The sequence below is a fragment of the Agelaius tricolor genome, unplaced genomic scaffold (assembly GCF_023055355.1).
Source record: "Agelaius tricolor isolate 1412-34295 unplaced genomic scaffold, bAgeTri1.0.p SCAF_13, whole genome shotgun sequence".
In the NCBI taxonomy this organism is placed as follows: domain Eukaryota; kingdom Metazoa; phylum Chordata; class Aves; order Passeriformes; family Icteridae; genus Agelaius; species Agelaius tricolor.
In genome coordinates this window covers 20,693,856-20,765,944 of record NW_027269273.1, presented here as the reverse complement: position 1 = coordinate 20,765,944, position 72,089 = coordinate 20,693,856, and the positions used below count along the sequence as shown (strand labels likewise).

General features: G+C 39.0%; 1 protein-coding gene and 1 long non-coding RNA gene across 3 annotated transcripts in view; both read right to left on the bottom strand.

Moving 5' to 3' along the window:
* LOC139595327 (uncharacterized) overlaps window positions 1-4,588 on the bottom strand; it is a 7,321-nt gene extending 2,733 nt beyond the window's left edge. The window contains exons 1-2 of the long non-coding RNA XR_011681007.1: window positions 3,649-4,588; window positions 903-1,076 (exon numbers count right to left, since the gene is read on the bottom strand). This is a non-coding gene — a long non-coding RNA (uncharacterized lncRNA). The remainder of the gene's footprint in view (window positions 1-902; window positions 1,077-3,648) is intronic.
* Window positions 4,589-17,921: 13,333 nt separating this feature from the next.
* On the bottom strand, window positions 17,922-50,941 carry HECTD2 (HECT domain E3 ubiquitin protein ligase 2). 2 transcript variants are annotated; one of them, XM_071439113.1, is made up of 21 exons: window positions 50,532-50,941; window positions 46,246-46,375; window positions 42,687-42,825; window positions 41,151-41,253; window positions 40,206-40,295; window positions 39,593-39,657; window positions 38,291-38,336; window positions 37,111-37,220; window positions 35,546-35,694; window positions 34,033-34,156; window positions 33,205-33,301; window positions 32,220-32,327; window positions 30,305-30,437; window positions 27,338-27,426; window positions 26,150-26,308; window positions 25,784-25,858; window positions 24,884-24,971; window positions 24,526-24,632; window positions 23,232-23,347; window positions 22,470-22,613; window positions 17,922-20,448 (listed from the first exon to the last, which is right to left on the bottom strand). In XM_071439113.1, exons 1-21 carry the CDS (start codon window positions 50,796-50,798, stop codon window positions 20,328-20,330), a joined length of 2,460 nt encoding a protein of 819 aa, XP_071295214.1. In that variant the 5' UTR covers window positions 50,799-50,941; the 3' UTR covers window positions 17,922-20,327. The 2 variants fall into 2 exon arrangements, with proteins under 2 accessions (XP_071295214.1, XP_071295215.1); XM_071439114.1 differs by lacking the exon at window positions 17,922-20,448 and having other exon boundaries at window positions 22,474-22,613; window positions 24,526-24,595.
* Between the last annotated feature and the right edge of the window lie 21,148 nt (window positions 50,942-72,089).

Below are 72,089 nucleotides of genomic sequence, written 5' to 3'. Positions count from 1 at the left end.
AATTTTTTGATCAGAAATTTTTTGATTTTTTGTGTTTACTTATGTGCAGATGTCTAAAACTATGTATTTACCAATCAGAGGTTACCCAAGTTTAATAGATCAGACAGAAACTGTAATGTCTGTTAAAATTTAACAGTCTTTTTCTAGCTTGTGTGGCTGCAGACTCTGAAGCCATGGCCAGAATCAAGTAGGAGTTCTCTGGGACTCACCTGATTTGAGCACAGTTAGAGAGTAACCTTTGAAGGACTGCCAATACAAATGATCCTTCCTGATAACAACTGCCTTGAGCATGATGAAATGGCTCTTGGATCCAATTCACTAAAAAATTCTGTCCTCTGAGCACATTTCAAGTTAATAAAACCCCACAAAAAAGATCAACAAAAATCCCATGGAATTTCAGTGCAAAGTTTACTCTAATGATAGGTATAGATTAGACCTAAAATGGGATTGCCAAAGCACTTTTCATGTTTTACTAAATAAAGATATTTACTCTATAAGGATGCTAATTAATAAATGTCTGATGGGCTGATTTGGAGACTTCATGATGGGACAGAACAACAGCAGAGTCTCTTCTCATTTAGTATGCAGGTGCTGCTGAAATCAGACCTCTGCCTCAGCTCTCCTAGGATGAATTTAGAGCAAAGAAGGTTGTTTGCAAAACCAGTTAGTTTTGCTTGCTGGAGCTTGGATGTAAAGGCACTGGTATTCTCATTTCCTCTTCTCTCTCCTTTTCCCAATACAGTAGTACCATTTCTTAGTAGGCAGCTTATGCTCAAAGTGACACAGAGCCCAGATGTGGACAACTACAGCTATGCAATAGAGAATTTCAGTCCACACAGCTTCCAAAGTCTCTTTTAGGTAGTACTTTGACAAATGGGAAGCTGAATGTGCCCTGTACATACCTTGCTTTGCATCTGGGAAGGTGAAGGGAAACACTAGGTACATCTTTTTGGTCCATTATTCCTATTGTTTCTTCCAATATGCAGATTTAAGAAGGTTTTGTCTGGATGCTGTGTAAAACCATTTATGTTCAACTGTGGCAGGATTTCCTAGACTTCTGAAGGCTGATCCTCCTGCTTCAGAAAAAGGAGCAAGGTCAGGCACTTGGCAGTTCTCCTGTGTGCCCTGTGTGCTACCTCCCCATCCCCATCCTGACCTACTTTGGATAACCCTGAGGCACGTCACCATTGCCCTGGCCTTGTTTTTTCAAAAACACCATCTCAGACTGTCCTTCAAAAAATTACTCCCCTGACAGTTTCTCTTTAATGTCAGTATTTTAAGAGGTTACATTTTGCCACTGTGACTGTCAGTATTCACTCCATCTATACTTTCACACAGATCTCTCCTGCTGTCCTATTAGCAAAGTATTATCACATTTAAATAGTATCACATCCAATTATCATTAATTCAAAAGACAGTCAGCAGTGAAAGCTCTTCTATGGTTTTAGAGGCTGGAAATAAGTGTCACTGGTTCAACTTTATGTTTATTTTTTTATAATTAAGTGCTGACTTTATTCCCAGGACTGAGAGTCAACAGTCAAAAAATTAAATCAAAGTGGCTTTCACTCTCTTTTCATCCCTACTAGCTATTACATATGGAAATACCCTGGGACTAATTTTCTGACAGGCAGTCCTATTGTCATTTCAGTCCCCTAAGAAAATACTAAGTTTTTTTCAGTCTAAGAACAGTAAAGAAAACCCCAGAAATAGATTTTGTTTAGGAAAAATATTTGTATGTTGCTTAAAACATTCATAGCAAGTGTAGGAAAATATACAATCCTCCCAGCTGATATATTAAAATTATTTTGCTATGAGCCAGGATGTAAGGTGCTAGAGTTTTCCAGAGAGCTGGTATGTGCACCAGGAGATTCACTTTCTGGATGGAGCAAACTCAAACTCCCCTGCAAAGAGCTGGAGTGCTGCCTGGTGCTGCAGACAGCCCTGCTCATGTGATGCAGCCCCACAGCTCTCCTCCACTGACTCTGGGTAGTTACACTGAATAAAATCACATTAAATAAAACTTTTCTATTATGTTTAAGCAATGACCATTTATATCCCAGAGCTACACAGGTGTGATATGAACTCAGACACAGAGAGGATCCACACCACCACAAACACACACACTTAGAGTGATACTGCTCTAGTTCTGGCTCTACTAAATCCTCCTTAGGGAATTCTGTGACTACAAAGAGGGAATTTCATGGTGTCAGCGTTCCTAGAGCTGTGCTGGAGTCACAGTGTGCAAAAAAGTGCAGACCTGACCACACCTCAGCAGGTGAAGGGCTGTTGTCCTAAGGAAGTGGTGGCAGGCAAAAGGCAACTTGGTAAAAAGGAACAAGAGCAGCACTCTAGCACCCTGGCACCTTGCTTGCAACAGAAGTTGAGGCTGGCTGCAAGTCTGTGGTATTATTATGCTGTCTCTCACAGACTCAGGACCCTATTTGCCCTCTGCATGAAGAAACAAAACAGTCCTGAGATTATGTTGGTTGTAGCAAAACCAGCCATCATATATAGAGACATGGGCTGCAGTTTCTTACTCAGCCAATGCAATGCTAATGGTCCTGGAGACTATTGTCCTGGGGAAAACTTTCTTTGGAAATATGAACACCCTTCTGCTTAAACATGGTGAAGATTTTGGTAAATAATGATTCCATGCATAAATGAGGTCTGATGTTTTAATAATCCTTTTGAAGAAGATGAATATGGATCAGTCTTGGGGGAAAGTGATCAAGAACATATTTCTTGTGAGGGAAGTGGGCTGCTCTAATACTTGTCAGCATAATTCTTTATTGATGCTATCAGCCTTCAACAACTGACTAGAAGTCGTGGGTTTAGCACCCCTCAAGCATAAAAGCATCAGTGCCACACTCTTTCAAGAAATTGCAAACGATGCCCAGAAACACAAAATTTGTTTCTTAGGCTGTGATGACGTTATTGGGAGTAGGCTGAACTAGATGCAGAGAAACATGAAACAACCATATAAAGGCAAAGAAAGTCTGTTGTAATCACTGGCTGAGTTAAATCTGTAGTTGTAAGAGGCATGTCAACTCGGCCAACAGAAGCTGGCAGCCATGTGTGTGCAGCTAGTTTTTCCAAAGGAAGGCCAAAGCAAAACTAGAGTGTTTATTCTGGCATCAAGACAGTCTCAGCCTAGCTGAAATCTCAGCTATGTTTGTTCTAAGTTCAGCATTATCTTAATTCTACTCAGTGTGTTGTTATTCCTTTCAGATACACAGACATTCTTGAAACAAATAATAATCTCCATCCAGAAGTAATGTTTTTGGGGAAGGTTCGTTCTGGTGAGGTAACTTGATCAGTCAGCAAGCAAAAAGGCAGCCACAGTCTGCTGTTCTTCAGTATCAGGAGCTTTTGTAAGACCCTGTACTGCTCTCACTTTTTTATATGGAAAAACTGAAGCATAGGGAGATCATCTAGTGTACTGTAGGGTAAATAATTACCAATATTGTTGCACCCTCATTTGAGAAAATTGACAACATACCATAATTCCCAGGTAAAGGCTATTGGTTTTCAAACAAGAGCAGTAAAAAAGCACACCAATGTTTGCAAAAATCATGTCACACACAAACTATGCAGCCCAGGGAATGAGTTGGCTGTACTAAACCCAAAAGGCAAAGTAATCACAGTCACCTTATCAGAGAGAGGTCGGTGGCTGCCTCCAGTTACGCAGGCATCATCTGGAGGAGTTGTCTGGGACCTGCAATGAAATGGGAAGAGCATCACTGGAGCTTTGGAAAGAGCTGTGGAGAGTGAGTGGAACATTGCTGTGGTTGAGCTGAGTTCCTGGGAAAGGGACAGAGCTAAAGGACCCCCGTGCTCTACTGAAGCTGGGTGGGTGCTGCTGTGCACAGGCTGCAGGTGCTGGAGGAGGTGACACCTGTGACACCTGCCCCAGGAGTTGTGGGTCTGCTCACCAGGCAAACAGGGCTGGGCAGGCCTGTGGGATGCTGGTGACTCTGCCTAAACCTGGGTGAGCATCAGCTGGGGTCACACCAGGAACAGCTTGGTGCTCCCAGGCTTGACCAGGACTGCTCCTGCACCTCCTGGCTGGCAGGGAGGGATCGTGTGGAGCCAGCAGCTCTGCCCAGAGCCAGGCTCCCTGGCCAATGTGCCTTGTCTGCTCCCCATGCCCAGCTGCACCTGGGTGCCAGTTTCTGCCTGCCCTGGATCACACAAAAGCTCTGATACAGAGCCAGGTGCCCTGCACAGAAGCCCCTTCTAGATCTCTGGAGCTTCAGGCTAGTTCCTTCATCACAAAACCCCCTTCATTTTCCATCAAATCACTTGCACTTATTCTCCAATGTGTATGACTGACTGTGAGAAGAAAAAAGAACAGGAAAAATATCAAAAGAAACCTAAAAATTGTAATTACTTCATGGAAAAATCTCACAGAATACAAAAATGAAGCCTGAATTTTAGAGAAAGAGTCCCACAGAAATTATAATGTGAAGTCTAAGAATTTTATCAAGAATTATTACTTGTTATTTTCATCTAAACCTTTATTCAGGCTAGAGATTTCTGCAGCAAGCCTTAAAAGTCCACTTATAAAGCAATGCATTATCATTTGGACTTTACATAATGATTTTCAGAGGAATCATTCCTTCTGCAAATCAGCAATTTCATATTTGAATGAGAGTTCACCTTGAACACTCATTATTGTTGTTTAACTGAGAAGTTTTACGAAACATTCTTTTGGCACCTTGCAAATGCAGTTCAGTGAAGTGCAAGATAGGAAAGATAATTACCTTTGGATCTTTATATGGCTGCCCATTAAAGACACTTGGAATGGGAATGAACATTGTCATCTAATTTCCCACAAACATATTTATGCCTCATAGCAGGAAATGAGTTACATTCAGAACTAGATTTGTATCTTTATTCATAAAATGCCAGCTGTGATGAAAGTATTAGGGACATTAGTAACCAACTGCCAGTCCCAATATACCAGTGGATGTAACAGCCTACTATTCCTGGGTGGGAATTTAATGGCCACCATTTAATGTAGAGTGTCTGGAAAGAAGGACTTTGGTACCTCAGTGGTTCACAAGAGACTCATCTCTCAGGGAAGGTAGACACACAAAATATATCATATTTTAAGCTCAGGCTCTGATACATTTTGTAAATTGTATTATCCAGACTTACCATGCATGTATCAGCTTTGAGTTTAATCTTGGCATTAGCTGACGATTCCCCAGAGACGTACCTTGCCAAGAAGATGTACTTTCATTACCTTCCTATTTGATTTTTATAATACTAATCCTGAGGCAAGCTTGAAAAAGCAGAACAGTGATTAAATCCCCATCTGGCTTTGCAAAAAGTTTGTGGAGGTTGGAAAAGAGCTTAGGAAAGGATAATTTACAACAGATCAGATCAGATTTAGCAACATGACCAGCCTTAGGGAAACAGGACAGGCCTTACTACTGAAATCCTTGCAGATTTGTTGCTGTATTCATGACCTTACAACTGGCATGAGATACTGCCTCTTGCCATCAGCTGCTCAAGATGCTGATGCTCTGCCCATAGCAGTAAACTGGCACCAGAGGGGTGAACAGGATCCTCTCATGTGCTGTGGCTCATGTGGCAGATGAACCATTTCCATTTGGTAGTTTTTGTGGGGCTTTTTGTTTGTTTGTTTGGTTTGTTTTCTTGTGGTTTTTTTGTTTGCTTGGCTTTGTTTTGTTTCCTGGCACCAGAGAGTGAGTTGGCTTTTGAAATCTTCTGCATCCTGTGATCACTCGCTGTCTTACTGAGCTGGTAATAACCCAGGATTTGGGACTGTGTGGGGGAAGAAAGGGGTACTTTACCTTGCCTGCCATTTCCCTTTTCATCTGCCTGCTAATGTTCAGAAGTCTGACTACAGCAGAAAGAAGTGTGTGAGGAGTGGGCTCAGCCAAATACACTTTGCTCATGGAGGCTCAGAGGCAGTTGCTGTCACAGACAAGGCCTAGTGCAAACTAAATTCACAAAATCAGGAATTTTAGGTAAAAAGAACATAAACTCTAGTTTCTTTTGCTTCATTCCCCATCTCTTTGCAAGCTGCTGTGCTCACCTTTAAGAGAAGTGTCTGCAATGAGACATGACAGTGAGAGTATTGGAAAGGTGCTCAAGAATAGTTTGAAATAGCATTTTTGCTTGCCTGAAGCATGCCTGTGATTGCCAAGTCATGCTAACACACTACTTCTAACAAAAACCTTGTTACTGAGAGGGCAGGCTGATAGCCTTGGCACAAGAAGCTGTTCCTTCAGCTGCAAATCCAGTCCAGCTCACAAACAGGCTTTGGCTTCATCCTGGAGAAGCAATGTTGGGTTCCTCCTCTGTAGACTGTTACCAGAAGACTTGAAAGAGCATAAACAAGGGAAATTATCTCCTTCTCAAAATCAGCAATTTCACCCTTGAAGAAGAGAGAGCTCACCTTTAACAAAGCTAAATTAAATAAAGGTAAATTAAACTATAGTTCCATTTGAACAGTTTTGTGACACTGTAGGACTGGGACTGAAGGCAGAGCCTTCTGCCAGGAGAAAGCTCTGGCTGATGAACCAGACCACTGGTGGGGCCAGAGCCCTCAAACCAGTAGAGAGTGAGTGCCAGACACCAGGTTACTCTGAGTAGTCTGATGTCCACAATGCACAAATCCCATGTGCAAATCCCAGCATTAAGTGAAAGCTCTACTGTGCTTCAAGAATGCATTATTATTTTTAAAAGGTAGATGTAATTAGGTGGTGAATTGGAATTAAAAAAAGAAAACATTTAACAATGGTTAAAAAATTTATAACACAAGACTGTGTATGTCCCTGCAGAGGAAATACTTTCAGCGTTTTTAAGAACATATTTTTTTTTAAATTTTTTTTTTTACATCCCAAAGTCTGAAGTGTCAGCACTCTTTGGGGCAAACACTCCATCACACTGAAGTGAGGATTTATGTGGAGATTAAGCCTTAGGGGCATGTTCCTGCCTAGTGTGAACTTGCACCTTTAGGATGGAGGATGGCTGTGCTTCTTTGAGTAGATGTCTTTCTGCTAATACTCTGAATCACAGCTCTTGGTGCTGACAATACACATGACTCCAGCAAGCTCTCCACATGGACTCTGTGCCAACCTATCAACAGTATTTCTTGCCTTGGACTGACTCAAAGTTCTTCAACAACTTTAGAGGACAACTGGCAAACACCTCATCTCCTGTTGAAACAGAGGGAAAAACAGCAACAGATCAAGTGAGTAGGGGACAAACACCCAACTATTTCAGAATAAATAAAAAAACCAGTTAGACTGGAAGAGTAGTCTTTTTTGTTGTTGTCTTGGAAGTATTTCCAAAATGTGATTGCGATGAAGTTAAAGGTGATGAGTTATACAAACCCATGTTGAGACACCAACACAAACACCTACCTGAAGAAACTGCAAAGATTAAACATTCTGGACAATGATTTACTTTATTCATTCACCTTCATCATTCCAAACTAAACATTCAGAAATGGTCAACAGTTTTGCAAGAGAGTGTTTGTAAGGAAGGCACTGCCTGCAGATCAGTGCCAGCTCTGTACCCCCTGCAGCAGCCACATCCTCAGGGCAACTGCACCCAGGGAGGCAGAGTCCTGGAAGGGAATGGATGGTCAAACTCATCTCAGACACAATTTCATCTAGACCAGGGGAATTATACTGGAATGTGAGTAGGCACAGTTAAGCCCAAACACAGAATTTGAGCAGCTAATTTATGATACTATTAATTCTCAAATGAACAGGATACATGTAAAAATGTTTAAATGTATGCTGCATAAATACCCATGGGAAACACACAAAAGTGCTCATGCTGTTTTTCTTTTTTCTTCATAGTCTATTCAGAACCACAGTGTTCTTGCAGCTGATTTTGGTCTCTCCCACAGATTGGAGAGTTATAAGCCCATTTCAATCTACTTTCCTCGTCTTGACAAAAATCAGTTCACTAAAGAATGAGAGGTTCCTTGAGAAATAGGCATAATATTCAGTGCAACAGTACTTCAAGGCAGAGGGGAAAACCTACAGGAATGCTATTTACCTGAAAACAAACACCACCTCCTCAATTAAAACTGAAAGTATTTGTGTTTCAAGGATTTATAAGAGGTAACTTAATAACAAGGCAATTTGGGAATATACAGAGGGGATAACAGCTTTCTGTGGTTTTGGTGTGCTCTGTGCTTTATATAAACATTTGCAAAACATCCAAGTTTGAGAAAGGGGAGAAGTATTAGAAAATAAAGATTGAAATATGCCTTTTCATTGTGCAGATTGCAATTCTATGCACAAAGTTATGATTTCCATAAATAAGGAAAGAATCATGAAGTTGTTAAGTTTGGGGAACATATTTTGTAAACCACTGAGTATATAAATAGTTGTATTAAAGTCTTTGCCAATCAAGTTGTCAAACTGAAATTCCTACAGTCAAAACTTGAGTTCTGTAATGACAGCATTTTTACAAGTTGGCAAGTATGGGATTCATCCAAAGCTTTCTGAAATCAGTGAACATTTTCATGGGCTTGAATAAGTACTTTAACAGGATATGCACCATAATGCAAATGACACAGCATTCTCAACACCTATCTCTGCAGAACTGCTCAAAGCTTTATAATAAAAATGGATTATTTTCAGCTTAGAATGTTTCAGCATATTAAAAATTCAAAGTCTTACTGAAGCTCCAAATATATATTTTTCAAGATAGTATTTTTCAAAGCTTTCTATTTCATTTACCCAGATGAAAAAGGCCCCAGTTAATGAGTAGAACAGAGAACCGAAAGTCATTAAATCCAGGTTGGGTTCAAATCTAAACATGATTTTGTGCAAAACAGTCAAAACAGCTCAGTGATGGAGTTACAAAATGCCATAGGCATGCTCTCCTCCAGAACTTGAAATGCAAAGATTTTTCTACTAACAAAATCTGCAAAAAACAATTAAACTTATTTTTTCAATTATCTGCAACTCAATGGAGAGTTTTGCAGAAGAAATGGCCTAGAAAGCAGTCATAAATTTTCACTGACTGGTATGGCTCTTGCAAATACCCACTAAAAAATCATATATACAAATCCCTCCCATATGTTATAGAAGTGGAAATTTTAGAATGCCTTAAATCTTGCTTGTTCACACAGAATTACTATGCAGTGTGGGATGTGGACTTGAATATTAAAAAGTAACAGTAAGAACTGGTGATAAGGCTTCTTTCTCTCACACAAGAAAGCAAACTGGCATGAGGAAATAAATCCCACACCTGATGAGAAGGGCGAATGAGTGTGGGATGCAGAGATTCCCTGCCTGCTCCACTTAGTGGCTATTGAGCTCCCAGTCTGACCCCACACCAGAGCTCCCCAGAGAGAGAGAGGGCAGTTACTCCAGAGAAAAGAACCCTTTCAGTGCTTCAGAATCCAGGCTTGGGCAGAGGTTTATGAAGGCTTGAAGGCTAAATGCAGCCTGGAGACTGTAGTGCTGATACAAGGATAAAAACATGCAATTTTCAGAGTTTGATAATAAAAAAGTAGTTCTATGTAATAACTGGGTAATTTTCCAGCATGGCTTTCACAGTATTCTCTGTATTTTCAGCCAATAAAGTATTTCTGGCTTGTTATTTTTGCACATTGCTCAGGCAACTTGCACACTGAGACACGAAGAAGAATGGTAATTTAGTTTTTAGATGTACCAGACTTCTTAGAATACCTTCCCATTCTCAACCCCTTTTGTCCATGGTTCACACCTGGCTTGTGAGTAGGAGGGAGGGTTTCAGGCATGACTGCTGAGCATGATGAATATTTGGTTCAGCTAACAAATCATAAGATTTACACAAAACAAAGATTATTATCAAATCACACAATCATAGAATGGCTTTGGTTGAAAAGGACCTTAAAATTCATCTTGTTCCAAACTTCTTGACATGGGCAGGGACACCTTCCACTAGACCAGGTTACTCATAGCCCCATTTAGCCCAGTCTTGGACATTTCCAGGGATGGGGAGCCCACAACTTCTCTGGGCATCCCATTCCAGTGTCTCACCACCTTCACAGTATCTAACCTAACCTTCCCTCCCTCAGCTTAAGGCCAATTCCTCTTGTCCTATCACCTCATACCTTTCTCAAAGGTCCCTCTCCAGCTGTCCTGTAGCCCCTCAGCCTGTCCTCATAGGAAAGATGCTCCAGACCCAAGATCAACTTAGTGGCCCTTCTGTGGACTCGCTCCAACAGGTCAATGTCCTTCTTGTGTTGGGACCCTCATACCTGGACAAAGTACAGGTGGAGTCCCAAGATAAATCAAAATAAAAGTGCAGTGGGGGCTATTTTATTTTCTTGAGGTGAGGAAGTAGAAGGCCATGATTCCCACTGAAGCAGAAATGAAGCTTTTATTCCACTTGGAGATGTTTAACAAGAGCAACTGCTGAAGTTAAAAGCTCATGCAGCACTCATGATGGTGGGAGAACCCTGTTCTCTGTGAGTGACTCAGTATGCTCACCTGGAGGAGGAGAGGACCAGCTTCCTTCTGCTGATTCAAACCACAGATTTAGGAACTCAAGGGTTACCAACAACAAAAATTCAATTCCTGCCTTCAGAATGCCAATTCCCCCACTCACTGGTAAATGCTCTGACCACCTGAATGTTGAATGGGACAGATGGAAAAGCATGACACCTTCCTCACTTTTTAAATCAAATATTTCTCCTCACAAAGCTCATCAGTTGAAATTAGCCATTAAATTTTATCAGCATTCCTGGATAAAATGAAAACCTCCAGCAGGGTCTGAATGCATAAGAGATAATTACTACAGGTTGGAATAGCTGCAAGTATAAAAAAGCCTGTAGCTGTACTTTATGGATGGTCTATTTATAAAATGTAATTTCTGACGTACATTTTATATATATATATATGTATTTATCTTACCGCAAAAATTAGACACCTTTGCTAGAAAACGAAGTCGCTGGTGAAAAAAGCACTTACACTATGGCCAGATGTAATTGGGAAGGTCAGGAGCTGTTACAAAGTAGGACATTGCCCTAGAGTTACCCCGGTGTTATATTTCCTTCAGCCAAAGCCAGCCTTGCCCTGCTTATGGGCAGTCTGGGAACCCCACCAATTAATCCACTGAAACAAAATCCAAAAAGCTCCCCTTACATACATAAAAATAAACAAATCTTTTTCATTATATGTAAGTTGCCAACATGTGGTTTGGTATTTTCTGTGGTTCTGTCTTCACATTCTGCCTATGCTAAAATAGTGAGGGAGATGGGAAAGGCTGTTACCCAGTTTTACAAGTTATAATGGACATATAATGCCCAGCATGTTAAGATAATATGAGGCTACTTTATTTAACTGCTGGTAATATTCAATAATTTTGATGAAACTCTGATCTTAACAATAAATTTCTACAATCTTTTTATATCACTGCTTTTAGGTTTGATAAGCTATCTGAAAAATTCTTTGCTATTACCAATAAAAAGCTCTAAGATGGTGTTTGGTGCAGATGTTTTGTCTTTTAATGTGCAATAATTGAAACAAATGAAGCAATGATATCAACGTTGCACATTTCCAAAACTGCCTTGATTTAAAAAACTCAAGAAAAGTCACCAACCAGATGGTTGACAACTTGGTAGTAGTACCTGATTCATCCAAAACACAAGCATCTCCTGCTTCCTGGTTTTCTCCTTTGACCCTTGACTTGAAAAGAAACTGGGGTTCAAACTGAATGAAGTAATAACAGTGATACCTGTATGCACCTAATTAGGGAAGAATGATAATGGCAGAAATTTAGCACTCCAGGGTTTTGCATTTAGGGTATTTTACAGGACAGCTCTGTGGTCACATACTACAATGCACGAGCAAATGAAACCTAAAAAAGGCAGATAGATGGTGGGTTTTTTTTAATAATTATTTTCTTCAAAATAAATGGCTAGTATTTGACCTACTAATCCTACCAATTTAGTAACAAGCCTGCATTTCAAATTTATTTGCTCACCTCCACTTATCAATTTCTAGCAAAACCTGTTTGAAAAAGATTGAGAAATCATCAATGGAATGAAGAGCCAAGATACCCAGTGATCTAGCCTCCCTTGACTGAGTGACACAAACAAGTGGCAATGACTTCAAAGTGAAAAACTGGGAAGCATTCAGAGCTGAAGGGAAGGGCTGAAGCTGGCTTGCTGCGCTGCCAAACCCTGCTGCAGCCTCTCTGCTGGCTCAGCAAACAAGGTCTCCCACCAGCATTGATCAGGCTGGCTTAAAAACGGGTCCCTCTAGACAGATTGGAGACAGATACTGGTAAACTCTTCAGCTTTCTACATTTTGGTGAAAAGGCTGGGACGTCATATGGTCCAAGACAAGCCTTGGCTTCTTTCTCACCTCCTAAGTGGGGCTCATTTGCTCGATTTCTCCTGCTTTGAATGTCAGAAATGACATTCAAAGCAGGAGAAACCCACTACTAATAGAAATTAGGTAAGCATGGGCTAGGACAAGGCCAGAAGAGAAAAAAGCAAACATCCCCAAGGTAATTCAAATAATAAGCTAGTGGCAACAAAAAGGAAGAGCAGATTGAGTTATAATGACTGATCTGAAGCTTGCAGTGTTACCCCTCAGGGATTTTTGTTCCAGGATATCTTCAGTATGTAGTGTCTGTCTAGCTCCTCAAAAATGAGAGAACAGCACAGCAATTCTCTCCACTTCCCTCTGCCACCACTTTGAACCTATTGTTTTTAATCTGCCTTTCTTTTTCTTAAGAGGCAGAGACACATTTACAAGTTGCACCCTAGAGACAAAAGTCATTATCCTTTTGCAGCAGCTTTATCTATGTGTTCTTCCTCAATATTAGAATCACTTTGATTTATGAAGATGTGCTGCAAAGAGAGGATTGACATCACATCTAGCTAGGATAAGGACAGACAAGCCGAATAACTCATAAGCGCAAGTGACAACTCTGTCCTAAAATGCCTGGTAAATTCCCCTAGGTTACCCAGTGTTTTGAGAAAATACAAAATAAAATCCGATACCTAGTGAAGAAAAAAACAAAAACCTAGAAAAAAATTTCACAAATAGCCAGTGGGATGATTTTCTAATCTAGGAAAATTCGAAGTGAAAGCCTCTATTTCTTTATCATTCTACAATTGCATATCTACTATATTATGAATGACAGCAGATCTTGAACATGGTGAAAGGCAGCAGAACTATACAAAGAATGCAGATTGTTGCTGTAAGTAATGACAGGAGAAATTAATCAAGGATTGGTTGTGCTGCATGAAAGTAGCAATTTCATCTTCCCAATACACCTACAAGTATGAAAATGCTAACTGAATGTATGATTAAGCATAGCAGCTGTGCTTATGTCACATAGAATTAATAAGCCCTACTAATAAAGCCAGCAACAAATAAATTGAGAAGAAATTCAAGGGCAAAAGATAAAGTGAGACTACCTTTGCACCATAAAGTAGAAAAGCCTTGATGTGTCAAGGTGCACTGAAGAGGGAAGAGAAACACAGAAAGATAATTTTTTCTTTTGAACAATTATGTGAAAAATGATGCAAGCAATTAGACCTTCAGATCCCCATCTGCAGTGTACCCACTGCTAACAGTTACAGATGAAAACCATACCCAACTACAGCGACCACGTGAGGATGTAAGCAAAGAGATAAAAAAAATTCCAGTTCTATCACTTTCATGTAAAAACTCGAATTCACCAGAAGACAACCAAAACCAAGATCCACATCTCCCATGTTTTTGTTACATGCCTACAGCAGTTTACAAAAAAACAACCAGGGAATGAGGAACAGAAGACACAGCTGTTGATGTTGCTTCAACACCTTTGATTATAAGATGGTGTTTGATGTTTAAAATCTGGTATAGGAAAATAAAACAGTTTCTAAACTAATTTCGTTGAGATTTTAGTTCTGTACCTGAGAGTTCTTGGCCAACATTATAGACTGCTGAAGAAACTGACTTCCATTTCTGAAATGAAGAATGAATGGGTATTTAATTGTCAGTATAAGAAATACATTAAAACACCCATTCAAACACCCTGGTTTGAAACCCATCACCAGCAGAAACCAGGCCAGCATGCTCTGGGAGATGATCAATACAAGAAAGCAAACATTCCCGTGGTAATTCAAACACAGCTTGGTTGTAACACCCCAGGAAATTTCAGCCCCTATCTGGCAACTAACAAAGCAATTAACTTTTAACAAAAAACCATTATTAACTTGGAATCCTTTTCACATATTTGCCGTAACTTCCAGCAGCACGGGCTACTGGAAAGAGAGTTTTCACCTTCCAGAATGTGCCATATGATGTACTTCAACCAATGTGCAGAAATATGATATTGAATAGATTCTGGATCCTAAAGCAAAACCACCCAAACCAAAATACAATGAGCTTGTTTATATGCAACAGGAACAAATGTCTGTTATTACTTCAAAACTTTCAGTTTGAATGAATACTGACTGCTTTCAATGTTTGGGAAAGCTTTTCTTTCACAATAAAAATTGCCAGAAATGTTGGAATTTCAAAAGAAAAATGATGAACACTTCATTAATATCAGTACAATCAGACAATGCAATAAGCAATACAGAGAGGTACATGTAGGAAAATGTGTACTTTATTCAAATTTTAGCTTTATCTAACACAGTTATTGAATTAAAAAAAATATTTTCAGCTCTTAAGCTCTTTAAGATATTCTACCCTAGAAAAATTTAACCTTATCAGCTAAGGAAATAAAATTAGATTTCTCCAACTAAAAAGCAATTCCATCAAAATCCTAAGGAAGTAAATTTCTTCTATTCTGCTACTGTGCTTATCTCTATTTTACACAGGCCACATTTATCTGCTACGGTTAAATAAATTTTCTATTAATAAAGGATAAAGAATTAATATGCATTTAATATACAAAACATGTCTTGTCAGAGTGTTCACGTATCTGAGCAAGATACTTTCCATCTTGGAATCCAGAAAGAGCTGGGAAAAGATCCCTCTTTAAAGCAGTTGAGCAAGACAAAATTAAGTGCCTTCTCTGCTCAGTCTGGCACATTACCACTAATCAAGGCCAACTATTAAAATCCCAGGCAGTATAAAGTCTTCGGAAACCAAGAATGTGAGGTTCATAAATTCACCAGAAAACAACCAAAATCAAGATCCACATGTTTGAGTTTAAACCCCATGGCTTTCAAAAATGACTGTACTTTAGCGACTTTATATCCAGCTGGATTGATTTTTCCAGAGGACAAAACACAGCTCTTGACTTTCACAGTATTGCTACTGACACAAAACAAATCGCAAAAGAAATTCATGTTCTAGCTCTCTGCTAGAGCAGAGATTGAATGTACACTGAGTAAACTCACCCCTTGACAAGATGCTTGAATTACATAATGTAGCTACAAATAGTTCTGCTCTGGTAATGCCAGTGGAGGCTGGATTGTTATTATCTATAGTATGGCAACAGCCAGAGATCCTGGTGAGAAGATAACTAATGACTCTCTGAGAACAGATTCATCTCTCCTGGTTAATAGAAATCATGTTATAGAGTTAAAGCAGCAAATAAACAAGAAGCCCTTAAATTAAACCTGAACATTATATATCTACAGAATCTAGAATGACTCTCATGGGAAGAAAATACTGCATCAAAAAGTAAAAGTCTCACTCACTACAAGGACCAAATCATTAAACTGATGCCAAAAGGAAAAATAGTAAATGAAGCCTTCCTGTAGTAGGACACAAAACAGACAGGACATTCATTGATATATCCTTTCATTATGCATATAGGTATTACATAACTATTATTAACTCTAGTACTGCAGAAGAGTCCAGAACTGAACTTAGTTTCCCCAACTTATCTGAACTTCTCCCACCTTTCCAGAGTCTAATGAGCAAGTGCTTCACCAGATCATCAGAAAAAAATCTCTCCATCTTCCTTGACCTATTGTGTTTTACATAAAGGCATTGGGGTTCAAGGAATTCAGTAAGAATTTAATTAACAATTTGAAAGGTGCAGATCACTGGGGGCCATTTTTGCTCATTAATTTAACAACAAACCTATTTCACTATTAATTAGAACATTTCTAACACAAGAGAAACAGCTTTGGCAGTACAGGCCACCTCATTATTTTCTTATACACATGAATATTTAAAAGTGTGAGGAACTTCAACAACACATAGCCCAGTACAGACCCTCAAAAAAACCCAACCAATCAACCAAAAAAAAACCAACAACCAAACCCCAAAAAACCAAACCAAACCAAACAAAAAAACCATCAAAAAACCCCCCAAAACAACCACAAAAACCAAACCAAAAAACCCCCAAAACCAAACCAAACCAAAACCCCCAAAAAATCCCCCCAGAAAAGACTCGAAAATTACTTGACCCAAATAAATTCATTGGAAGAAAATCAGGGGCTCTAGAAGAGAAAAAATATTATTATCTGACAGTCAGGACATGAAACAAGAGGCTTTGAGGGACCTTTCAGATATTTTCATTTTTTCAAGAAGGAGCTCTGAAAGAATATTAAATACCAAAGCTATGAAGACTAACAATGGGTGTAACATTTGCTTCTGGAGCAAGTCAACCAGTACCAGCACCAACTACTACTACAGAGAAGGAATCTCACCACTTTTGGCCAAAAAATCAAAAAGAAATAGAGTATTTCAATTTTAAGCCCCAGTGCCAGCCTTCTGATCCCTAGCTGAAACAGGACAAGGCAAGCCAGGCTTTCCAACATCTTTCCAAATATCAGTCTTGAGGCTATTGACTGGTCAGAGATCAGGTATAACCAATCTCCTGTCTGAGGTTTTGGCAGAGTCTTTCATTGGTCCCAAAACCACATTAGGAACTCTTACTGAAAAGAGAGGATACTTTCAAAATCCAGCCCTAGATACAAGAAGCTGCTTCTCCTTTCTCCATATTTGTTCGCTATAAGTCAATTTATATTCGTTGAGTTTGCCAAATTGCAATTAATTGTGATATAATTTTTTAAAACATTACTTTTTTCTTCATTATGTGCATTTATAATATCTACTGTTAGCTAAGAGGGAAGTCTGACCTCTAATTAAATTGTTTCAATCTTCATCTTTGCTGCCATCTGTAGGTAACTGGAGTGGTACAAAGGTAACAGTTCTGTGACCAGGGCCTGCGTCCGTGAGAAAGCACCATGTTCTTGTTACCTGTCCGTCCTGACCTGTGTTCAAATTAGGCAGAAAAACATACAACAGCTTGTGAATTTGCACCTCCAAGTAATCTTGCAACTGAGGTAGTTAAAAAAAAAGGAAAATTAAGTTAGAATCACAGAATGATAGAATGCTTTGGGTAGGAGGGGGCCTTAGAGACGACATAGTTCCAACCCTCCCAGCCATTCACCAGATCAGGTTTCGCAGGGCTCCGTTCAGCCTGGCCTTGAATACTTCCAGAGATGGGGCATCCACAACATCTCTGGACAACCTGTTCCACTGCCTCACCATCCTCTGAATAAAGAACTTCATTCTAACATCTCATCTAAACCTGCCCTCTTTCAGTTTACAACCATTTCTCCTTGTTCTGCTGCTATCTCCCCATATAATAAGTCCCTCTCTCTCATTTTCATGAGCCCCCTTCAGGTACTGGAAGGCTGCAACTGCATGTTCCCAAAGCCTTCTCTTCTCCACATGGAACAACCCCAGTTGTTGGATCCATGATGAGATCCATGCTGTTTTACAGCATTATTACACCATGCTCCAGAACACGGGTAATTTTGACTGTAAATACAAAATTTAAGTCTTGATATATGTCTGGCTGTTGGAATTTAGTTTCTTCTCAGTGAGCTATGCAATGTTTTAGCAGAACTGTTATGATAAATAAAACTTCTCAAGAGAAAAATAAACCAAAACCAGAGAGGTTGATCATAATTTTATACCCATTATGACCAATTTTGGAAATCTGAAATTATACAAGTGAGGTCAGCATTTGAAATATTTGATTTAATGACTGGACAATTTTGATACATAAAAATAGATACTTAGTAGTGAACAAGTTTATACAAACAAGATTTCTTTTGTACAGTACAAAACAATGATGGAGATAAAAAAAGATTTGCTGAGTTACAGGGCAAGACACAAGAACAACAAAACACCGTTGAATAAATTTTTTAAAATTATCAGAGGCTTATTTCATAAATACAGTGTAATGCTTTCATTTAACAAATACAAAATTTACTATTTAATTTATCAACATCAGGAAATATATAAAATGTCTTCAAATGACAATCTGATTTAAAAACTGATGCAAATACAATAGCATTTTTAGAATTCTGAGGTAATATTACACATTATCTCAAAAAAAGCTTCAATAAATAAAACTGAACAGAAGGCAAAGTGCAATTCAGTGAAAACGAGAAAAGATAAAGCTCTTATTTTAACAATAGTAGAGAAATAGTTATTAAAAGCAGGTTTAAGCATTAAAAAAATATTTTGGCTAATTTGCCATGTTTTCAGATAATCTGTATAGCTATTTATTCATAAGCCAACCTTTGATGAATCCAATTCTATAAAGAGAGGAAAGGTTGTAGGTCTTTGTTTCCAGGTTTCCTACTTACATCCACATTCAGGTGTTAGAAATTTAACATTGCTTGCAGCTATCTAGTTCATTCAGTGCAACAGTGAAAGCTTAATTTATTTCTCAACATCTGAAATCCTTCAAGTTAAAATTAATTTTAAATTCTCCACTTGGGAGATACAATGAAAAAATGCAGAATTTTTCAGTGCTGCTTTTAGCATGCTTCGTGCTAACCTAGCACAGCTCCAGGCTAAAGCCAATGGAAATTTTATTACTGGTTTCAATGACAGCACTATGGATACAGTGTCAAATATTCTAAAATATCCTAATATTTATCTCTGTCTTAATAAAACAGTAAAATCACCAGTAACTTTTTAGAAGAAATAAAAAAATAAAATGTACACTTAGCTATTGAAGAATATCCAGAACAGCTCTGAAAGCATGAATTAGACAGATTAATTTGTTAATCTTTCATAAATCTGTTGATTTTATGTAAATAATACAGAGAAAGAAAGAAGACTAATATAGTATTTGAGTACAGACACTACAAGATAGATATGCATCCATGCCCCAGCAGAAGTCAATGGGGAAAGCTGACAAATTAGATGCCAAAGTGTCTCAAATGATCTGGGCCTTATTCAGCTGAAAGAAAAATCTACAGAACACACAGTAGCTGTTCAAATTTAAAACTATACTGCATGCTGACAAAGTGTTTCAATTTAATGAATAAAACCCAGATTTACAATTATTTCAGTATTTTAGAACCATTTCTTCCCCAGCTGCTAATTTACTAATTCAGAGCAGACATACCAAGAATTCTTTTCACAAAGTTTGTGCAGTGAAAAACACAAAACATTTTTAAATGCTGGTCTCTAAGTTAATGAAAGTTTCAACATTCTTCAGAAATGTTATTGTGTTCACTTTTGTCACAGCTTATTTAAGACTTTCAACAAAGTTGCTGCAAAGAAATGATACCATAATACACTATATCAGTTTTCCACCAGTTGTGGATATAATTCTCTTCCTAAAGCATTTCACCAGATGTGGTATTTATTTTAAATATCTAGTTTTATTTACTATAATGCTACAGTAGATCTGGCTAGTTTGCTGTTAAGAATGGACATACAAATTCCTTAATACTTGTAGCTTGAACTTGAATCCCCTCAAGCTGAAAAAATACCTTTTAACACTCTTGTACAGTCAAGTGTAAAAGCTGAATATACAACATCTAAAACCTCTTATTCATAAAAATAATTTTTTAGCAGTAAATGGCACTATCAAAACCCTATTTCTTCACAGGCAGTTATTTACATACTTCTTAGACAGCTGGTTTCCCCAAGCAGGAAAACCAGAATAATAAAACTACATACATTTTATAAAGACTAAAATTCCTATTTGCCTTTGTGGAAAAAAAAAAGGCTACATGCTGATGTTATATTTTTTCTGCCACTGGGATTAACCAATAGAGAAATATTCTGTATATTTTCTCCCAGTAGGATACCTTGATGTAAAGGAATTATGATTAATCATAAAGTGCTATTAAGAAAAACTTAACATTTGGGAATTGTCTTAGTTGGGTTTTGTTTATCAAACAGATGAGCTTTTTGTACAAAGAAAGCTACTTCTGAGACAAAGCAAGCAGCAAATGTATTGCCATTCAGGAAAAAACCATACACTTCATATTTAATTTAAAAAAATTATCTAAATGTGATAAACTGGCACAGTATCAAGAGACATAACAATGAAAAGCTTAAAGGCACAATCAGAAGAGTGAATGCTACATAAAAATGCTGTTCTTGGAGTATTTTATCTTATTCCAGACCAAACCCCTCTGCATTTGAAATTCCAATTATTAACTTTTGCCTCAGTTCCTTCTTGTTCTTGTAAGGAGGGAGACAAAGCTGGTTGAAGCAGGTATGTGCCACAGGTAACCTAAAATAATTTAAAAAACACCCAGCAAAACACATTTAAGAATAATGCCATAGAACCAGAGCACTGCCTCTACACGTTCAGTTAAACATTTCTTAAATAAGAAATCCTATAAAAGGAACATTTATCCCAATGTTGGTTCAAGTTCTGTTGAATGCAAGTAACACCACTGCTGGTCAAAAGTACTTCAGATGAGTTTGTTTGCCTGCAACTCCCTCCTCCCTCTTTATTTTTTTTTTTCAAGTTGGAAACATCTTCCACATTCTGTAAACTCCAGGTACCACACGACTTTCTAAACACAAAATCTGGGTACAGTAAAAATCCACACCATGGAAAAGGAAGGTGGGTCCTGCAATAGGTACAGCAGCACAGTTCTGTGTCTGTAAGGATACAGAACTGAGGGTTCAGCCTGGTAAAACAGGTCCTTACAGACTTCAGTGGGGAGCTCTAAAGAACTGACTGGAATGCTAGAAAAACAACAGTTCACCAATTCTGGTCTCAGCTATACCAACACTTCCAAGTTACTTCTGAGAGAGAGCCTGAATATATGTATTGCAGATATGGCTAAGGAATGCCTGACTGAAACACTGGAAACTTTGTTTCTCACTAGAATGGATTAACTGGATGAGCCACAGGTAATAAAAAGCTACAGGAATTTCTTGCCATTTAAACTGTCAAGTGACATGGAGGACACCTGAGGATATATACTTGTCCTACAGCTGATAACTTGGCGGGGAGACAGGAGAGAAAGGCAATGAGCTGAAACTCAACCTGCCACTTGGAAAACACACTGAAAAATGTGTTACAGCTGGACACACATATTTTATTATGTGACTCAAAAGCCCTATAGGTCTCTCTTAATGTCATCCCTCAGTCTTCTGAATGGCACCAACTTGGCCTTTGATCATTGGCAAACATGCTCAAAAGGGGATGGAACCCCCAGATCTGGAAATCCAAGTTACCTTTCCCCTCCCTGCCCTTTAAATGATCACTGAAGATCTGTTATTTGGACTGGAGTTATGGCTTCAGAATTTGGAAAGTTGAGAAGCTTTTATTAAAATTGCCAATTTATATTGCTATTACATTCTTTGATACTATTGTGTGAGCAATATGATGATGGTGTCTACATTTATCCCCGTGCAGGCAGTCTGACAGTAACAATTATCTTGCAAAACATGGACCTTCAGCAGTTTAAAATGCACACTTATTTCAAAACACATTTTCTCATTTTTAAGAAAGAAAACAATTTAAAGAAGGTACATTAAGAGTGATTCAATGTTGACTGATTTATCTTCATTTGTCATCTGATCTTCATGTTCCTTTAAATGTTGCTGGAACCAGTTATTACCTCATTGAGAAAAGCATTAAAAATATCACAGTAATGAGATAAATTAAATTTAAAACAACCTCAAAATTTATTATGTTTATGCCTTTAGATCAGTTCTTCACAGAAAACCCAGCAAAATTCAGACTTTGAAAAATATAGTTCCATTTAAATATTTTGATTACTCTGTTTGAGAAATCTAGGTAAAGCCAGTAATTACTGCTTTGCAGAGAGCTTCAGAGCAGCAAGTTTTTCTATACAGCTTTAAAATTATTTAAACTGACTTGCCCCAGTCTTAAAAATTAAAAAAAAATACTAACTGGCTTGCTATAAATAATGCCATCAAACTCAAAAAATTCAGAAAAAATCATGGTAGTTCAGGGTGTATTTTCATTAGATCAGCTGTCATGTTAGGAATGATAAAAATAAATAATTTATTTGAATTGAAAACATGTAAATAATCCCTATAAATAATTACCAGTCTCAAATGTAAACACCAACTGGAAAAAAAATTTCCTTCTTTTTAAAATTCATGCAATCAATAAATGGGTATAAAATTCTGAAGGCAATTAAAGGAGTTCATGCAGTTTCTTCCTTGCACAATCATTTGCTCTTCTGTAAAAGGACATTCAAGAGCAATAAGGGCTCTTGGGAAAAAAAATTAATGAAAAAAGTTTTAAAAATCCAAAACATTACTTACCAATTAGTGGATGTTTCACTCCTTGAAATCTTGAAATTCAGATCAGCCATTCCTCCCACAGGTACTCTATCACTTCCTGTAGCAAAATGTAGCAGCTTCTTTTGAAGATCCAGAGAAAATCCAAGTACTACATCCCAGAAGTATCTATGCTCGGGGCAGAGGGAGAAGAAAAAGTTGCAAGATGCAATATCATAAAAAAGTAGTATGAAGATGATAATAAAACTGCAAGTACTACATGGTGAATATCACTTACTGAGAGTTTAATTAATATAATCTATAGGACATCAGCAGTACTCCAATATACAAGGGTAAATTCACAAGGAATTGACAAGTACAATATTCTATTAATTTGGAATGATGTCTTGCCAAATGATAGCCCAACACACTTATCTATACAAATAAAAATGCCTTCTACTCACTAATATAAATGTCCTTGGTATCAAAGAGAACTGAGTAAAAAAAGAACTTTTGGAAGACTGGATAATAAAAACACTGACATTTCATATGCAGGATTTGGAGCTTTTCTTTTCAAACTATTCCACTTCAATGTGGTCCCAATCTTTTAAGGACATTCAGTAAACACATACTATTAAGGTTCTAATTCTTCCTACTTATGACAATTTAGTAGTGTCTTTGTCTTATTTAGAAATAGGTTTCTAAAACTTCAGTCATTCTCAGGTTATCCTTGAAGAGATTACTGCTGGAAGACTAACATTCCATGACATTTTAAACTCAGTAATTAGAATAAAAACCCAGGCCTACCGTATAGTCAGATCAGTTTTTTGGTAGCCCTCATATTGGGTACTTCTCTGTAAAGCAGACATGTCCAGTTCAGGACTGCCACAGACAAGAATTTCAACCTCCTCTGGACGAAGTAGCTGCCAAAAATCAAAGATAAAATATTTAATTTTTTAAAGAAGATGAGAAATTATGCTACTAGATTAATTTTTTATTTTGTCATTACAGAAAAATTAACAGAATATCATTCAATGTAAGTCTCTAACTTGGATACATGCTGATTATAGAAAAATTAATTGCTCAGCACTTTGAAGACTCTCTTACTGCCAGACATAGTAGAAAGGTAATTACAGGATAACACAATATTTCAGCATATTATGTTCTTCATTTCTTCATCATTCTTACATTTATTACACTGTCTTGCCTATGATGTCGTCAGACTACAAATGAGTCAGGAAGTTTGTACATATGGAAATCTGAGAGAGGGTCTTGATGTCAATTTTGATTTCAACTTCCGTTTCATTTGCACTGCCAGTCCCAGCATGGGTAGCTGAGCAGCAGAGGCTGACAGAACTCGACTCAGTTGTACACACTGTTGTGCAAAGCAAATACTTCTAACAATAAGCCCTGTTTCATATCCACTAAACTTACACCTACAGAACCCACTTATTCATTGCCTACAACATCATCAAGTTGCGTGGAAGTATGCCATGGCATTTCAATGGATTCTCATTGTCCTTCCAGAACCTTCCCTGTGGCTGGGAACACCTCACTTTGCTGCAAGGTGCCACAGCTCACCAATTTCACTGGAATTTAGAAAATCCCTGACAAGTTGAAACTTTCTCTTCTTTCTCAGTGCAGAAGGGATACTGTAAATTTAAAAAGTCATTCCAACAGCCAAACAGGACGGAAAATAGAAGAATGTTTAATCTCAACCTCGCTGAGTGCTCTTCCTGCAAAAAGCAATATATGTTTTCAGAGGAGTCACTCAGGAGCACTCAGACACAGTTGTTCTGCAGTTCCTAAATGTGGGGAATACATAGAAACCTTGTAAACATTCACTGGAGAGCCTGTGATGTGTCTGTGAATACACAGTGATAAATCTGTCTTCTGGAGCTTTATTTATGGCTTTTCAATGAAACACTACAGAGAATAGTTGATTAATTTCTGATTAATTTCTTCTACTTATGTTGGATTAATCAAGTCTATTGATCAGTCAAGATTCTTTCCAAATCTTAAAATCATCCAGTACAATTTAATTTAGATAACTCATTGTCAAATACTTGAAATAGAAGAGTTATGTTTCACTTATTCTTACCAGTAATGCATATGAAGCACAGACACTATGAAATCCATAATAGAAAGCTGCAAATTGTTTGTAGATCGATCTATTGAGAAGAAAATCAACATAGAGCTGCACATATTCTAAAAAAAAAAAATTGTTTTGTTACATTATAATAATTTTAATCAGTAACTTGTTCTGCCCTCTAAAATTGTAGTGAATATGAAAAACGAAAGCATTTAGTTTTAGATACCATTAAATTGGTAGGCATACCAGAAAGAACTACAGCCATTTCATTTTCACAATCTGTTTATGAAAGCATAGGTTTATAGAAAGGAGAAAAAGGACAAACTTAAATCTACAAAGTATGCGTGGTTAATATATGTCAAATTACCTTTCCTATTCCTATTTGTGACTGGAATTTTATCTCCATTTGGCTTTAAGTTGTAAGATTTTATGACACCAAATTCTTCCTGAAAAACCTACAGAAAAAGAGGAGTCAAGGTGAGCACTGGAAAATAAATTAATATACTTACAAATGCCAAGATTATGTCATGTATTCCCTTCCTTTCTTCAGCACATGCTGTAATTCTGAGGGTTGTGAGGCTTTTACAAGTTAAATATTACAGTTTTCAACAAATTGCTCAGAAAATTAGTATTCCAAGAACAAAATTTGACCCTGTTACATAGTGGCATGTCAAAACGACCTGCAGGCTCAGAAGCCATAGAGCTTTTCATACAAAAGAATAGCACAGGAGCAGCAAATGCAATTAAGAAGGTATTTGCTCTGCTGTAGCTCACCTAGGAACTAAGTACCACCAATATGAAATTTCATTAACTCATATGCGTGTTCTGAAACAATGAGTAATTGAAAAAGACTTTCCTGACTGAAATAGCAGTTACAACACACAGGTCAGGCAAAACTGTAAGAACCTGAACAGGCTATTGCTGAAGTGAGATTTCTTGGACAAAGTGAATAAAAACACCAAGTGAACTTTGACTATCTTCTGGGTTAGACAGAAAAGCAAAGAGCTGGAAATGCACCAGCAGCTGGTGGTGAGCACTGGGCTCACCTACACTGTCAGGAGCAACAGCCTGGAGTGTCACCACGGAGCCAACTGCGGAACATGCAGCAGTGCCGGGCAGCGCAGCTCCAGGAGCCAGCTCTGATCCCGTGCACTTATATTCCAAACAATTAGCAGTCACACTGCAATAAGCCACTCCATTGCCATTCTAGCACTGGGAAAAATCACTGAACGAGTTGAGAACCACTTAGAATTGTGCATTTAATGACCTGAAAGGTTGAGTAGAAATCCTCTTCAACATTGCCTTCATAGGATAGAAGTTCACTTAGTCCATGCGCCAATTCCTACAATATAAGTAGAAAACTATTTAGTAAATCTACAAAATTAAGTGATGCACTTTGCAAGGATATGCTAGAAGCATTGTTTTACACAGAAAGCATCTTGGAAAAAGCTGTATTTTTAAAATGCATGCTATGCTAGAAAACACAGAGATTTTCTGTTTCCATCAGAAGACGACGTTATCAGCCTGTGCTGAAAAACAAGCTGTTTTCAAACAGTTCATAACTCTAGCATTAAATATGAATAAATCAGGTTTTATATCAGTAGTTTTGCCTCTTAGAAAATGTAATACTTACAGGCATAATCTGAAACAGGTCATCTAATGTGACACCACAGATGCCTACAAGTGCGTTATGATCACAGGGAACAATGGGAGGACTCAATAATTTCTTGTAACAGCAAGGTGGGAAACGAATATCCAAGGTGATACTGTTATATACAGCAAGTCCCATAAGCTATATATGTCAAAAGTTAAGGGCAAATCTGACACATCCATATTATAGATAGTATTTCTGTAGCTTGGAAAAAGTATTTTAAGATTCATGCTCAACAAACAGAAGGAATGTGAATTATTTCATTGTTTCTGGACTGACAATTTTAAATACAGTTTTTCATTACAATTAAGCAGTGGTTAGCATGGTCAAATGATGCACATTGGCAGAATGCTTGAGAATCTTCTCTATAATATTCTATACAAGCATTTCTACAATAAATTTTCCAAAGTATTGTTATGAAAAATAGAAAGATAAATATGTATTTTCTAGTGAGAGATCAATAAAGCAATGTTTCTTTTAAATAAATCTAAAAGCATTAAGACATACCTGCACTGGTACTACAGCTCATCCATTAGCATATTTAAGTGCATCCCATGAAACAAATTGAAACGATCCCAATTCAGCTTCTCACAAGAATAAAATAGATCTATTTAGGTCTATAGAAAAGACCTACAACCACCATCTGATCCAACTGCAATCAGTTAATGGACACTATTACATCATCTCAGTGGAGTTATGAGCATATACTATCATGAATTGTTTGTCTGAGGTCTTCATTTATAACCACAACAGAAAACCTAGAAAATAAACTAGGGCTCAAAATAGCATGTGGCTTCCATTGTGTAATAAAAAAGGCAAAAAGCCACATACTGCTCAATGGGGACTTGAATGAACTATTAATGAACACAGACACATTGATGTTTACTGAAAGAAACTCCAAGGTTTAAAGTTACAACTTATAAACAAAAAAGTTGCATGTTTAATATTGACTTAGCATTTTCTGGCTGTAAAATGTACCACGTACCCACACACCACCATTTTCTTCCTATTTTTAGTTCACTTGCTTGAACAATACTGAAAAAAAATACATTTAAAATGGAACATAGATGTATACACAACCTTTGAAGGAGCTTGAGCCAGTGCCTTATTTCATCCCCACACCATTCCCAGAATGTCATTTGGAACATTCTAGCAGACATAAAAGGATACAGCTCCAACCAGTCGGAATTCTGAGTAGTTGTCACATTTAAAGCTGCTGAACCAATGGCACTGTGAGTCCTTGTGGTAGGTGAACATGCCTGCAGAATGGCAATGTGATCCTTAAAAAAGCACTGAGCTTTGTAAGAACTTGTACAAAGCCTCCTCTTTCTTACCCATGCACCCCTGGAATGCTCCTGGGGTGCCCACATCCCATGCTTGTTCTCAGGACCCTGTTCCCACCCATGGCAGGAGCCTGCAGGCTGGTGCTTGGGAAGGAGCACCAAGGGCAGTGCCAAGCCTGAAGCAGGCTCAAGCCCACCAGCTCTGTTTGGTGCTGGTGCAACAGGTCCTTCAGGGCGTCCAGTTGTGGATATTCCACATTTTCCCTATGCAATCTGTTTCTTCATTGCACTCCAGCATCGGTACTGCCATAAATATTAACTGTCTAACTAAAAATTTTCTTACTGCAATGTAAACTCACTTCCTCCTCTCTTTCTAGGTCAATAGCAGATGACAATCCCAAAAAATGCTGGCATGAATCCCATGATACAAATACCATAAGTTTACCTTCTTAGAATAGAAAACTGTAAATGGTTTATGTTATACACACACTACCAGCAAAGGGATATGTTTCATATTTTCTGTCAAAAAATTATACCAGAAAAGTTAAAAAAGCCCCAAACCACACGTACCCTAAAAAAGCCACTCATGGGTCTAAATGACAAGCTAGATCCTGCTGAAATCATGAGTATAGATGAGTTTGACTGCTATTTGAGTCAGATACAGAACATTCTGTTTTAAAGAGTGACAGAAAGTAAAAACCTACATAATGAAAGCAGATTGTTAGCTGTTAGCTCTCAAATGCCTAGGAAGTATTGCTCAGAGAAGTAAGACACACTCGCATAAAGGTGCTTTAATGCAGAAGTAAACTGGATAAAATGTGATGGCCTTTTTGAATTTGTTGGAATTGAATGGGCCAAGCTTATTATTGTTGCCAAGGTCTGTACAAACCAAAGCACTGACTAGTTCTAAGCATATCTTGTATGCAATAGCTCACTGTATCTCTGTTTGAAAAAAAATTTGGCGAAAAATAATATTTAATTGAAAAAAAAAACCAAACCAAAGTCCTTTTCATTAAAAAAAGAAATGAAAATCCAACTTTTCTCAGGGACATCCAGTTCTTATGATAAATTACAGGCAAAAAGCTGCCTTCACATTTTTCCCCCCACTCTCCTGAACAATTTATCTTTTGAAGCCCTTTTTGAACTTATCACAAAAGGTGATAGACACTGCCATTAGACATTGCCAGAAGCAACAGAACAGCTGCATGTAAGGCAGAGCAAAGCTCACATGCTAAAAGATGATAAGGATGTTGGAACAAAATAGGTTTCGAATCCCATTTGTTAATTGTCCACACCAAGATAAAGAAAGCATTGCAAAACACACAGCTGACTTAATTTAAGAGTTTTTAAATTCCAGGAGTTAAACCTGAAGAATCAGTTAACCTGGAAAGGGTAATAACAGTGATATTTTCCCTTCCAAGCTTCTGACGTGTTACTTGCATCTTAAACATTACAGACAGTAGAGGATACAGTCCCTTTCCAAGGGACAAGTATATTTCTGAACTCCTCCCACACTTGGCTGATAGTCGTAACAATGAAAGAATTTGCACTTTCACGTAAGGAAGTCTGCCAGAAATAGTGAAAAAATAAATTACTCTGACTGTTTCCAAACTCATCAGTTAGCAAGCTCTGCTGACAGCTTTTTTACTAATGGAACTGTCAAACTTACAGAATGCTTTCTGCAGGATAAATTGTTTCCTATTAAGGTTGCTATCACCAATGTCATGTCTTCACACAGACCCCGTTTTAGTGGAAAAAGGGCTACAGGCAAATTATCTCAGCAGATATGATGACATATTAATGACTTAAAATTCTGTACCTTTAGAAGAAGTCCTAATAACAATAAAGGACCATGATTTTAAGGGACATGAACACTTCCAGGCAAAGACAGGCAAGCTCAATGACTATCAGGTGTTATGCTCAAGTCCCTGGAAATCAATTTAAAAGCCATCCTGTCAACACTTTGCACTACTGATGCACTAAGTCATCAGTAATGTATCCATGCACAGAGGAAAGCTCATTAGAGTGGTGAATAAAACACACCCAGATCCATCTACATCACTATAAAGTAAGAGGATAGAACTGCTTGTTTATGACCACTCACTCACGTCTTACAATGGCCTGTTTAATCAAAAAGCCTTACTTTTTTGTCCCCTTGGGCATGAAATGCCCTTACAGGCTCACAAGTCCTGGTAACATCAGAGTCAGGCTTTTTCATTCAGGCTCACAACTGCTATACTGTCTCTGCTCCTGACTGAAGGACCTTTCTTTTCTGAGATTACCCCAGACCCCTTTAAGAATACTGACTACACAGATATCACAAACAGAACGTACGACAACAAAGGTTCAAGTAAAAACTAACCTCTACCTATCCTAGTCACAGAAACAGTACTAGAATGTGCAGGCACTCTCAGTGCAACTACCAGCACCAAAAAAATCCCCATTGATACATGGGAGACCAAGGTTGGCAGTTTGCCAGAACTGAGCATAGTAACAGCACCCAACTATAGTCGCTGACAAAACCCAGCAAAGCTCCCTCCCTAAACTAGCAATAAGAAGACAACTGAGGGCAGAAAGAGAAAATGCAGCATGTGAAGAAATAGGGAAGGATGTTAAATGATAAACCAATACATTTGGCCTTATCTCCACTTGAATATTTGCTAAACCACTGAGCTGTTTCAGGCTAAGATAATTTCCTTCATAACTAATAGCTAAGTTATTAAAAAGTTTATGCTTTGGATTTGTGCTAAAAAAAAGTGTTTATAATACAAAGACATTTCCATTATTGCTGAGTAGTGCTTACACAGAATCTGAACAAATTCTCACAATCTACTTAAAAATTATGAGGACTCACCATAATCTGGGTGAAAAATCTGCCGAATCAAAAGCAGAAACCATTCCTTTGTCAGGCCACCCATATCAAGACCAGCTTCTCCTACAAATGTGACTTTCAACTTCTTTTTCAGATCTGCCTTCTTCCTTGCTAGCTATTGTGAAATAGGTAAGGCAGAAGAAAAAGGACATTTAACATATTATCACTACCACTAGCCATAGAGAACACATCTCAGCCTCTGCTCTACTGCTCTCGCTTTGATGAAACCATTAATTTGCATAATTTTCTACTAATAGGTCAAAACTATATTAAAACAATGACTGAATTGCAGAAGCAAGACAATTATGACTACTTGACATCATCAACTTTGCACATGGTGTCACTCTCTGGGCTTGAAAAGAAGTTAGGTGGTGTACAAACAGGCTTAAAAAGCAATTAGATATAATGAATTGAGTTTGTCTGGAATATTTCAGACCTACATAATTTTTTACCTTTTACTGTGCTACCAGAAGGAAATGACAAATTATAAAAATACTTAGATGTAATTTGGAAATATTTAGAAACAGGGAAGTAAGCTAACACTTTCAATATTTGGACACCATTTGGTTCTGTGTAAGATGCCTGCCAGCAAGTATCACTGCTTTTTAGAAATGTTTCTTAGACAATGGTAACAAGCACTTTTCATTGTGTTGCTCTAAGAGATAGCTTTTCATGCAGGTGATCTTTCAGACTGAGTCTCTAGGCAAGCTTCCTTTAAACCATTAATTACTGTCCAGCTCCAGAGAAAGTGTTTAAACCAGCCAAGAATATGCATGTGCTAAAATAATCTCCATGTTGTTAGTTGCTCAAGCAAATTCATATTACATAGATTTTATAATTATAAGTATTTGTGTTATTTGAAACAAGTTATTTATTAGCTGAAGTGATTCTCCTTTGCAAATTTTTTAAACTTGAAATACAAGTAAGACGTCTTCACTCTCCACCTGCCGCTCCCCATAAATTTGAAAATATGAATATAATACATTTATACTCATCTCTGAGATGGGTAGAAGAAAACACTGGAAATAAACAGGAGAATATTTCAACAGTAAAAACTTTTGAATTTGCTCTTGGTTATTTTAGAGTGGTTAATAAAATGACAATGCCTGAGAGAAAGCAATATTACCAATTATATTTCTTTTGTCTTAGGAGAAAAGGCCAAAAATAGACAGGTTTTAAGATAGAAAAATAAAGTTTAAACTTACATTTTATGACATGAGTAATCAGAATTTGTTTGAGGCTGTTTTCACTACATGGACTTATTTTTCAGTATCATCAGGCTCAATGTTGAGAAATCTCAAAGTTGAGAAAGAGAGGGAACTAAATTTCACTAAATAATGTTAATTAGCAAGTGGATACTGAAGAATTGTCTACTTTAATGAACACATCTGTTTCATTTCTAAAAAAGGAAAACTTACATTGAAGAATGTGAGGAATTAGTTAAAAGAATTTAAGACTAGAAAGCCCAAAATTATTCTTATAGGATAGAGAAGGAAAATAATAAAAATATTCAAAGAATTAGAACAGAACAACCTCATTAGTGATTAGTCACATACTATTCATGCTGCTATCATGGAATCAAGTCCTACAGAAATCGATAATTGTGCACGCTATTTTTAACAGAAAAAATACAAACACAAAAACAGACCATGTGCAAGCATGTATGTTTGTTATGGGTTTAGCTACAGAGCACTATAAGCACAGGAAATGAATTTCAAAATGTCTAACCCAATCTGTTCTGTGGGACTATAATTTTGACAGTAATTAAATTATCTTTATTTAGTATTATGTAGTTATATTCCCAATCTCTTAGTGTAAAAGATTTAAATATGACTTATCAAATTGAAATCTAACAATAGCTACAGCAACACACCATTTAATTTTATGTTTTTGTTACCTCATCAAGTGAATCACTAACAAGGTGTGTCCTCCTCACTTTGACATTTAGGAATAACATATTCATGTCAGGCTTCTGTCTGCGAGAGACTTTATCCACAAGGCTTTGCTATTTGAATGAAAAAGAAACAGCACACATGCAGTATCTTCATTTGAAAAAAAGGTGTCACACTTGTTAACTGTAAAAAGGTCTCAGTATCGTGTATTGAAGACATTCCCTGACACTGTAACTGCTTCAGTCTCTTCCAGGAGATGAAGAGAAATTTCTTTTCTACTGCAGATACCTTCTACACTACATTTGAATTAATGTATTGGGAGGTTTAACAAGAAGGTGGCACTTCCCAAATTGTTAGAAATAAACCCGTAAGATTCTGGAAACTGGCTTATGCTTTAATTAGTTATCCACAAGGTATATCCTGCAAGACAGGAGTGGATAGGTGGTGGTGCTGCCACACAGGGCACTGAGGAGAAGAGTATCACTTATCACCTGTACAAAACTACTACTGAAGGAGGCAGACAATGCCTTTTTCCACCCAGAAGAGGCTGCTCAGAAGCTGTACCTCTTCCACGACCTGAAAGGATACAGTTGAATCTTAGTCTTCCATGACAACACACCTCCATAGAATAAACTACAAAACAGTTCAAGATTCTCATAGAATTTTTCTTCCTTAATCATTGTGTTAATTTAACATGCTAGCATGTTATGCTGGTTTCTCAAAAGAGGAAGAAAAGTAAGTCAATACTAGAAGCTATTCTCTAAAACACTGCCCTCTATAAGGATCCTGAAACTAAGTACACAAAAAGAAAAAAATACTCAGAGAGCCCAGCATGGACATCTGTAGACTATTCATAGTAAAATGGTTTAAGTTCTTGTTCAGGGTAGTCAGAAATACTAGAAGTTGTAACAACAGGTGTAATATCAGTCTAACAAATACTCATAAAGTACCAATGGATGAGACATAAACATTTATCATTGAGGGACTTACCCGTGCAATACTTATCATTTGTTGTTCTGAGTCCCTCTGAATAATAACTTTTTTTGCTGCTATAGAAATAATAAATGGGTATTGACAGAAAGAAAACCTAACAAGAGAAAAGAAGATTAAATATTTTCTTTCTAGAATACTATTTTCATTTTAAGAATATGGGAGTGAATTATCATTCAGTAAGTAATTCCTCCACAATAATTTGCAAATAGCTGCTGTTTTTTCACTTTGTATATAGTGATACTTGACTCACTAGAACAAACTGTTATTTGAAAATACTGCTAGAAACTGAATTTAGTAATACTTATCTTTTTTCATTTGGGTTTTTTTTTGTGTTTTGTTTTGTTTAGTTGTTTTTTTCCCTTCTCAAGTAGAATATCAGGTACCAGACAGAAGAGCAGCCTGAAATACCTGATTCAGTGGAGCAAATTATGGTCTCCAAGTTTTCCCCAACTACTGCTGAAGGCAAGGAAAATGCCTATGAATGTAGAGGCTAAAATATGTCTGTAGTAAGACACAGTCAGAAGTCTATGCCAATAATTAATAAAATTACTTTATTATCATCCATACTTTACATATTTTCTCTAGTTTGCAAAGGCAGAATGAGATTTATTTCAGACAATCTCACATCCATGCAGTAGCAAGTAGTAGCTATAATATGTTTTTAAATAAAATAATACAGTATTTAACGTGGATCTGTACAGACATAAATGGCGTGCATATCATATACAGACACTGTACATCCACTACATTTAATATAGATTTACATAGCATAGACACAATGCTTTGAAGTACTACTCAACAAGAAACAACCAGTAATTCTCTTACCTGTGAGAATTGCCATAGCATTGCCAGTTATGATATTCTTCCATAAGATCAATATGATCAAGTGTAGAATTATAGAAATCCGTATATGAAATAATAGGAGGGCTAATCAGACTATTTGCAGCATCTGCAAAGAAAACACAAAAGTCTTTTAATATAATGCCTAGGTTCAGCACATCTCATTTCTTGGCATCATGAGCACCAGTGATCTCAAAAACTTTAGGCCAAGTCTAAAATAATACAAAAAATTTATAGCTTTGTTACAGAACTTAGCTCAGTCTTAGCTACAGAACTATAACTACAATATAACACTATACAACATCACATTAATTGCTGTAGAAAACAGTAAATCCCTAGTCCAGCCCATTTATGATAAGGGAACCTCAGTTTGACTCTGGTTTCCTTAGTGACAGACACTAAATTAAGGTTTTATGGATAAAGGGTACTATGTTCTGCTGAAATTGATGAAAAAGCAGTTTGATAAATGAAAGTGTTTAAGAAATCCATATAATTTCAAGCAGCTATGGCTAGAAAATCTACTTTTTTTTTCCAGTATACCATCTAGACCTGCACAAAAATTAAGTACTTGACAAAAGGAAGAAAGCTTAAATGTGAATTCTATCTCATTATATAATGGTATTCATAAAGTGTCAAACAGTTAATAGGTTTTCTCCATTTAGCATAATATAATTTTGGACAGTCAGACACAAAGTAGTGTCTTCTGATTGACTAAATAGCTCTTTTCCCAGAATTAAAGAACAAGCAACTCTTTCATAGATGACTATAAACACATCTTAGGCTTAGATACAGGTGTGCTAACGTGCCTAACTCTGGACAGGCAGGACTGTGCAGAAGACTTTTAAGTAGAAGTTTTAGGTTGACAGTGAAAATATCTTAATTCCAATTTTAATTTTTATTTGGTGGTTTAGTCTTCTCCTAAAACAGAGAAAGTAAATACTCTAATCACCACTTGGCAGCAGTTAAGAAGGTTTACATTTGCAGTAGTCAAATTTGCTGTGCTCTCTGTTGAACTGAGCAGGAATTCATTTTTTAAGCTGTAGTTTTGGATGTAAGAGGCACATGCATTGCCTAACTTCCTTTAGAAGCTAAATATTCTGTGGGGGTAGGTGAGTTGCAGAAGAAATTCTGGCAGCTACAAGTTTAAGACAGCTTATTTTATAAATCTAAGGGAAACCTTAACCATTGGTTACTTCTGTGAATTTCTGTTTGAACAATCTTCAGTTGTTGTCACGGGAAAACTCTGTATAACAATTATCCTCTACTGGAAAGCAAGTAGGATGACTTACCAACAGAGGACTCTTGCTTACTACATTTTAGCATTTTATTGTAGTTTGTACTGTGCCACCATCATTATCAGTCTTCCCCAGAAGAGGAGCAGTAAAAACTATCCTCACCCAATATGTGTGTGCATGTGTAGAAAACAAACCCCATATACACAAACAAATATACATATAAAAACATATACATGCCCACACAGCTCAAGAAAAATACCTACTAAATAAAGCCAGGACTTTTGTTGCTGATGGAATCCACCAGGTACATTTCACCATAGGTGGAAACTCTTCAGGTTTTGCAGGAAACAGCCGTAAAGAAATAAATTGCAGTAACCTGTCCACCACCTGCTTGAACCTCTTCTGTGAAATCCTAAAACAAACATGCTGCACTTACTCTCACGTGATCACTGTCTACACTAGAGTTTGTTATCAAATTTCAATGCTTTTAAAGAAACTCCCTCATTAAAATTTTTAAATTCAATTTGAATTGTTTAAATTATTTTTTTTAAATATTTTTGTCCTGTACATAAAAACAAAATTCTACATGTAAAGTTTGAAAAAGAATGCATTTAAATATTGACACATGGTAATTCTCTTCAGTGTGTCCCTAACTATGCTCTTTAAGTCTGTGGGAAAACAAAAACAAGAGCAATAGAATAATTATCTGTTCTTGACTTTTAGTGAACAAAACAAAAATCCTTATCAATTTCACTCCACACTCTGAATACTGAGGAATTCTGATTAATTTTAAGATACATGGTCCTTTTAAATACAAAGTGGTATATGCTTCATATGCTAGTGCCATGTGCATATTTTAAATTACGTGTTGCACCACTTCAATAATAGCACAACAATACACATACATGTGTAGACATGTTAAAATAGCCTTTTCTAAACAAGAACTCTCCTATTTTAATGGTTTCCATTTCTAATACATGCTTTAAAGACTAAAAACATTGATATGTCTATTGCACCCTTAACTAAAAGTGGAAACCTCATTTGTAAATGCAGTTCCAATGAAGTAATATTCTACCACAATTTTAAGCAAATCTGGACATAGGGAGGGGAGGGAAATTGAATTACCATCCTTGCAGAGAAGAAAATCCTTAATTAAGATTTCCTAGGAGAATTGGAAATTGCAAATGTGGCCAAACTTTGTTTTTACCTCAAACAGAATTTTTGCTTAGTCAGTACATGGAAGGCAATCTGCATACAAACCTAGGAGCTGCTCTTTGGGCAGCTACCCCCATATGACTTTTTTGTGAGGTGCTCTTAGAGTTCTTTCAATTAATTACAAATCTAATGCCCTAACCACACTCTCTCACCACCTCTATTGCACTAGGAAGCCAGGCCACTAGTTTGGCTGTGGTTTCTGTATACTACAGCAACATTACAATATCTTTTGCAATTTACGTGAGATTAAACTTTATTTAAACAAAGATCATAAAGATGTTTGTTTTAATAGTACCATGTAAATATATAAACAAAAATTTACACACAAGTTATTTTGCATATGTTATCAAAAATAACTCTGGTAAGTTATTTGATTAAGGCTTCTCTGCAAAAGTATAATAATTTTTATACATTATGTACATTTTGCATCTATAAATCAGTATCACTCAGTGGACTATGTCCACATGTATTTGAAAGTAACAAAACCAATCTCTTTAGTCAATTAAAATAATTTTCATTTAATTTATAAAACAGTCAACATCAATGGAAATACAGAACAATTATAATCCTAGAAATGGAATTTGTAATGTGGGGTTTTGGTTTTTTGTTTTACTTTTTAGACCAGTGCACTAGGAAATGATGGTCAGCTTCTGTTAAGGCTGCTATCTGTCTTAGCAAGTGAGCATAGATGACATAAGTAGAAGTGTTACTAAATTGAGGATTCTGAAAAAGATTAAAAAAAGTGTTAGGTTAATAAATTGCATAAAGGGAAAAAAGTCATTAGGATTTTTTTCTTATGTTTGTTGTTGCCAGTACAATTACACAAGAAAGTAGTTCACCAAACAGCTGTGACAGAGGTAAAACTATGGGAAAAAACAACTCACAACTTCTGTATTGTAAAAATATGATTTTTTTCCCCTAAAAGAAAGCCCACAGATAGCCCAAAAGCAGTACTCAAAATTCTGGATCATTCTTTACATTGTAACACAAACTACACTCCTCTAAGTGATGTGGTTTTCATATCAGTAATACAAATTCTTATAGCTCCTGTCTATCCCATATCAATCCAAACTAATTTTCCCTCTATTCCATGTGTTCACATATTCCCTTATTTTAGCAGGAGACATTATTTTTAATTCACAGCTAGTATACACCACCCCAGAGAAGAAAAGGATTGTCTCAATAAATTAAATTGCCATTTGATATTTTCAAATAGCAGCAGAAACTGCTCTTTGTGTGCAGAGGTGTTAGGTACACTAGCAAAATATAAAGGGGAAATCTGCTATAAATGCAAGCCAACTATAGCAGCAAAGGCAAGAGGTGACCACAGACAGAAATCAGACATTGTAACCAGCCAGATAGACTGGAAAAAGTCAGCCAGACAGAATGGATAAAATGCAACACTGGAAAAAGTCACAGCAATATCAGAAAGTGCATATACTGAAACTTTCAGAGTTACAGCACCCTAATACAGCAAATCTGGGAATAAGGACAATGTAAGAACAAATAAATAGGTAAAATATTTATTCTTCCAACCCAGAAAAGAAAAGCAAACAATTACTTGTCTATCAGTGCATTGTTTTAGTCCATTCAACCTTTCCCCATCAACTGTCTTCCATTAAGCTCCCACTCCCATCATGCATTACACTTTTTTACATATTTTAACGCATTCTTACAACAGGAAATTGGATGTAAAGTATCTCAGCTATATAAACTATCTTGTTTGCACAGTATACTGGTTTATAGATTGTAAGTTGACACATACTTACATAAAAATACTGTATTTTCCTTACCTGTAAAAGTATACAATATGCTCTAAGATCATCCTTTGTTCGTGGCCTATGAAGGAATGAAATGATAAACAGAACCATATGGATCCATAATTAACAGACATTAAGAGTCATGATATCATGAATGATTTTGTTTTGCTTTGCTAATATGTATAAAATACCATATTAAAGAATCTTCACTGCTCTCAAAAACTGAAAAGGTCATTTAGAGATTCTGACAATTCTCTGAAAGTAGCAGGCCGTTTATCATCTGTCTTTTTAAAATGTGTCAGAAGGCAAAAAAGGGTCAGAATTGAAGAGTCAGAGGTGTTCTAAAGAGGGAATTCAGCATTATTGTCTATCTCAAGTGACACCCTAAAGGAGTTTATTTGCTCCTCTTTGATATTTCCTGCAAGAATTCTCCATACACTTCTACCACTGCAGCCTCTGTACTCCTTCATTTTTATCAAGGCTTTTACATAACCACAATTAAATAAACACAATTAAAGTCTTAAAACTATCTACCCTAATAACTGCATGAACCAAAATCCCATCCTTAAACGCAATACTGCTCCTAACCCTGCTTTCCCTTGCAGGCCTCCCTCCTCTGACAGGATTCTTGCCCAAATGACTCATCATTCAAGAACTAACTAAACAAGACATAGCCCCAGCAGCTACACTTATCTCCCTCCTCTCCCTACTAAGCCTATTCTTCTATCTTTGACAAATACACGCAGCAACAGCACAAAAAGCAGTGTGAGTTGGAGAAAGGGGTTGCCAAGACCTGGGTCACATGTGAGCTACAACATGCCACTGTCTCTTGCTATACCTTTTTATAAATTACACTATGCACTCTCACTTCTATTACTTCATGCTAAGATGCTGTCATCTCCTGCTTGTTGGCTATCCCCTTCTGCATCTTGTACTGCTCTTTCTCTGGTGCTGCCTCACACAAACAGTATTGTGAAGCAAACTGTGGATCAAGGAATTGTCCTGGTTGCTGTTGGGGGACAGACAATGAGAACAAGTTTTAACCTAGTTGAATTCTTAAATTCATCTCCCAATTAAGAAGTCCAAAGAAATGCCCTGGCAACAAGCAGCTGAGATTTGGTGACAGAATGCATGGCCGTGTATGGATCTGTCTCTCAGAGGTTCAAGGCCAGCTCACAGAGTTCAAGACCTGTTTCAGCAGACTTGCAAAAAGAATTAAGTTCTTATGTATCAAATAAGTTGCATCACATTTTCTTTCTTTGCCTAAAACAATAAATATAAAACATATAGCAAATTTAAGTGCTGGTGCAGCACTGATGCAAACATTATAATTACCCTGTCCATTCTTGCAGTAGACCATTAATTATTCCTTTTAGGACTGACTTCTGAACATCTTGAGGCTATGAAGAAAGGAGAGGAAAAATAATATCTGAAGTAATTACACATATTCAATACAAGGCATTGTACAAACAAGCAACTTTGCTATGCTTATATTTCAAGACAGCTAAGAAATCTTTTGTCTTATGATGCTGATGTCCTAAATATCTTCCTCACAGATGTACTAGGGGAATGTGGGGTTGGGCCAATAGTGCCTTTCAACACTTATACCCTGTAAATATAATTTCTAAACCACTCCTGTCCTTTGTATACTAGGCCTACATTTTACTATTCCCATCCTCACATTTTTTTAATTTCTCACCATGCAGTCCCATCACTACCATGTAATATCTCTAAGATATGCAGTCTTTAAGAACTACCACAATATAAACTATGCTTTACTAGAAGGAAAAATTTCCTCCTCTTTTACTAGAGCAGCTGTCAGGATTCTATGACAATTCTCATGGGATCATCTGAAGTATGTTTTGAGAGATTCTTCAGAAATCATGCCTATCTGGGAAAAACTTTGGTATAAAATGGTATAAAACATGAATTCTTTTTCTCTACTTACAGTATTTAATAAGGCATCATAGACAACATTCACAAATTTTGCATCGATTCCAGAGTCCTCAATGGTATTAAATGGAGAATTGGTATCTTTCTGTAAGTTAGATAATACATGAAGCATTTTGAATATTTTATAGCTATCTTTAATATGTAAGTTTAACAGCAAGCTTAGGAAAACATGTTCAGATATAAGTATTTCCTTAATCAAGACATAAGAATATAAGTTTCCTTAATTAGTATGCTAAAGACAGAACAAAACAATAGTAATCCTACACATATTCATGTTGGCATTCCATTTTCAAAATGTAAGAGGGTTTCAAATAATGAATTACATTGAACTTTCATAATCTTTGTTGTTGATCCATTATCAGACAAAGGCAAGAAAATTTTAAGCATTCAATATTTATTAAATAACTAAAGGTCACAGGTTATTTTATCCAGGCTCACATCCTACCATCCATTTTAAATATCATAAGCACATTTTGCTCTATAATAGGCAGGAAATAATAATTTAGCATGAATTCAGAAAGACAAATATAACAGCTCCCAGGAAAACCAAGTGTGCCATCATAACAAATGAACAGCTACAATAGAGCCCATATCACATCTTTTTTTTAGGGGTAGGGAATTTCTGTTTCCAGATTTGCCTGGGCCTCTGCATTAGCATGGATGTTTTAAAACTGTGTAGAAAGTACCTACACAGTCACAGTGTCAAAAAAAAACTACATACTGGAATTTTAAAGGTCCACAAACTTGAAATAAAATTGCTTAACTGGAATCAATAAATCAATGCAATAACAGATTGTCTACAAAAGGCAGGTGAGATCATGACAAAATTATCTGAGTGGCCTTGAATACCTGGCTGAAAGCCTTTAACAGATATTTTTTGAAACATTTTGAAGATAAAAAGCACTGTAATTACTGAATAGTATTAGGAATTATCTTCTACCTTAAATGCAGCATTTATCTCCAAGAAAGAATCAAAAGTTGTAGAATAAAAATTATGTACAGCTTTCCAATCTCCCGATGCCTTCGACTTTTCCATATCATCCCTAGAGAAAATATATTCAAATACTGGTAATGGTTTGATCTTGCCAGCCACTTAGACCTTAAAATGCACTGTAACTTTAAGCTTTTCTCACTAAGCACACTTACAAGACAGACGAGTATAATATCTGTATCTTTCTAACCTCTTCCTTGTCATTTAAAGATCATGGTATTATAAGAGAACAAAAGCATAGTTTGTGTTTGATACACCTGAGCAATGTCTTTTATTCAAAATGTTAATTCACAATGTCACAGTTCAGCATGTTAGGACAAATAATTAGCAGAACAGAATTAAGCTGCAGCTACACTGATATGATAAAGTTTCTCAGAGGAAGTATGATGGCTCTTAAACTACTCAAATTCACTAGAATTTCTCAAAGTTTCCTTTCTTCTAAATTTTTTCAAATAGAACTTAATCTTAGGCACAGGTGGTCAATCTAAGGTGGTTAATGTTAGACAAGGTGGTGAATGGTGACAGTCAACGTGGTTTCACTAAGGGCAAATTGTGCCTGACAAATTTGGTGGCCTTCTACAGTAGGGTTACAGTGCTGGTGGATGATGGAAGAATGATGTCATCTACCTGGACCTGTGCAAGGCCCTCCTCTGGAAGCTGCTTCCCCCGACCGTGCTGCAGGCTGTGCAAGAAATCCTCAGCATAAGGAAATCCAAACCCAGCTCAGTGCTGGGAGCAGCTGCCAGAACCAGCTAAGAAGGACCTAGCCCTGCCTGGATGATGGCAACCATGGGAGAAGGGAAATGGAGATGTGGTGGGAGCTCACAGCTGGGAATTCAAATGGACAGGACAAGGGCTTTAACCGCAGGAGGGCTGATTTAGATCAGATGTAAGGAAGAAGCCTTTTACAAACACTGCCACAGGTTGTCTAGAGGCAATAGTCAATAGATACAAAAATCTAAATGTGGAAAAAAATTCAGCTCTTTGGATCACCTGAATACCAGGAAAGGATCATCTCTTTGCAAATTTTCCTTTACAGCTCTTTTTCTTTCCAACCAAATACACACCAAATAATCAAAAAGGGTCCCTTTTCCTCCCTGGAAGCACAAAATTTCAAACATGGAAGAGAGAAATAATTGCCAGTATAACCAAAACACTTAAGACTGCATGGACTTTGCCAGCCTACAATAAACCATACATATTCTTTTCCAAAACTAAACACTCCCTGCATTTCTAATTCTGAAGTGTATGTTTTGCCATTTTCTGTGTGGTACAACACTTCAACCTAGAAAAAATATTTTGATGGTTTTCACAGCAACAGAGCTATCAATCCCACCACCACAACCAGACTAATTCCTTGCCAGTCATACTGAAACTGTTTCCTCATCTGAGATTAACAAAATCAAATGTATGAATTAGGTCAAAACGAAAAGAATTCCTAAGAAAGGAGGAAAGCGCATTTCTAGGAACAGCAGTATAACTTACTGAAAATCTTTCACAGTTTTGGTTCGAATTGGAAGGGAAGGTTCAGGAGGAATTGGTGCTTTCAATTCCTGGGGTAACGTATCCATCGACATGCGCTTCTTTTGCCGTACATCCAGGCAAAGAGCTGGTAGGTCCCGCCCTTAAAAGAAAGGTAAAGAAGAGCAAATACAACGCATCTAACACAAATAAACTGATACTAGGAAAAAAATAAAACTCCAAGTGTTTGATTTCTTACTATGTGCATATGCAGACACGATAGAAAATTTGTCTAACTAACAAAAACAGCAGTGATGCCAATTACTGTATTTCCAACATAGATTGTAAATTTTCAATATACAAACTGCAACACTGGTGCTCCTTACAGCTAAGAAAAATCTCATGCACAACCATACCAAAGTCCGACTATCATATAAGGACAAGACTTCGGTCCATTTTTCGACACTGTGATATAGAATTTTAGCTACAGATGACTGTGAAACATCTACAGCTTCCATAGAGAATCTCTCCAGAAAACTAAATGGAAAAGGCAAATTTTTTTGTCTTACACAGAATTAGTGGTGAAACAGAAACATCTTTGAATACTTCTTTTTAACACATTTGGCTACCTATTCTAGTACAATTGGCAGTGTTTTGCCAAGGCCTTTCTCTTCTACTCCTTCCTTTCTATTTGATCTGAGAATAGTTGATCAGATTAGCATGGCAAGACTTGGCAACAGCTACAGTGAGAGGAGAGACGAGGCTGCCTCTATGTGCAACACAGTTCCAAAACACATCCACCACAGGCCAAAGCTGAGCCCAGCAGTGACAATGGTATAGGACCCCTGTGACAATATATTTAGGAAAGCGTAAAAAAAAACCGCACAGCAGCTGAGAGAGAGGAAGGATTTAAAAAAAAAAGGAAGAAAAAAAAGAAAGAAATTACCCTACAGACACCCACATGAGTGGAAAAGAAGGAGAAGGAGGAGGAGAGTCAGGGTCTAGAGCAGAGAATCCCTTGCAGCCAGTGCAGAGCCAATGCCTGATCAGGCTGCTGGCAGAATTGGAGAGAAGTTGAGAACAAGGGAAGGTGTGGTAAGCAGGGAAGGGGAAGGTGTTTTGAGTTTTGTTTCTGTTTAGTTTAACTGGCAATAAATTAATACCCTCAAGTCTGTTCTGCCTATGATGAAAATGGGAAAGTGTACTCCCAGCCTTTATCTCAATCCATGAGCTTTTTCATCTTATTTTTTCCCCATGTCCTGTTGAGGAGGGGAAGCCACAGAGCAGCTTGGTGGATGTCTGGCAGTCAGCCAAGGTAAGCCCACCCAAAACATGAAAAAATATTTCCACTGCATTTCCAACACTCATTTTGACAGTGTCTTCACAAACATCCTCAAACACTCTTACAGTCTGATTTATGCTGCTCATTTTTAAAAGCATTTACATGAATTGTGACATATGTTTGGGATAAAAGACACTATATAAAATAAAAGTGTCCTCAAAAGTCATACATATTTAATGAAAATCCTCTATGAATTGTATAAGACCCCTCTAAGCCTTTTTAAAGATTTGGGTTTTTTTAATTAACTAAACATCAAAGTAGTATCACTACACTGCTGCCTACTCCATTTATCACAGCAGGGAAACAGATGCTATAAAAGTCCCATGAATCCAAAAGAAGATTTTTTTCTCTCATGCTCATGACAGGGTGATTGTCCTCTCATGCTCATGACAGAGTCATGAGTGTGACTTAACTCAGCCACCATTCATGAGATAACAGATCAGAGCTGCCCTCAATCACCTGAGGATGCATCAGTTACTGATATGGAACCTTGTCCATTCTCACAGATGGAATTTTAACCATTTTAAGAAAAGAGTAGTAATTGAAAAAAACAGAGCAGACATATAGATAATAAATTAATCCAAGCCAAGGTGCCAAACCATCCAACCATGCATATGTTCTGCTGTTGAACACCATTCTCTGAAAGCAGGATGGATTGATTTTAAAGAATCTAAGAATTTGTCTTATTTTTATACTCTGAGAATAACAAGTTTTTTGATTTAATTTTCATTCTGTCTTCTCAATTTTAAATGGATTAAATATTGAGTTATAACCAGCTGAACACACTGAATGAGGAAAAGATTCCTTCTACATCTGTAGAAGAGACATCTGCTGACAGACACTGCTTCTCAATTCAGTAAATTGAGGCTGCAGCTGCTAAGCTGGTAACTTGCACCCTGTCAGCAATGTCATCTTCTTGGAAATACATGCAGTTTGATTTACATACACTAAAATTAATTTTTAATAGTATCTTTAACACATATGGTCAACTTCAGTATGTTTTGTCATCATTCAAGTTTATTTGTACATAGATTTATTTGCTCTTCTGCCAGTAAAGAATACTAATTAAGATCCATCACTGGATTTCATTGAGCAGAAATGGGAAATTTTATGTATTGAGTTGATAAACAGCAATAACACAATATTACAAGACAAGAAAAAACAGTAATTTCTGGCTTCTTGCCCAGTTACATCAAGTAAAGATTCAGCTGTGCATGGCTGCTTAAGAGATGATCAAAAACTTTGGTGAAGAAAATCTCCTTGATACAATGCAGAAAGTTTTGCAGTATAGCTAATGGGACTAATAAAATATTATTTTAGTAAGAATCTAATGCTGCAAGTTATAAACCACCTTTTTCTGTACAACTCTGAAACTGACAATACTTGTCAACAGTTTTGTTTCCAAGTTGCACTACTGAGATCTCTCAGTGCAGTCTCTTTCTTGCCTCAATTTCACTGAGTGCTATAAAGACTTAGTGAACCACAGCACAATAAGCCTGAAGGGGACTTGCTCAGAGACAAGATCAATACAAACCTGACAAATGTTTGTGCAGTCTTTTACGAGAAGTCCCAAATTACTGAAATCCTAGCCCAAAAGTCAAATAAAAATTCCAGGTCTAACCACAGCATCATCCCATCTAGGCTTCATTTTCCTAGCCTACCATACTTAATACAGAGCTACACTGTCTATCTTTTCATCAAGTATTGTTACCTCATCACAGCACAACAACATTCCTTTTCACTTATAAAGCTATTCAGAACTCACTGTTTCCTGTGCATTTTACTTTTTGCCATCACTGGCCTTCATCTTCACTGAAAAACACCATCTCTCAGCAACTGCCTCCCTTATAAAAGTCTTATGCTTGCCTCATTCCCACCATCCTTCAGATGGCAATAAAATAATTATCTCCAAAGTTCTGAAAATTTCTAGAGACACTGCCTGATTGCAGCTTGACAAATATCTGCAGATAAACTGCTGAATCAGTACCTTTCTTTAAAATTTCAGATAGTTATTTCATCCTCCAGATCTATTTGTTTTTTCTTACCCAACTTGTCTCTATGACACAACCTCCACTGAGGATGGGCTATCATATATCTCACTGCCTCTACAATGTACAACACAGCATAATTTAATGAAATCTAGATTTCCAGATTTTCTGACACTACCAAAATACAAATACTGGCAGAAAACTGAGCACCTTCTAAACTTGGTAACTAAGTAACAGGTCTTTTTTCTCTTACCGTTTTTGATGTTGGGTATAACAAGTTGCGTAGGCGAATTTCTGTTTCCGATGCCTTCTTTCTTTTGGTTGATAGTTGTGATGAAATTGCTGAAAGTGGAAAACTGATTTTTGGCTCCTTCCTCCAACCCCTGTAATTAAGATGACAGTATGCTCTAAAGGGCTAATACATTACTGCTGTAGTAATCTTCCGAGTGAGGTTTTTACACAGAATTCTTTTAAATCAGGCTGGTAATAACTGAATAAAACATAAATAATGATTCTGCAAGTTTGTTTCAAATTGATTCAGGAGAGGTACCATAAAATTCCTTTCAATTACATTAAAAAACTCAAGTATTAACTTGGAGGATATGAAGATGTCCTTGGATTTCTGTGAGGAAAACACAATACAATTAGGATGCTGTCAATAATATTCTAACTTTCTGCATCCTAATGTCTACTTTTATACTTCTCACTTCTCAGTTTAAACAGAAGAAAGTGTCACATATTCCTTTTTCCAAATAGCCCTAATATATTCAAGTAGTTTAGACAAATTTCCCTAGACTTAAAATGTGGGGCCAAAAATTCTAACCTCTAAAAAAAGTTCAATACTGACTACCTGGCTAAAACTCCCTAATGATTCAAAATGGTCAGCATCTGCTGCCACTGAAGAAAGGCTTACCAACAAAACTTGGTTAACAAAGTGCTAAAAGACTCCCTGCTTGAGCACCTGTACATGCTGTCACCAAGGAGCCTGCACAAGTCTCTGCTGGGAAGTGTTGAGAACTAATGTGTTTTAACAGCAGACAGAAGTGAAATCACACATCAGACTTCCAAAGGATTGTGCCAATTAGTCTGTTGGCTAATCAGCACGGGGTGCTATTAGATATAATTATTCACTACAGAATTCGCAAAGCATAGGTGGGGTTAAGAGGCTTGCCCAAGATGACAGAAATATCATGATGAATATTTTAATTTTCTTCTCAATTCCAAGTCATCAATTGATATCAGGAGAAGGTAGATCAACTGAAAAAAATATACATACACTTCCTGCACATCATGATTTTCAACCTCACAGTAACCTAAAACCTCATTTTCCTGATATCTGGCATCTGTGCTCTCAGTTAGGAAAATGTTTCCACACAAACCAAAACTTTAATTCTGCAAATGAGAATATATGTTCTCATATAATATCCTATCAACATTTTTGAACCAATACATTTCCCTTTTCCCTTAACAGAAATACATTTAGACTAAGACATGCAGTCAGAGATCTAAGAAAAGCATTTCACTTCCACCACAACATCCTGAAAAAACACCAAGGGTAATAATCCAGCCCATAAACCTACCACACCACAGTGTACGCAAGCTGGTACACTGCCAGAAATTTTAAATAACTCTGCCACATACAGCTATTTTTCCATGGCTCATAACTCACTAAATTGTAAATTTGAGCAATCATCAGGACTTCTGGCTTTAAAAAGATCAGATTTCAATTTATAAAATTTCTATTTTTACCAACTTTCAATCTCTAGTTTTAAATTCATTACATGCAACAAACATTCCAAAATAAAATGTAATTACCAGTGTAATTTTCAGATTAGCATTTCTTTTTAGTCTATAAATTTTGAAATATCATTAAGATGATTCTTAAAAATCATCTGGCACATGACTGGAGTAAAACAGACCCTGGACAAACATTAGTGACTGAAAAAGAACTTTTAAACAACTCCAGATCTGAGGTTAATCTGCTCGATCACAAAATGTGTGCTCCAGGCAAAAAAGCTCTGAAGCACAGACTAGTCTAATTATGATTAATAAGGAATAGATAGCAGAGATAATGGAAAAAAGGAGTTTTTGTTAAATAAATTATTGTGACAGCCTTTTTGACTGACTTAGCTTTCTAGGTTTTACTCCAGACACATCACTGAAATACTACAGGTGAAGAGTTTCTTAAAAACTTTCTCCTTACTGCCACCTCCTTCAGCAGTGATCACATAGAACAAACTCTGCATCCCCTCTTCACCTCCATCATCCTGTTTCAAGAATATTAGATAAACATGTGGATTAAGGCTTCATTGGGAGGCCCTAGAAAGAAACTTCACACTCATTAATGAGAAACTCTGACAACCCCTGAGGGAGTAATCTAGGGCACAGCACCATGTCATACTTAAAAATTTTGGAGGAGGTCACAGCTTTTAGAGCCTAAGACTCTATAAGCACACTGCCACTAGAAAACTGAACATCCACCATTCCCCTCCCACCCACCAAAAGGAATGAATATGCTAGGAGGGAGTGAGAGGACCAAAGTAATCTTTAGTCCTGCTTTAAGACCATATTAATAACCAACAACTCTGCTGGCTTCTTAGTGGAAGTTTTCCAAGCACTAAGCCCTCCATAAGACCGGAGAGTTACTAACATCATAATTTATAAAACAGTATTTTCATTATTGAAGTTAAATGAAATGTTGAAAACAAGTCAAAATGTTTCAAAGAGCACATACAGACTGATTTCTCAGAAGAGACAAAGATCATCAGAGGAGCTTCTGGAAAATCCTGTGTTAGCCCTAACATTGCTTACTCAAGACCCTTATGTATATGGCTTGCAAAGACTAGTGAGGATGAAAAGATTTTCTTCCCTGTGCAAGATGTGGAGGACACTCAGATTTCCCAAAGGCATCTGAGAGTACAACAGGCTGCACTAGAAGCAGGATTCTCCCTTCCATTCATAGCTTGAAAGATGCAACTTCAGACTGTTTTTCCTTTACAGGAGTCTCTAATTGTTCCTTTTATTAGGGAGCAAATCACTTAGCTTTCCACAAGTTTCTTTCCAGAATGTGAATGCTGACACCCAAACTATCACCTCTTTGGTGATAGTCTATGACATCTCTCCACAAAACTCTCTCTTTATCCCCCCTGTAACACGCTACTGAACCCCAAGTAAGGCTCTTGGTAAATTCAAACCCTGCCCTGCACCTGACACACAACCACACCCAGCCAGGCCAGAGCTCCTCTACAGATCCCACAGCTCCTGCCTGCGGCCAACACTCCAGAGGTACCTGACCCATGTCCGGCTACAAAGCTCTCCTGGTTCTTTAAGGTAGCTGGAATTCTACATGGCCATCCAAGGGCACACATTTTTCATTAGCTGAGCTAAGCCTGACACATTTTAGGCCAGCACTTTTATCTTTATTCTAAGGGACTGGCTTTTACCATTCAAAGTCTAAGGTGGAGATATTCAAAGGTAGAAAAAACTCCTGTGCACTTGTCCATTACAGATTTCTCCTACCAAATTGGTATTTGAATCACAAGAATAAACATATTCTTGCACATTCTGACAGATTTACAAAGCTGAAAGTCTTTCAGAAGATTGGAACATTTAGGCAAAACACGAAATTGGCAGAATTGCTCCAAGGAGTTTGCAGTTTGCATACAATTACTCAGTTTAACATCATGATTATTTCCTGACAGTCATAAATATTATATGTGCAATCTTTTAAATTCAAATTATGAATTTAAATAAATGAGAATTTAAATGATAATAAGTCCAATGCCTATCAGAACTGCTGAACTAAAATCTCCTAAGTGTATTAGTACAGGATTAGTAACATTTTTGTTCTGTTGTTGGACTGAAGTAACTTACCACAAGTTCTATTGTTAAGCTATGTAAGATATCCAGCTCACGTTGGGAATGGGAATTTTTGGGAAAATTTTATGTTCTGTAATATTGTATAGACAGCAGAAAGAAAAGCCCAACTCTGGTATAATTAAAAACCTGAAAAAAGGTTTCTGAAAGGAAGTTATTCTGGCAAATATCCTTCCTCCATTTTTTTCTCTGCATTAATTCATTCATCGTTTCATCAAAATGTTCTGTGATCTTTGCTTCAACACACAAAAACTGGAAAGATATTTAAAGAAAAAGTTAAAAATACAGAAGTATTCCCCAGCTACCTCTCTCTCCATCAAGTGTATTAGAGCTGAAACCCTCCACCCCCGAGAACCCTTAATGAACATTCACAATGCTGCAAACCCTCAGTCATGACTAACCCGACAGAGCAGACCGTTGTAAAATGTTAACTATAAGTGGATGGAGAATTTATAGCTTCATTATGTCATTGCTTACAGATGCACTTGTTATTTTTAAGAAACTTGAATGAAAGCCTCTCAACGGAAAGGAACATGAAAGAAAACGAAGACGATGATTCCCCCCTTCCCTTTCTCCTCCCAAATGAAGCGGCAAACACAGCAAACGAACACGGATGGCACAGGCGGGCCCGCGGGCGGCTGCCCGGGAGCCGACGGGACTTACCCCGGCAGCCGCGGTGGACGCCGACGGGATGGGCGGCAATTTCTCTCCCTCCTTTTCCTTTTCCTTTTCTTTTTCCTTTTCTTGTTCCTTTTCTTGTTCCTTTTCTTTTTCCTTTTCCTTCTCCCCTTCTCCCTCTTCCTCCTCCTCGCCACCCTCCTCCGCTGACGGGGCCGCGGCGCTGCCCTGGCTCAGCTCCGCTCCCGGCGGATGCCCCTCGCCGGAGCCGGGGGGCAGCTCGGCGGCAGCCGGTGGGCTCTGCAGCGCCATGGTCCCGGTCCCGGCAGCCTCTCGGTGCCGTTGGCACCCGCGACCCCGCGCCCTCCTCTTCTCCTCCCTCCGCGGAGCCCCCGCGGGCACCCTCAGCTGCGCCGCTTCGCTCGGCCGCCGCGGCACTGCAGCAGCCGTGCTGCTCCCGGGCGCCCAGACACCCCCGCACGGCGGGGCGGAGCGCAGCGCAGCGCAGCCCGGCCGCCCCCGCCGCGGCCCCGGCGAGCAGGGGGAGCGCGGGACGCGGCGCAGCGGAGGCGCCGCCGGAGCCGCTGCCCGGGAGCGCCCTCGGCCGCCGCGCCACCTACAGACCGCGGGCAGCAGGAGAGGCCGCCGCCGCTGCCGCCATGCTGCTCATGGGCGGCTCGTGGAAACGCGCCTGGCGGCCGGGGCGCGGCGCGGGGGGAGCGGAGGACACGGCGGCGGAAACTCCGCGGCGCAGGAACCGGCGCGGGGCTGCGGCTTGCCCCGGCGCAGCCGCTCTGGCAAGGGGTGCGGGCCGGGTGTGGGGCACTGACGAGACTCGGGAGTGGCGACGAGGAAATAGACGAGTAATAAACAAATATAAACATAAATATAAAACTATATATAAATATACAGCTGGGTGAAGGACCTTCGGGGCGGATACCGCTAGGCACGGCCGCGAGTCCGTCACGCCGGGTGATGCCGGGTGCTGGTCTGCCGGCACAGGCCGTGCTGGCAGTGCCACCTCTCACACCGTGCCGGGGCCGTGCTGGCAGTGGCACCTCTCGCACCCCTCTGAGGCCGTGCTGGCAGTGGCACGTCTCGCACCCCCCTGAGGCCGTGCTGGCAGTGCCACCTCTCACAACCCCCCTGGTGCCGTGCTGGCAGTGGCACCTCTCACACCCCCCTGAGGCCGTGCTGGCAGTGCCACCTCTCACACCGTGCCGGGGCCGTGCTGGCAGTGCCACCTCTCACACCCCCCTGAGGCCGTGCTGGCAGTGCCACCTCTCACACCGCGCTGGGGCCGTGCTGGCAGTGCCACCTCTCACACCGTGCCGGGGCCGTGCTGGCAGTGCCACCTCTCACAGCCCCCCTGGTGCCGTGCTGGCAGTGGCACCTCTCACAGCCCCCCTGGTGCCGTGCTGGCAGTGGCACCTCTCACACCGCGCTGGGGCCGTGCTGGCAGTGGCACCTCTCACACCCCCCTGAGGCCGTGCTGGCAGTGCCACCTCTCACACGGCGCTGTCGCCCCACGGCACGTTCCTCGCCGCTTCGGGTCACGATCCAGCGAGAAAATGCACAAATCGTCCAATCATTAAAGTTGAAAAAGCCCTTCGAGATGATCAAGTCCAACCTTCGACCAAATAACACCGTGCCCACCATGCCGTATCGTGGAGTCGAAGCCTTATTGCAAAGGACTGCACCGTATCATGAGGAATGAACGTGTAGCCGATCCTATCCCTGCTGGCAAAGCCAGAGCGGCGCCAGGGCTGTGCAGTGCTGGGTCCTGGGCAGGACCCGGGCAGCTGGAGGCGGTACCGCTGTCAGAGCCCCAGGGCAGCTCCCTGGCTGTGCTGGAGCCTTGCTGTAAGTGTGTGAAGAAATGCCATCTTCAGAAGAGGTGCTATGTTGAACTGGTTGCAAGGCAACATCTAGACCAGATGTCACACGCACTGGCTTGGTACTGACCTGCCACTTGGCTTGGTCTGTGAAGCTGCAGGAGCCCTGCTGCGTGAGAGGTGGACAATGTTTTGTCCACCAACCTGCATCCAGTTTAAGCTCTTCAAACTACTAGCTGCCAGACGAAACAAGTTTCCTTCAGATCACTCTAATTTTGTGTCTGAAGAAGAGTTATTTTCCCAGCTTCAGGAACAGTGTGAATAGCATTACAGACCACGTGAAACAAATCTTCAAAATTGTTTTTCAGGTGGAGGAAAACCACGTGATGGTTTTTCTGAGCATTGGCACTACATAAGTAGCTCCTGCAGGAGCTGTGGGAAATATTTCTGTAAGAGTCATAAAAGCAATGGCACAATAGGTACTGCAGTGTTAATTTAACACATTGAAAAAGGCTTTTCCTTTCTGAAGGAACTGGCAGACCTGGAGTTTTTTTTAGGTTTCATTAAGAAATGGCTTTGTCTCCTTACCAAGTTAAATATGAGATCTAGTTTTCCAAGAATTTCGCTCTCCTCACTGTGTTTACTTCCCAGTGGCTTTCAGCAGTTTGCGTGAATAAGTGGCCTCTTGCACTTAAAACAAAGCCCCCCAAACACTCACTCATCTTTTTCCTGTCCGTGCCAAGAAACAACATAATGATAGTAATTTCAGCAGCTTCAGTACAAGCAGCTTTGCACCCAGTGGCAGTCCCCAGCTAGAAATAAATGGCACAACTGTTTTGTGGAGCTGTGCCAGCTTGAAACATGGAAGGATTTGCTCCATTGAGCCTACAAAGAGAGTGAAATAAAGAAAAAAAATATATGTAGAAAGGCAAGTATAGAAACAAATTAATATTTTTTTCAGTTCCATTGAGCTATAAAGGCCTGATTTTTGACAGTGTCAAAACCACAGAAATAGTTTTCTAGCAAGATTATCTCACAAAAAAGCTAATGCAACATCAAAGACATCAACTCCTGTTGTACATGCTCTCCTGTGCTATTTGAAGCTCAAGTGCTCTATTGAACTAAACTAATTCAGATGAATATTTTGACTCATGACAATTATGAAAATAGGCACAAACATTTTTCCTATTTTTGTAAGAGAGCAAAATGTCCATATACTGAACTAGCAAACACATTTTCTTACTTTTAACTAATGTAGCATACATCTGGTGCCCAGAGTTTGAAACTAAAAGTATTTCAATATCATCCATAGATCCACAAGGGAGTCAAAGATATAACCACAGCTGGGAAAGACATATCTATATATAGGCTTTCAGTTTTCTAGCATGAATGGATGCTAGCTGGGAGCAGCAGTGCTGTGTGTAATGAGGTGATGCATGCAGACCCTGCAGTAATTTGTTGGCAAAGTGATGAACTGGGGTAGTGGGCAATGGATCAGTAAGAAAACATGATAAAGACATTCTAGCAGTAAGATTTGTGGGATATACCACATACACAATTTTCAAAACTAAACAGAAGTATGCAACTGCCATTCTACAGACTCTATGAATTTGTTGGCCAAGTGGCCTGGGAGCCTTGACAAAGGGCCAAACACACTCAATGCCTATATTTCAAAGGACGCTTTCCTTGATTTTTTACATCTCTTGTAAGCTGCTTAAAAATCTTAAATCACATGGTGCCAGCTACTTCACTGAATTTTTGGTGAAAGGGGCCAAGGTAAAGTTCAACTGAAAACTGTTGCTCATGCCCAAGTACATGTTGGCTGTGTCTACAGTTCTTTCTGTTCCCGGAGGAGTTTGCAGCCTCACTCGACCCCATGCTGGCACACCATGCTGCTGGCTCAGATAAACATATGCACACTGCAGTATCACCCCTGAGTAACTGTGGGGGGACACCAGCAGCGTGTGACCCTGAACAGATTTTCTTGTACTTAGGGAAGAACAGTCCTGCCTTAGCAGGGTGTTGACCTTTTAAACTGGAATAATACCTTCTTGACAACTTATTTTAAAATACTTCACAAATATATCTCTTCTATCCAATGAATTTGAGTTGTCAGGAGGGGGGAAAAGCCACTGGCACATCTCTGTGCAATGACGTGGCCAGGCAGACCGCCACTAGGAATGACAGATGGAACCAGACCAAATGCTAACATTTGTTCACAAATGATTACTAAATGCTTACAAGTAATAGATACACTCACAGAGACTGGCATTTGGGAGTGAGACACAAATATAAAAAATAAAAAGGGCTAAATTCCCTAAATTGCCTACTATCGTCATGACAAATACTGATGGGATCTCACATTTTTCTCTGCAGTCAGAAGTCAAATTCAGCTATAGCCAAAATCACCCCTGGTTTAATTCAGGAACATTAGGGGATAGGTTTGGGCTGTTACAGGATTTTCCCTGTTCCTCAAATGGTTTACTAGTGTTTGCCATCAAATGGTGTCAAACATCTCTTTGCAAACTGGTATTTCAGGAATTGAAATGACACGTGTCCTTCAGAAAAGGCTGGATTTTCCTATTCAGTTGCTGATGTATTCCCATCACACATCTGTACTGTGTCTCTCTTCTGGAGTAATACTGTTTCCTTCTCTTTATACCTTTTGAAGATCTCATATACTTCCCAGTACAAAATATTTGGGCTATTTAAGAGATGTGTCCTTTGTGAGATGGACCCTGAGTGGGCACAAGAGGAAGCACAGGATGGCTGAAACATCAAAAGAGGAAGCAAAGGCTGGAGACAGCGCATTTCCTCTCCATGGGAGTAGGAGAGAAAGACATGGCTGGGAGTTTTCCAACACAACAGGTTTTCAGCAAAACATTCTGTTTCAACAGAAAGATCTGATTCATTGAAATGGAAATGTTTTACAAAGAAACATCTTTCTCAGTGACCTGTTGGCAGAACTCAGGCAAGATGCCACTGAAATCCACCTGTTACTCTGCCAACTACAGTTAGAGAGCTCACCACACTTGCCATGTGAATCACAAAAATTAGAGACACTGTAGCTTCTGGACTCCCTGGCCTGCTAACTCCCAAGCTGTGGTACCCTCCTGTGCCATGTGTCCATATCATCCTTTAGGGGAGATGGAAGTGCACGTCTGCTCACAAGTCATGACTCTTCTGAGACTGCACAACCTCAGAGCTTGTAAGGGCTGGCCCCAGTCTTGTCCAGCCTCCCCTTTTTGCAGCCACTTGTTTCTCTTGAAGTTGGATTTCTAGAGAAATTTGAAGAATTTGAAGAAATTTGAAGAATTTTGCCCAAAAGAGTCCAAATGATTGTGAATCCACCTGCCATTGCTAACAAGCTAGTCCATTTATATTTGCTATTCTTGCTGCAAATTTGAAAATATGTCAACCTTGAGCTTGGCTTACTGTTTTAGTCCCTGTATCACATGTCTTCATTTGCAAGAGAGAAAAGCTCCTTTTATTCCAGACGCACATATGCAAGGTGCACTCAAACCCTCCTAAACTAAGCCCATGTTATTTTTCTTATGACTAACATTAGATGAATCTATGGCTCTCACTTACCCTTTGGCTATTCCCCAGTACTTGAAAAGTCTCATTTAAAAAAATAAAATTATAAATATTCATTAAAAAAATGCTGCAAAGAACTTGGATAATCATCTGAAGCACTTATATGCAAGTTGGGTTGTCTTGGCAGACAATTATATCTCTTTGGCAAATGGTAAACGTTTGATTGAAGGTACAGCACCAGCTGGGATGCATCCAGCTTGGGCATTCCTAGTACAGAGAAGGAAGAAGTAATCAGAAATTCTGTCTTATTGGCATCATTACATTTTCACTTTGAGTTCCTTGTCATCACTGACTGGTGGAGTATAACAGCTGTTCCAGCCAAATGAAAAAGGCTTATGGACTCTGGTGCCTAAGCTATATATTCTAGGTAAGTGATTAACTCACTTTTGTCTGCCTGAATAAGGTGAATATTATATTACCTCTTGCCATGGTACAGGGCCTTGGGGTTGAAAGAAATCATTAGCCTCTCTTTTAGAAATGCAATGGCTTTTTCAGAGGGAGCTTATCTGTGATGATGCAGTTTATGCAAACATTGGAAGAAAGATATGGCAAGAGAAAAACTCACCAAGTGAAGAGCATTCATTTAGCGACCTCTCAGCTTTACTAAGGTTTCCATTTCTTCTCTCCAGAAAGCTGGTGTTGGTTATTCAATCTAAATTTCAGTTAATTTCACTTGTACAGAATGTAGCAGTAGCATGGTCCTCTCCAAGGTATAGCAAGGGACAGCTGTTAAGGCTGGGAGGTAGCCCACTACTTTTGTCACATCTGATCTGGAATTTATTTCTAAATGAGATAGAGGCAGATGCTAGGCACAGAATTTTATCCAATTTCTATTCAAACTGGAAATAAGAAACAAATATGCATGCTAAAGAAGGTTCAAATGAGGTGGCAGTAATAATGTTTAATTCACAAAGTAGCTTCTGTACTTTTGTCATGTGACCTATAAAATTGTAAACCACTGTTAGAATTAACGTTTGTTTAGCATGGCTTTGTAAATCTCCTCTTACTTAGTGGTTAACAAACGAGTCTGATTTCTTTAAACAGACAGCGTTCTTGAACTGAAGTGACAGCGATAGATACAATTTAAATCATTCCAATTTGCTCGTCCTCTTAGCCTGTGAGGAGCCGGAGGAACAGAGGGTGCTGGGGAGCGAGCGGAGGCTGCCGGCAGAGGCGGCGGTAGCCGGGGCTGCAGCTCCCTCCAGCGCCCGCTCAGCGGCTTCTCCGGGGCAGGGGCCTCGCCGAGAGCATCGCACTCGGGGTTCCTGGTGTTTGGAAATTACTTATTAGCTCGCAGACAAGTCTGACAGGATGGAAGTACCTAGATTTCGAGCTTTAAAGGTAATAAATATGGGATAAGATCACGCATACAGTGATTTGCGTGAGTGTCCTTGAAATTGTTAGGGCAAATGGCGTAGACAGTGTTAACCCCAAATGTTGGTTTGGGCAGGATTGAGAGCTGCATGCTTGCAGACTGTCAGGACTTTCACATTTTTAGTGCAACCTGTGGTATTTCCTTTGCAATGTCTAAATGGGATGGGTACAGTGCCTGCGTCTTCCAGTATCTTGGTTAACTAACTCTAATTGCCTTTCCTATTAATGGCTAACTTCTACAAATAGGAGGGATGTCTGAATTTGTGGAGGTCTTGAGTCTCCCAAGGAAGAAAGGCTTCTGGCATACATATGATGATGGTAGCTGGAATCAGAGGGCTGGGGAAGATGCTGCCCTACCACTGAATGGTGCAGTCCTTGCTGATGAATATACAACCTTCCTGCCACATTTCTCAGGCTGCTCTGTAAGAGAAATCACCTCTGCTTTTCATCTGTGGCTACAACCTCATGGGAATCCAAAGCAGAGGGTGAGCCTCTACAAGTGTTTGTGGTGCTGTTCCTGCAGCAGAGCAAGCCCTGAGGACAGCTGTCCCAAAATCTGGTTCCTCATGTGCAGCAGGAATCTGGTTTGGATCCAGCTGCAGAATTGTGGCACAGGTACTGATGTGCCCCAGCTCAGGACCTGGCCAAGCAGAGCCTGTTGGGTGCTTTGCCAGCCTGGCTTTCCTAGGCTCAGCCTTTCCTCTTCCAGGACTGCTTCACCTTTCCCATCTTCCCTGCTCAGGGCAAGTTGCTTGAGAAAGCCATTTTTTTTCTAAGTATAAGAGGGCTTTCTCCCCTGTCTCCTGTAAACACCATCAGTTTCAAACCCAACTCCTTCACCTTCCCAAGATTTTCTTAACTTTCCCCACTGCTATTAGTTGTAAATTTCCCATTAGGCACTGCCATAGACCCAGTGTCTGCTTTCCAGAAATTTGCCTGGAGTAGAGAGTAGAGACGAGGAACACCCTGCAGTGCTTTGCCACAGCCACAGACCAAAATCACAGAAGGGAGAGAAAAACTCCCAACAAGACCCCTGACTGTTCTGTAGTGTCACTACAGGCCCATCACACATACAGACTGAAATGTTCATACCTCTGACGAGCACACCTGAGGTTTCACAGCAGGTTTGGGCAGAAGCTGCAGCTTTAGGACATTTCTTCAGGCAGTGTGGGCTCAGACACCAGAAGCTCCCTGTGTGCCAGCAAGAGGCAGCAAGTGACACAACTCATGATTTTCCAGAAGCACCAGAAGTGCTCACAGGTGGGTGCCAAGGGCATCCCTGTGCTGTGCGATGTGGATGCCACTCAAACACCCTGCTCCACTGGCACATGGCTACAGGCAGTGCTCAGTGCATGTTGCATGAGTGCATTCACCAAGGGCCTTTTAAAAAACCCCACAAATGTAAGTAAATAAGATCAAGATGTGTTTCATAGCTTATTTTATAGAAACACCTGTACTCACTCAAAACTTGTTCCTTCTTAAACAGCATCTATTCTAGTAAAACCTCCTTGTCTGCCAAAAAGCACAAAAAACTCTCCCTGGTTTGTGTGGGATAAAAGGAGCAATGCAAACACTACTAATGTAACGGTGACTAAATTTACCTAATGAATGAACAAATGCTAATGCTAATTTGCTTCTCTCACCTTTAGAGGAAATGTGCACCAAGTGGTTCATAATCCATCCTCTGTCCTTGCCCCACAAAGTATCCCTGTATTAAGAAAATTCCACCACAGTGCTTAACTGTAGAGGCAGAAACATTATTAAAGCAAAGAATTGGTCTAGATAATGGGGTTAATATATCTGACTTTCTCCTTGAATCTTTCAAGAAATCTTTTCCCTTAAAAATTTTCCTGAACTTATTCTCCTTAAAACATAAATATTTTGATATTTCTTGCACAAACAGAAAGGCAGTAGAGAATCCTGGAGTTACAAAATAAAATATACAAACAAGAGATAATTAACAGCTGTACCAGTTCCCTATATAAATTATAATACTTGTTGAAAATACACTGGAGCAGGAGAAGGACTCCTCTCTCTGAGAAGCAGCAGAAACAATGTGTGATGAACTGACCATAACTCCCATACCCTGACTCCCCTGCTTCACTGCTGGGGAGGGGGTGGAGCTGGGGAGGAGGGAGGGGTTGGGGGGGTTGTTTGGAAGGTCTTATTTTATTTCTCATTATCCTGCTCATTATTCTGTTTGTAATAAATTCAGTTAATATCTCTAATTTGCATCTGTTTTGCCCATGATGGCATTTGATGAGTGATCTCTCTCTGTCCTTATCCTCAAGCCATGAACCCTTTCTTTTATTTTCTCTCCCCTGTCCAGCTGTGGAGGGGAGTGATAGAGAGGCTTTGGTGGGTGTCTGGCATCCAGCCAGGTTCAATTCAATACACACAGTCTCCCACATTTTCAGCTGATATTGCAGGATTTACTGAGTATAAAGGTGCCTGATTTGCTGGAGAGCGTTGCAGGAGTACAGGCTCCTTCCCAAGACAGTGATACCAAATTATAATGTCATTTGTATTTATCCAAGTAGTTCTATTTATAATAACCTTTCAGGTGACCCAATTGTACACTTGGTAAAGCATGTCTAAAGAAGATTAGTTTCTATCTTTCAGAGTATGAAGTAGTCTACTATATAAATACTGCAGCTTAGCTACTGTCTGTTTTGAATGTCAGTTAGGATCAGGTAGTGTTTATGTGCTCTTGAGATTTAGCAGTTTTTATTCAGGATTTCTCAAATTTGCATCAAGCTGAAACTTGGCATGTAAGCTGTCAGCACAGATGCTAGTTTTATTCCAAAAATAGAGTAAGTTGAAGCTTTTAAAGGTGTCAAGTGGCTTATTTATGCAGTGGTTGCAGATCCTTTAGTTTTCTGTCTCTTTCAACTGTAGAGAAGCTTACTCTGTAACCTTCCTCCAGCATTACTGCATTCTCCAGCATTACAGTCCTGAGCAGTGAGGAATAAGTGATCACACTAGAGGGATAATCCAAGGATGGCATGCCCTGGAAACAGGTGTAAATAATGGTAATCTTTGGTGAAACAGAACTACCTTCACAGAGTCACCATAAACCAAAGTAACTGAGAAAACATCTGAAATGCTGCCCAAAATGCTGACATACTGCTTGATGGCACAGTGAAAGGACAGGCAAAATCCCCAGCACTGTGAAGGTTTCCTAACACTCCCATTTAGACAAGGAAGGACCTTCTTTCAGGGATCACTGAAACCTCCTCCTCTAGGAATCATTGCTGGGTACAGCTCCACCTCCACCATGGTATTTATTGAGTGTGTGTATTAAGGTCTAAGGCATAATGACTCAGAAAATTTGTCGTAGTATGGATCACTTATGTTCAGTGATCTACAGCACAGATTGAGGGTAACAAACAGCCCCTCATAGAATAAATCAACCTAAATATATATAACCACAAGTGGGTCCCTTTGCTCTATTTTGTGCAGCCAAAGAAATGCCCTCTGCCATAACCTAAGCTCTGATAGATTAGAAAACAAAACTAGGAGATTGTAAAAGACATGAGCTTCATTGCAGATGTCCTGCCAACAGCTGCAGGAGAGGGCAGTCAATGTAAACATGACATACACCCTGTCCTCTTTCCTTTCTAAGAACCCTGAAAGACAGGAGGAGGAAGGTAAAGCCAGGGAGGGCCTGCCTAGTCAGAGATCTGTCTGCAGCTTGAGTTCCTGTCTGGAAGAAGTGGAGGCAATATCCAATTATTTGCAATAATGTTGATATATAAATAAATATGTAGGGTTTTTTTAATTTTGTCAGTTTTAAGAATACTTACAGGTTGCAAGGACTGGGATCAGGTTTCAACTGAACTCAGTCATTTAACACAATCTTCAAATTCATAGCTGTAATTTTTTCCGGTGAGAAATTGATTCTTTATAAAAGCATTTGTGCCAGTACAAGTCAGCGTGCATGACTTCTTTATTGTACTCTTTTTGGGGAGGCATTCCCCATCTGCTTAAGAAACAAAGAGAAGTTGTCACAATGGTAGCAGAAAATTATTTTTAAGTTAAGACCCTTTCATTCTACTGAACCAAACTAGATCCAAATACAAATAAAGACCAATAACAAGATTATAAGCTTGAAGCATTGCTCACATATAATACATATTCAATGCTCAATAATTTTATATTCTCTGAGGAATGGTAGAATTTCAACACTCACTGGCTATACCTCTTTTTGGGGTCTTTAGCAGTAATTTCTCTTCTATAATCTACTCCACAAAATGTTCAGCTGTATCAAAACAATAGATGAGACCATATCAAGCTCTATTTAGTGGCCAAGTTTTGCACATCTACAATGCTCCTGGCGTGCAAACATTTTAGTCTTTCCTATCAGAATGAAGCAATGGGAAACACCTGAGCTAATTTATTTGGGCTTTGGACAGCTGTGGATGAGAACTAATTTCTGGTCAGGATTTGAAATCATGCCAGCAGGAGCTTACTCTTAAACAGATGCCCCAGAAATTTATAAGGAGGGTCACATATCTCATGTCATCATTTGATGGGTACCTGGTCAGAAGTCTCTTCCCTTCCTGCTACAACTGTCCCTGTGAAGTAGCAAACATGTTTTCTGGTCATTGTGTGCTCTGTGAATCATTTATCTAAAAGGTTATTTACAGAAAAGTCAGGGTTCATTTTCTTAACTCTAAAAACATGGAGGTTGAACCAAATCTTGTTTGTTAAAAATCCTATAACTCTCAGTGTGGTACAATTCTGAATTTGTAAAATAATTTCAAGATGTTAAAATAATTTTACAGATGAAAAAATAAAAATCCCCAAACCCACAAGGGATTCTTCTTTCTCAATCCTTTGGTTTTAAAAAATATATATATAAAAGTTTAGAGATTGTATTTTTCCCTAGTGAGTATAAAAATGAGACAGCCCAGAAATATACATGGAATACACCTTGGCTAGATGCTTTTTGTGTCCCTTAAGTCTCCATGAACACCAGGTCTCATTGCAACGTTTCCCCTCAGGAAATATCATGGTTTATGCCAGAGATTTCTATCTCCCAAGAGTTTCATCTGTACCTGTCTTCAAGCAAGACAAGTACAAGGTGGATATTTTTGGTAGGTTGCTCATGCTGTTGATAGTCAGCAGTGCCTGTAGTTTTATGAATGCTTTCAGTTCTGGTGTGTTCAGTTCTCTTTTTGTAAGAAAGAATCTGTCCACCCTCTCCCACCCTACAGCTACGTGCTATCATCCTCCCTTCCGCTGTGTTTGCAGGAACATTTTGTGTGGTCATGTGGAGCTCTGGTTGTGCTTAAGCCAGGGAAAAACTCAGAAAGGTTGGTACATCATCCTTGAAAAGATGGTGAGGGCCAGGAGCAGGGGCTGGAGTCAGCAGTGGCTCAGTGCAGTACCTGAAGGTCAGGCACCGGCTCCAAGGCTGGAACTCACCACACTGATGTAGGTGCTGTGCAGGAAAGGGTGACTAAATCAACCCCTGGGAGAGACTCAAACAGGGCACCCCTGGGATTCAGAGCCCAAGCTCACTTCTGGTGCCTGTCTGCCTACACATGCACAGAAGGGGAAGGTGCATGCAGGTTATATTTTGCAAGAACTGCCCAAAAAAGGTACAGTGAATATTTTTTGCTTGTGGTGTGATTTGACACATGACATGCCACAGTAACCTTCCAGGGCACAGAATGTGATCCCACTCTGTATCTGATATAATTAAGGATGTATGACTTAAGCACCAGCTGTAGCCTGAAGTGATACCATTGGACTGAGATACAACATTGTGGTTTTGCTTTCCATCTAGGGAATTGTAATATGTGCTAAAAATACTGTTTGGCACACGGAAATGCAGACTGTTATCTCGTGCAGAGTGGGACATGGAATGTCGATCCCAGCAGAAGTCACCACAGAAGAGGGAAAATGGACATTTTAAGGAAGCCTTCATGTGTTGCCAGCAAGATAAGCTGGGGCTGGGTTGATATTCTTTATCCCTCTCTCCACTCTGTCCCTTGCAGGATGAGGAATGATCTGTTTAGAAGTGAGTCATAGCTAAATAAAACCAGCATAGGTAATCATTTGCACCATATTAGGCATCAATTTTCCATCACACATTATATCTATGTAGCTACTGGAGACGTTGTTTTCTTCCCTGTGTTTTTTCATGGGAAGATACATTTATTTTTAAGTTGTATTTAAAGTCACTCATCTCTAGGGAAACATGGAGGGGGATACTTGACAGGAAAGGACCTCATACTCTCTCCAAAGCCATTTTGTGCCCAGGCTTTACTATCCCAACTCTGGGTGGCACACCATGACTGTGGTTTAAGAGAGCATCCAGGAGAGAAGACTTGTTCTGACAATCTTTTCAGAAAAAGTATCCAAGATCCTGTCTGAAATTATGGTTACAGACAGCAGCATCTGCTGAATTATTTAAATTGATACCTTCAGGTTCTAGAACCATAGAATCAGAAAGGTGGGGAGGAGAGAAATTGATACACTAATTTACTTGTGAAGGACAAGAAGATAATAAACAAAACATTCTGAATAAATAACAAATTAACCAAAGTGATTAAATTTCAGCCTTAGAGAGCTGTAGAGACAAGTCCTGCCCATTTTGCCCATATGAATAGTTTCATTAGCATCAGTCTGCTTCTTAGTAAATTGCCAGTTATAATAAAAACAAATAACTTGTTCTTTTGTTTCTCCGCTGCTATGCATTTTAATAATTCCAGAAGTACTCATTAAAACTGGTGCTTTTATACTCAAATGTTGTCAAACACTCTTGCATTACTGTTAAACCACTCCATCTCCCTTTTGAGTGGGAGCATCCATATAGCTACAGAAGAGGCAGAGGAAAATAAAAACCTCCAGAACAGGTGCAAGAGCAGGATGATGCAACTGTCTGCTCACTCTGCCCACAGGAGCAAGGTGGCACCTCAGGGCCATGAGCATGGAGCCAGAAAGTGGCACTAAGTGAATTCCATGCCAAAATGTTGACAACATCTGATACGTGCAAGAAGGCCACTGAGTGCACAGAACTGCCTGTCCAGTGGAACATAACACCATGCAAACACCGCTGAGGTTAGATTTGCACACAGTAATCATTTATTCTCTATAAAAACAGATGTGCCCTATAATTGCATCTAAAATGTGCACTACCAAAATTAACAATCCAAAACCTGGATTTTTGAAGGTAAAGGTTTCATCACCTTTATAATTTATTTGAAAAAGTTGTTCTCCATTTTCTTATAAGTACCAATTTTAATAACATCTAGGTTACGGGTTTTAAAATATTTTTTACTTTGTCACATTTTAATGTTTATAATGACTGTATACTATGAGGAAAAAGGGGAGATAGAGCACCAAGATTGCTTTAAAAGCATTGTTTGTTCTTTTATATTATTCAGAAAGTACTTAAGGCTATTCAGGAGAATCATGACGTTTAATATGCACGTGTACAATACTTAGTCTGCAAAAGCAAGTTGGCAGCCTTTTGCATGGAGCTGTTGCTAACATCTCCTTCCTGAGCAATGGTACATTTAGGCATCTGTTGGCAGTTTTTTATTCTGCCCATGAGAAGTGACACTGCAAGAGGCTCCCTGTGCCCATTCTTCTCAGGAGCACTACTGAGAGGGCAACTGGCTCAGCACAGTGACAACTCTGGAGGGACAGATCTCACTCCACTGCCCCCGTGAATGGGGAAAACGGAGGTAAAATAATATGAATTTGTATTTTTGTCCACACTTCCAAGAGCTACACTTCAGAAGCTAGTGGAGCTCTGTACAGGCATTATTCATCCTTGTTTCTGAAGGCCCTGAATCTGTCATGCTCAGTGCTGCTCAGAACTGGAATAGAAAGACAGGCCCAAAGACAGCTGGCAGTCTGTGTGTGATACAGCAGATCAATGAGTGCTAATAGATGGAAATAGGGAAATACCTCTGTTACAGGCTGCTTAGCATTTTGAAGAATTGGTATACAGGGACGGTGAGAGAGGGTAAAAATTCATTGTTTTCAAGAAAAAAAAAATTGTTTCCAAATAGAAGGACTGCTCAGTGTCTTTTTCCAGTCTATTTGAAGATTCATCTTAACATTGATGGGTATCTAGTGAGTTTGAAGTATTTCCTTTTAAACTTTTAGTGCTTTTGATGAATGATTGTGGAACCCTGTTGGATGGCTACAAAGTTGTGATCTCTGGGTTAAGGAGAGTCCCCTTAACCTTAGGCAATCTGTCCTATGGTCGAAAGTGGTCCCACCAGAGTTCAGCATTTCAGTGATGCTCTGCAGACAGAAATCCAGCACCTCTGGCTCTTGTGTAGATTTATCAAGAGAATAAAATGGAGACCAGGATGCTGTCAGTGTCCACAGGTCATGGCAAACACATTTCAAGCGGAAAAAAAATCACTTGACTCTTTGTACTGCACCAAGGATAACACAGTCCCAACCCAAACAAGAATTATTAATGGTAACAGACAGCTGGAAACACAGGTCAAGGACAGGAGATGTCCCTGCCTCAGTAGTTTTCCATTGCTTATGATGCAGAGTGGCCACCTGACTGCTCTCCTGGCTAGTTGTAGTCTCGTGGGCAAAGCACTAACTGCGATGCACTCGGGGTTCATGTGAGCTCAGCTCACATGGTAAGTCAGACTCCAGACTCCCAGTCTGTGGGTGGAGTTCCTCTGATGGCATTTCCTTTAAAGCTGTAGCACTGTGCCCTTTATTCTCTGCTGCATAAGCTTGGGCCCATTCAATCAAAGGCATCGTGCTTAAAACTGGTTGGCAGTGGAGTTTCTGCCTAAAGATGATTGAAAAAAGAGAGAACTGAGTGGTAGGAAGTGAAGCCAAACTGTAAGTGGTGTGAACCTTGTTTTCCTTTTCAAAGTAGAACTAAATGTAAGCGATTTAATTTAAAATGAAACATATATATAATGTTTCATTTTAGTAAGAAGAAATGCTGAAAATCTTTTTGCTACCAAGCAAATGTGGATGACATTGGCTGGCAACAGAGTAGTACAATGGGAATTTTTTCAAACATTGCCTCAGCATATGCTTTCATTTCTATTGAGATCTCCCTACTATAATGCCAGCCAACTGAGAAGAATTTTTCATGTTTTGCATAGTAATAAATCTTCAACAAAGTGTTAACCAACACCTTGGGCAGCTTTTCCGGTTGATACTACTCTAGATCCCTCATTACAAATTGCTGAAACAGGAGAAGGGCCTTAGGTACACATTTCAAACATTTCCTTCTTAGTTTTGGTCAGCATCATGTGACTACATGAGTGAAATAGCAAGGGATTCATCAATAATAGTGGTGAACTACAGCTCAGGCTTTGAGTTAAAAAAGAAAACAAAACCAAACCCACTTTTCCTTCCCCACTCCCGCTCCTTATTCCCATCTAACAGTTCAACAGATTGTGAGAAGTCTCGGAATGATTTCTCTCTTCAATGCTTCTAATTTAAATTACTTACTAGAAATGAATATTTCATGACATTACAGGACTTCCCAATGCTTCATTTCTTTAGTGCTAATTACTTCAACAGGACCTATACAAAAGGCAAAGGCCACTTTTCTATATTGTCTGCATTAACACCATAAAACTATCTTTATTTGGCAGTTAAAGTTCTCATTCCTGTATTTCCTCATTTTTACTTTTTAGTGTCTCCCACAGAAAGTGACACAGTTTGAAGTGTCATGGGGTTAACCTTACAGTCAACAAATTATGCCCTCATTAGTAAAAAGATGCAAGACTGCTAGCACTTAATCCTTAGTTTTTCTTTCTCTTCAAGCCAAAGCCACCTTTCATTTCCATACTGGAAATTCTCATAGCAGTACCCCTAAACAAAGTACTGTTTAATCCTCCAGGCCAGTTTGATATAGTATCCATTGCCTGAGCAAGGAAGCAAGGTTTACTTAGGCACCTGCATGTTTGGAGCTAAGGAAGTTTCCACTTTGGAGTAAGTAGTTTCCACTAGACCTCACTCCTCTTGTGGGAAAAAAAACCCCAAAGCCAAAACCCAGAATAAATCAACCTTCTATCAGCATTCCTTTCGCATTCGGATGGACACAAACGAAACAAAATAACCTCCAAAACCACAAACATGTCATGTGATCAGATGGGAGGACATGCAGTACAAGGCTGGAAATCTTTTCCATGTGCTTTAGCCAAGGTCAGGACAAGTCTGTGTACAACCTGTTGCCTGGGGTGTCAGCATTTCAGATGTACTTTCAGAGGCTCTTACCGCAGTTCTTTCATACAACATCCACACTGAGGAAAACAACCTGCAAGTCCAGGCTCTTCACCCTGTGAAGTTCCCTCCTGTTCTTTAACTCATACTCAACCTTCAGCAGCCCATCTCTCATAAGGTGCAATTTGCAATGATGGTCTCTCTGTTCTGGTTTTCGCCTGACTCTTGAAGCCTGGCTGAGCATCCAGGTGGACCTTCACACTGGAGCTGAAATAACAAAAGCCATGGGAATGGACTACAAGAGATCAGCACAGGGGCTCACGGTTGGCTTCTGCCAGCCCCTCGCTGGTGAAATCTCCCAGGTGAGGGCACTGAGAGCTGCTCTGTGATGCCAGAGGAACAGAAAGCAAGACCAGTGCAGCCAAAAAGAGTGAATATTTTTGAGCAAGTGGCAATAATTTCTCCAGCCTACTCTGTGTCTTTGAGCAGCTCAAAGGAGGAAAGAACCAAAGTCTCAGACTTCCACTTCTCATCCTCCAACTTCTGAACTGAATGACCTAGAAAATTTGACTTTCTAAAATTTGTATTCACAAGTGTGGCACTTCACTGCTCTAAATACTCTGGGCAGCTTTTCCCTCAACACCTCCATATGGCCTTTTGTCAGCCACACTAAGTTTTCTGATGGAGGGCTGGGTGGCTTTGCATGCCCTTACCCATTCCCACTGCCAGTCCCCTGAGTACCCAGCATCCTCGTTCACAGTAATCATATGCATGAATCTAACAAAGCAATTCCAGTTTTATGAATGCAGATTTCTGTAAAGGAGTTATTAGCATAAAAGAACCTGATGTTTATTGTCAGATCCTACAGGGTTTGACAAGTTCATTCATTTTAGATGTGGGTCTTAACTATCTTCCATTCTTTGGGTATTACAAGACTTTGGCCTCTTAAACATTTAATAAACGTCATGAAACAATAAACTAGATGAAATGAAATGTTGTGGAATTAGCTCTGCATTTGAATTGCACTTTTATTGTATAATTTAGCAACCAAAAGGATAAGTTTGTAAAGTGTTCCTTTGAAACAGCCAAATAAGTAAGATGATTTGGGGACACATGGTGTAAGTAGGATGAAGTCTTATAAAGAAAAATCCTTCATGACATTGTAGCTGAATTAAGCCAAGGCATAATAATTTCCATTTGTCCAGACAAGCTACTGGCACAATTTCTGCAATAGAGCTGAAATGGTATCTGCAGATGGTGATTGGGGTGCAAAGTTAATGTTTTTATGCATGAAGCATCCTGGCATGCACAGGTGATCTTCAAATGCCAAGGATTTCCTCTCTCTTTTGCATCACAAAACATCTGCAACAGTCCTACAGCATTCAACAACACTGTTTATGATCAAGAGCCAGATTGTGATATTTGTGTTCACAGCTATTTAGCTTTTACCCTAGATTCCCTTCCCAAATTTTCCTTCATTTGATCCTGCTTCTGTTGGGCTTGTAAGCATATAAATTAAAGGAACAATTGTATTTCTGTCAGGCTAGTTGCCGTGTTGGAACTGCCAGAATCTCACTGGGCTGGTAAATCACAGTTTTGTAGCTGCTGCCAGACAAAACAAGGACATCCACTGATGTCCAGGAAGCTATTTGGGAAGCAAGACTGCTCAGAGGGAATATGGGTATCTCACAGTTGATTTGTTTGCTAGCAATAAGAAGGTAAGGGGAGCAAAACCAGGCAGAAATATTAAAAAGCCCTTTTGTATGGTTTAATACTTGTTTTGGGATTGCAAAATACAGGAAAATAGAGAACATAAATATTTTAATCCAACAAAAACTAGAGCAATGAAAAAGGTTCTGCACATAAAAGCTGAAGCACAATGATGAAAAAGTATATATTCCATCAAAAACTCCATCACTATTTACTTCTCTCTATTAAAACAATCATAGCTTAGTCAAAATCTGATGTAAAACTGAACTGGGAATGTGAATAGTTGGTTCTGCAACTGTTAAAAACAAATGAATTGTGTTGTTAAGTTCACCACAGTTTTTTTCAGGAAGTCCTTGCTCCTTTAAACTCTTATGTACAGGCTTTCTACTCTTTTGGAGTGGGGAATTAAAGAAGTCATTAACTTGGCTTAGTTTGCCTGGGTATTATGCAATCTGGACAATATGGAGAGCAGCATTTGAAAGACATTGTTTGCAAAGTTGTGCTGGTGACAGCAGCATTTCCATCTGGCAAATGCCTAAAATGTGTGTTCAGTGCAGGAAAGACTGGAATAAAAGAGGAAAATAATGTGATATTGGCCTAAGCTGGCATGTGGCAGAGGTTTTGGGCAGGCTGAGAGTATACAACAACATATATAGAGTTGCAGGCTCAGAGTATATTGTACAACAACAGACAATGTGGAAATAATTCTCATTTTGTCTGCAGTGCTTAGCAAACAAGTTTCACTAATTTTTCTTTAATCAGATTTGTAATTAAAATGTTCCTTGCTTTAGTGCAACTGGAATAAAGACTAGTCTAAAAGCATGACCAACTGATAAGACATGAATAAAATTACTTCCATGTGTATGAGATTATTATAAATGGGACTTCTCTTTTCAACAAAGAACACTCTAAACAAATACATGATCCAGTTTATTAACTGAGATTGGCTGGATTACATTTTGAAAATAAGATACACATGTTGGCAATTATCACACTTCACTATAGTTATGCCTTTGAAAAACATACATAATGTGTTTTTTCCTGTGGAAATTGTAGCTTTTATAGCTTGCCTTACTAGAACATTTTGAGAAGTATCTTTTCAAAATGCATATACCAGCCTGATTTCTGAATCCATGCTCAGACATGAGAGGGCAGATCCAGATTTCTCAGTTACATGGGCTGAGGTGGAAGTTAGGAAGGTCTTCCAGCCAGCTGGGACACACCACAGAGGGGGACTAAGGGTAAATGTTTCAGTGGCTGCTGTGTTTGCCTGTAGCCTGTGTCACTCAGGGTATGAGACCAAGAGAGGCATTGCCTGGTTCAACTAGGAGAGCAACTGTGTCAGTGCTCTGTTTTGTTGGGGTTATTTTACATTGCAGGATAGTTGCCTAGTTGCCAAAGAAAGGTAGATATTTTTTGTTGTTTTTTAGGTTTTGGGGTTTTTTTTTTGGTTTTTTTTTTTTTTTGTAGCTTTGAAAGAAAAAGCTTCTCTGTTTGATAAAATAAAGATAGAAACCTCTTGAATAACAGCAGCCTGGCATTCAAGGCACTCATGGCATGTCCAGGCCAAGTTCTTGCTCCCTATCAGGTAGAGTCCTTGTTTTGCCCTGCTCTGCTGCCTGGCTGGTGCCTTAAGCCCTGAGCACTGGGCTGCTGCCCATTCTGTAGCAAGTCTCTCAGAGTGAGAGACTTCTCTGACACACCACAAAACATGATTTAAGCACTGCACATGTTTTGAGAGAGCTCTGAGCTGGGATGCACTGGTTACAGTGGAGAGGGGCAAGTTAGATCACATGGAAAGTGATACAGATCTTACCCAGAGCACCATACTCAGTCTAAACGTTGCACAGTTTGGACAGATGCTGGCAGGGACATTTCAAAGGTAATATTCATGTGCTGTCCCACTTCTCCATGTTAAGGAAATGCATGTTAATGTTATCCCTGGCACTAATCCAGTGCTGGGCTCTGACCTAAGAAGAACATACACAGCAAGTAGGAACATGTCTGCAGAGATTAGAGATGAATCTTCACTCTCACAATACAAGAGCTCTGTGCAACAGCTGTGGGGAAAAGAAGAGGAAACCCAGGCAAAAAATCTTTGCTTCAAGCCCATTATAATTTCCAACATGTCCAAGAAATGATAACAATGTATTTTGCAGACCTTATTAGACTTGGGTGCTGTTAGTCCCATCCTGGCATAGATAACACATAAGCCTGAAAAAGACAGGCCTAACCTCTCCTTCCTGTCATGCAGCCTAGAAAACCAATGAAGTATTGCAACAGATATGAACAACAGCAAAAGTAATCTCCTTATCTAATTGACTCTAGTATTGGTAGCTCACAGTAATATGACTTAGAAAGATGTGAACTTGAAGTGTCAAGTGTAGAAGATAAAGGAACCCTGGCCTCAGCTAAGATTCTCAGACAGCAACTCCCCTGGTACAGAAATGCCACAGTTCAAACTTTATTTACTTCAACCAAAACTTTGCACCTTTGCAGTATGAAGGATTCCCCCAGTGAAGGAGCTATGTCAGTCCTGTCCCTCCTTCCAGCACATCAGAGACAAAGATGGCCAGGTGATGGGTTAACTTCATGCACTGCACTTCAGGCTTCATTGAGGGTGTTGCAAGATCTCATTTTTCAAACAAAGCCTGGGATAAGATTACATCAGGATGTCACACAAATCTTCAGCTGCCTTAAGAAGGCCAGTAACATGGGAAACCTTTTATCCCTATTCTATGTTACAGAAAACCTCAGATTATTTTTGGGTTTGGTGCTGATTCTAATGTCACTTTTAAAAACCATGCAAAAAGGTAGTTAAAACTATGAGCTTCATAAATCTTATTAGGAAAAAATTCTGTTTGAATTACATGAAATGAAAGTACTGAACTCAAAGTATTTTCAGTTTCTG

Bases quoted from the DNA above. Each gene is read 5' to 3' on its own strand.
- HECTD2 (XM_071439113.1), bottom strand. From the start codon at position 50,798: ATGGCGCTGCAGAGCCCACCGGCTGCCGCCGAGCTGCCCCCCGGCTCC. The intron at 22,614-23,231 runs GTAGGCCTGGGT...CCCCGAGCATAG, and splicing joins AAAACTGATCTGACTATACG to ATACTTCTGGGATGTAGTAC. The intron at 20,449-22,469 runs GTAAGTAATGTT...AAATTATTTTAG, and splicing joins AGTGAAACATCCACTAATTG to GTTACCTGTGGCACATACCT.